This window comes from Pinus tabuliformis, chromosome 1_2, assembly GCF_031772625.1.
Source record: "Pinus tabuliformis cultivar Carrire ecotype Pingquan chromosome 1_2, CPIR1, whole genome shotgun sequence".
NCBI lineage: Eukaryota > Viridiplantae > Streptophyta > Pinopsida > Pinales > Pinaceae > Pinus > Pinus tabuliformis.
In genome coordinates, this window is record NC_142298.1 from 800,319,607 (window position 1) to 800,391,695 (window position 72,089).

At 36.8% G+C, this 72,089-nt stretch overlaps 1 protein-coding gene across 1 annotated transcript; it reads right to left on the bottom strand.

Moving 5' to 3' along the window:
- Nucleotides 1-4,927: 4,927 nt before the first annotated feature.
- LOC149208317 (uncharacterized) lies at nt 4,928-20,541 on the bottom strand. The gene is made up of 2 exons (XM_089396007.1): nt 20,228-20,541; nt 4,928-6,648 (listed from the first exon to the last, which is right to left on the bottom strand). The coding sequence occupies exon 2, from the start codon at nt 6,578-6,580 to the stop codon at nt 5,732-5,734; it is 849 nt and encodes a 282-aa protein (XP_089252133.1). The 5' UTR covers nt 6,581-6,648; nt 20,228-20,541; the 3' UTR covers nt 4,928-5,731.
- Between the last annotated feature and the right edge of the window lie 51,548 nt (nt 20,542-72,089).

Consider the following 72,089-nt stretch of genomic DNA (forward strand, 5'->3'; position numbering starts at 1 on the left):
GCTTCAATATTTTGATTTACCTATGTTGTGTCTCAAATCCATGATCTTCCATGGATGTATGTCCCCTTCATTAACATCCTCATCAATCAAATGTGGTTGAGTTACATCAATTATCAAAATTGTAACATAACCAGCGTTAACCCTTTCTCCAACATAATAAGTTCCAGACTCTGCAGATTCGACCCTTCCTAGCCCAATGACTTGATCATTAATAAAGAGATCAACATAGTCCCCTTTTGCCAAAATTATATTTTCCATTGTAGCTTGTATCAATTCTGTAACAACAATTAAATCGTAACTTGTAATTAAAAGGTTGAACCGTGTAAAGTGTGACTTTATATTTTCATAGAAACACACAACTTACGAAAAAGTAATATAGATGCAAAAATTAAAATAGCATGGTAGTAATATTGTATGTAATGAAACATTGTTTCCTCAAATGAAAGCTAACAATCAATATCATTCCTTCTACTACAAACATAAGCATATTGCTAGAAGCAACATTACATGGTCAAATAAATCTAGCACGTGCTAGATTTCCTTCTAGGACAAACAAGCACATTGTCAATAAGAATATTGCAAGGCGAAGGAAATCCACCACATGCTAAATTTCCTTCTAACGTAACTAGAAGCATATTACTCACAAAAACATTTCAAAGTAAAAGAAATCTTACACATTCTAAAGTTTATTCTAGCACAAACACAATCACATTGCCAAAAACAACATTGCAATGTGAAAGATATCTAGCATACGCTTGATTTACTTCTAGCACAAACAAAAGCACATTGCCAACAATAATATTGTAGGGGAAACCAAATCCAACAACTTCTATCAAAAACACAATCACATTTCTAATAACAACGTCGCGAGGTAAAATAAATTTAACGCGTGCTAGCTTTACATGTAGCATAAATACAAGCATACTACCAAAAACAACATTTCATGCCAGAAGAAATCTAGTGCATGTTATATTTCCTTCTAACACAAACAAAAGCACGTCACCAAGGTGAAGGAAATCTAACACGTGTTAGATTTCCTTCTATAATAAACAACCAAATTGAAAACAACAATATTGCATAGCAAACGAAATCTAGCACAACTTCTAGCCCAAACACAAGCACAACATTTCCAATAACATTGCCAAGGTGAAGGAAATCTAACACTTGCTAGATTTCCTTTTATCATAAACAACCAAATTGACAACAACAATACTGCAAAGAAAAAGAAATCTAGCATAGTTTCTAGCCCAAACACAAGCACGCTTCCAATAAAAATATTGCAAGGTGAAAGAAATTTAACGCATGTTAGCTTTACATGTGGCACACATACAAGAAAACTACCAACAACAACATTGCATGCCAAAAGAAATGTATTGCGTGTTATTTTTTTTTTAACACAAATCAACAAAGTGTAATGGTGATTCTCTATTGTGAAGACTCATATTAAAAGTGGTGTAATGCTAATAAGACCAATGCAGCTACTGCCAAGATACCAATGTAAAGTTTCATTGTTCAAAAGTTTAGGGCCTCCTTGGTAAAACCATGCATGTCATATTCAGTGACTATGGCATACTCTGAGGTAGATTCAGTAATAAATTTTGTGCATCAATAGAGTTTTGGCATTTTCTGGCTAAGTTAAGGCACCAACACCACAACTGTTATGAATCACCTAGTCAGGTCTCAAGAGAGAGCTTCTTTTGTCTCATCACTATATCAATCCATGAAATGGTGGAGAGCCTAACAACCTTCTCTTTTAATCACTCAAGCTAGACCAAATTGACAAGTTGTATTCCTACCTAACCAAACATTTTCCATGTTTTTGCTTCCTCATAAAAAGATAGCAATCTAGGGGTTATCCTGAAGCAAAATGTACCTTTCGACAGACTATGTTAACACCTTTTTTTAGGAGATTAACCCACTAGCCTTTGTTCTATAGTACAAATAAAATCGGTCACACTTTCACATTTTATTTGGATTTTATTTTCACCCATATGTAGTAGCATTGTGCTGACCAATACGTTGGCTGCCTCCTTCCTGTCTCTCGGCACCTCCTTCCTGTGTCTATCGGCACCTCCTGTGACTTAGGTTCTCTCGGCTTACAGGCACCTTGTGGGACTGATGGGCTCTCGGCTGCTTGGCAGTGACCGGTGTATGGGCTCTTCTCAGCTCTCGTCAATGATATACGGCAATGAGGTTCAATGGGTAGTTCATCAAGGCTTTAGCCTACGAGTTGAGTGATGGTTTGTTGGCCCGGCTGCCCTTTGAGACCTTATCGTTTCTCCTCGACTTACAGGATTGGCTGCCGCTCCTTCTTTCTAAACCATAAAATTGAAGTCGATCAATAAAAACAATGTGCTGGTTCGCTTGAAGCCCCTCTTAAAATGTAATGCAGTTCTAATAGTCAATATTGACATGGTTGGTCAATCTTTTTCTATGGAATAGATTTATGACGACAGGAAAATTATAGAAGTATCGATAGTCATAGAAAATGAATTTGCAGAGAGACTGAGAAGACCAAATCAAGTTCCCACATCCATTGGCCTGTTGAAAACATCCCAACATGAGGACTCAGATACATATCTTGGAAAGGAATCTTCAAATGGAACCCGATCCAAAAAAAAATAGACAAACGTAAAAGAAATCGATCAAGAACCAGGAACAGATACAAAAACTCATTATGGGTATTGATATATATTGGGATAATGTGGTAAAGATGAAGCATAAGGTATTGGTGGGCCACTGGGAACACATTAGGATGTCTAGTGGACAAATGAAAGAATGGGTGCAGAAATGTTGGTTCTGTATTGTTGGAAATAGACCGAAGGTAAGCATGCTCCTCAATAGTTGGTTTGGATTCCACTTCATGACAGTGGAAGATGCAGATAGGATTGGCTCAATCTCATGTGTGAAAGGTAGGGGATTTTTATGCTTGTAGAATTAGACAGTCGGATTTAATCCTATTAAAGAAGATCCCCAGCGAAAATACATATGGGTTAAACTCCCTAGCCTTCCTTTGGAACTATGGACCAAGAAGGAAATCATGGAAATTGCCAACAAGATAGGAAAATTTTATTATGTCGATGAAGGGAGTGCTGGCCTTCTAGAAAAATGAGTAGCATGGTTTTTCATTGAACCAGATTCCATAAAAGGTCTCTCGGCTACCCTTGATATCTATTAGAGTACACAATCTATCATAAAACGAGTGGATTACTGGGGAATCCCTTTTAGATGTTTGGGATGCCATAATACCATACATCTAATAGCGAAATTCCTACGTATACTTGGTTGGGATGACATCAAAATGTATGGTAAGGCTATAGGCATAAATCAGAATCATATTTTTCCCAAGAAAGAACATGCCCCTTGGGAGCTGCCAAATGAAGTGTAGGTGCCTATGCTAGAATAAGTTCCTATAAACAATAGTAGTAGAAAGGATAACAGTATGTCGACTCTAGGAATTAATACTCAAGAAATAGATTCCCAAGATAGGCCATATGGACGGGGAAACTTGGCGAATAATGAGAAGAGAAGCTTAATATGACTAAGATGGAGCAATTAAGATGACAAAGTGAGCAGAAAAGAAGGATCATGCACAGAAATGAAGAACAAGATGAGTGAGAATGAAAAAGGATGAAGAAATATCAATAGATAAATAGTTGCTTAGCAAGCAAAGGTGGAAGATTTCAGATTCAAGTAGTATCTTTGGTTGTTAGTTGTAATTGGTTCCCAGTAAATGCATATATTCGTTTTCCCAGAACAACAAAAAAAAAACTGTTATTTGTTTGCATCAATTTACTAAGCAATGGTATATCATCATAAATATATGATGTTTTCCTAGAAATTTGGAGCACCTCCTCACAGATTGGTTTTGCACAGATTGGTTTTGCCAATAGTTAGCAAAACCTCCTCAAATATATCCTTTTTTCACTTTCACTAGAATTATTTGTCATGTTTCATATGTTTCAGATGTGTGAAGTAATCTAGTCCTGACATGCTGAATTCTCAGTTCACATATCCTAGATTTAAGTTTTGGATGTGGATGAATGAAATGCGTTTAAGGTTATCATCTCAATCCATATAGTGACTTGGCATCTCTTTTCAGCAGAAGAGGTCCACTGCTTCTGCATAAATGCCTTACATTCTACATTCACATCGCACTGCTTTTAGTGCACTTGATGGTTTAAGACTCAAATGTTTCTTTGATATGCTTGACTTTAAAGACGTTCGGTGGAGTTCTTATTATTCTGAGAGATTAGTTTAATGCAGGGACTTAGCTTTCTTAGGTTAGGGTTGAATTTACGAATGCTTGGTAAACATCATAACATGCTCAAGGAAATACCAATGGGCTACCTAATATCCAAGAGTTTCTAGTATTAAGAGGACTTATAGACAATATACTAGTATTAACGTTTATGTTGGTCCCATACTTTCTTGTTCTCAATCTTATATGCAAAATGAACTCCTTAAGAAAATCATTTCTGTCTGAGAGAATGCAGATTCTGTAATTTTCTAGTCAACCTGATTCCTATTGCTTCGGTTTCCAACTATTAATGAAGATGGTTTCGTCCAAAACATTCCTGGCACCTCAATGTTCTTTTAACAATTGAATGAGCAGCTATTCAATTAAACAGCAAGGCTCTCAAGCAGCATTCCCCTTCGAAACAACACTTGCCCTAGCTCATGTTTGCCAACCATCAAAACTACTCTTGAATGCATTGTAGTCCAGCACTCTTCCTTAAGACTCAGATACAAAGAAATATACTCTCCAGCATTAACACAAAACAGACTCACTTTACTTCTTCCTCTACATTACCCAAGCATTGACATAAAATGTAATTATATTCAACAACAGCAACAAATTAAATGTCCCTGAGGAAAGGAACAGTGTACATATTCAAACAAAAACCAGCACTCCAATGCCATTAATAAAGAGATAAACAGCCAGTGGGTTCACTTGTAATTAATTCCCAACATCCATTAGAGCAGTCTCATAATATTTTAATAGTTTTTCCTCCACACACAAGATAGCACTACAGAAGGTTTGTGCTTTACCCAAATGACAACACTGTCAGGTGCACTGAAGACATTGTAGGCTTGCTTATGCAATGGAAACATATCATATTTAATGACTCAAGCAAGCTCAGGAGGCAATCAAGAATTAAATTCTAAATCTTAAAAAAATGAACTTCTCAGAATCATGTTTCTTTTGGCTTCCATTCTGTCAAAATTTCAGACTCCAGTCACTATCTCTCTGGGTTTAGTATGGTTACAGGAGTGCAAAACCAATCTGTGACAGTTCCAACTATTGGCCTTCTAGGTTGGAGTTCCAACTGTTATTGTCTGCTAGAATTTTATAATTAATATTACAGAGGCAGAGTCAAGGTGCTTATGCACCAAAGTGCCAAAGTGTACTCTGCTTATGTAGAATAACAGTCAATAAATAGGAACTCATCTACAGTCATACAAGAGATCGCAATGTTCAGAGAGCCAAAAGATTTCTAAGCACCTTCCAAGCAAAAGCTTAGCACACTTATACATCTAATGGGCATTACCATCCATGGATCATTGCTTCAACCAAACTACAGTAGTCAAACTTTCAACCCATTAGGTATGGCAGTCATAAAAACACCAAGTAATGGCATGGCTTACCAAAGAACAATTGCACTGCCATGACAGGAGAATCATTTGGCATGTGTTCAGACACATCCAGAGTTAATAGAAAGACAGTTTCCTATTCAGATTCTGGTTCTTCTGAACCCTCCTCAGTGTCGTCATCATCATGATTTTTATCATCTTCTTCCCCTTCAATATCTTCTTCAGTGTCAGGGGCATTATCGTTATTTCTTCTAAGTCCATGAAGCTGCCTGAAATCAGGGGCAACAATATCAAGCATCTCATTCAAAGCTTGGTGCTCATAGCTTTGCCGAGAAGCTAACTTGGGAGGTGGAGAATTTTGACTTCCTGCCACTGCATCTTCAGGCACTGTGTGTTGACACTTCAAGCTACTTAATAGTAGATCTTGCCTGGACCTAATATTCTCACCTGCTGCTGCAATCTGACTAGCATCAAAATCTTGATTAATTCCTTCATCACTGATCCTTCCTGTCCCTGGCTGTCTGTCATCACTCCGAAGAGATTCATTGTCGCCATGAACTGAACCAGCTGTACTGAATGCCCAACTACCAGCAACCTCTGATGCTAATAGATCAATTGTTACTATCGAATGCTTATCTCTCTTGTTTCTAGCATCTATCTCATCTCTATGCTGCTGACTGACAGGAGATTGACTCTGCCTCTCCCCATTTAACAAGTTTCCAATAGGATGGGATGTTCTCACCAAATGCTGGCCACTGTTATATGTATCAGGTAATCTTTTTGGTTCAGCACCAGTCCTGGTGTTTAATGTTTCCCCTTGATTTTCACCAGCTAAGTCTGTCCTCACCCATTCCATTGGAGCTTGTTCTTCATCTTCAAGTTGCATTGTTTCTCCTCCCAAACCCCCTTCACCATCTCTTACTTCATCATCCTCCTGAACCGTTTCTCTTAGATTCTTGTTTGATTTGGCAGGCTCATTCCCCATAGGATATGTACAAAACTCGATCCTTCTACATCCACTTGTGCTTTCAAGCAACTGAGCTGCATCTGCTTCTGCACCAAGGAATTTTAGTTTCCGATCATAATGCAATCTTTTTGGAATGGAATGGTGAACAAGAAGCCAAGGAATTACCATTCAAGTTCAATCAAGTATGGCTACAAGATAAATATTTAGTGGACCTGATTAAGATATCTTGGATGAGGCCTTTAGGGATAATGAAAAATAAAATGATGTATCAGGTCACTCAAAAACTGCACAGGCTAAAGTCAAAGGTTAAGACATGCATCATCAAGTGCAAGAAGACACTCTCTCGGGAGTTTTCTATTATAGATAAAGAGATTTCAGAATTGATGGACCCTACAAGGCCTAATTTCCTATCTGAACAAAGCAAAAATACAATATTGGAGCTCTCTAAATTATCAGGCAGAGGAATGGAGACAAAAAATAAAAATGACGCGGGTTTCTAGGGGAGATAATAATACTAAGTACTTTCATAAGATAGCTTCCAAAAGAAAAAATTCCGACACAATCTGGTATATTAGAAATATGGACAATATAATACTAACTACTCAGAAAGACATCCTACAGGAAGTTGTAAGCCATTTTAGTAATCATTGGATTGGCTGGGAATCACATTCTTCCTCCCCCAATCATCCAGTTTCTTCACAGGCATGAGCTGTTCACTCTTGCTGATATTGGCTGCCAACAATCTGTCATTTCCTCCTCTTCCAGTTGGCCACATGCTGAAAATTTGGCTCTTCTGATGGAGCTCAATGTCAAATGGGAAAATTACAGATCTCATCTCTATCACGCAGATATTGCTCTGTCTAAGAGGGCAGATAGGCATTCTTGGGGCGGTCTTTCTCATGGAGGAGAAATCTCTACCAAAGAAACATACAAGTACATATACAACATGCAAAGGTAGGGGAAGAAAATCAACCATATGAAAAGTATGGTGAAGATCACGCTTTCCTTGCTGATAATTTAAATCCTGAAAACACTTTTGAGGTCACAGAAATACAGTTCATTAAACTAATCCTATTTTCACAGACACTGAAAGTAAGGGAGCTGTAGACTTTCATGGTAATACACCTGGCACCTCAGCATTTCATTGTGAGTTTGAGTAGGAGTAATGTAACCCCCATGTTGCACTTTGATGTAGACCATGACTTTGTCCTTTCTTTCTTTTGCTTAAATATTTGGTTTTTCCTTTCTTTCCAAAGCATTGACATGACAAAACTACGGGAAATAATCCACTCTCTATTTTGAACTGGACTATTGAATATGCTGGATCTATGAGGGAGTACAAGTATAAAAAACTGTTGAAGTTACAGTACAAGGATCCAAAAGGCAGTCAACTATGCATCCAAATATGTTCAATGGAAGGACATACATTCAATATATGCTCCATAGAATATTCATAATTCCAACATAAAGTACAAAGTCAGGGGCCCTAAAATCCATTTTTCCTGATTTGATCCCATGTGAGGATCTTACGTCATCCAACTAGCCAAAGGAATTGAGGACCATGGGAAAACACCATTCATCTAGATTTTCTTCCAAATGGGATCCTAGTGGATGTCTTGATGACCAACTATAAGAGAGTAGGATTCCTTGAGAGTAAACATCCCTTTGGTTTGAGAACCTCACCAGAGTTTGTCTTCATCCTGAGCATTGGATATTTTTCATTTTTGAAGCTCATGAGCTAAAATAGGCCAGGGAGAGAAAGATGGATGTGATTGCCAATCTTCAACTGTTTTCCATTCCTTCCATAGCCTAGGGGATTGAATCAGTTTCTAAAATTCTTCTACAGTAAGACCCTGATGCTTTGAAGTAAATGTTATTAAATCTCTAGGATTAACAATCCCTCAATTGTGGCATCTATTGCCAAGAATCTTTTGAGAATAATGTAGTCACTAGTGTGACCATTCCAGGTCTCTCAAAAAACATGACTTTGAATTAAGGTCTAGTTGGCCTGTGGCAAATTTCATATGGAAGATCTTAGAGGATGCTTGGTTGCTTGCAACTTTTTCAATTGAGAAGAGTGGCCATATTTCATATCCCATATTTGTTTCTAGAGTTCATCTCTAACCCGAAGTCAATCCCAACATAATTTCTCTCCAATGCTTTGTTTAGGATCCCCAAGTCTCTCAATCCTAAAGCCCCACTCAATTTAGGATACAAAGCTTCTCTCAGGATTTATATCAAAATTTCTGAAATATGGGCAACAACTACCATTAATAACTTACCTTTTGCAGTGACCACTATCTTTATATCCCTCCAGACATGAATTCAAGATAGTTTTTGAACCCAAATTTTGACAAAATCAGATCAATAGATAAGTATAACTATGCACCCAATCACAGGAGAAGAAACTATTTAAAAAACTAAAGCAACTACAACTGATACTGGAGTTTAAAAATTCTTTGACATCAATTATCAGACCATCATATGACTGGAGGTGTGTCCTTTGTGATGCCTAAGGTCTATTGTTAGACATACATTACTGGTTCTTGGTCCAATCATGTTGGTATTCAAGACCATAACCTTGATTTTCCTGCGATCCAAATAGGAGCATGCTTAGAGAATGTGCAACCCCAACAAGAAATCACAGAGTTTCATTCATTGTGGACACTTGTAATATTATGGCAAGACATATAAGATCAACAAATTACAGATCTCATCTCTATCACGCAGATATTGCTCTGTCTAAGAGGGCAGATAGGCATTCTTGGGGCAGTCTTTCTCATGGAGGAGAAATCTCTACCAAAGAAACATACAAGTACATATACAACATGCAAAGGTAGGGGAAGAAAATCAACCATATGAAAAGTATGGTGAAGATCACGCTTTCCTTGCTGATAATTTAAATCCTGAAAACACTATTGAGGTCACAGAAATACAGTTCATTAAACTAATCCTATTTTCACAGACACTGAAAGTAAGGGAGCTGTAGACTTTCATGGTAATACACTTGGCACCTCAGCATTTCATTGTGAGTTTGAGTAGGAATAATGTAACCCCCATGTTGCACTTTGATGTAGACCATGACTTTGTCCTTTCTTTCTTTTGCTTAAATATTTGGTTTTTCCTTTCTTTCCAAAGCATTGACATGACAAAACTACGGGAAATAATCCACTCTCTATTTTGAACTGGACTATTGAATATGCTGGATCTATGAGGGAGTACAAGTATAAAAAACTGTTGAAGTTACAGTACAAGGATCCAAAAGGCAGTCAACTATGCATCCAAATATGTTCAATGGAAGGACATACATTCAATATATGCTCCATAGAATATTCATAATTCCAACATAAAGTACAAAGTCAGGGGCCCTAAAATCCATTTTTCCTGATTTGATCCCATGTGAGGATCTTACGTCATTCAACTAGCCAAAGGAATTGAGGACCATGGGAAAACACCATTCATCTAGATTTTCTTCCAAATGGGATCCTAGTGGATGTCTTGATGACCAACTATAAGAGAGTAGGATTCCTTGAGAGTAAACATCCCTTTGGTTTGAGAACCTCACCAGAGTTTGTCTTCATCCTGAGCATTGGATTATTTTCATTTTTGAAGCTCATGAGCTAAAATAGGCCAGGGAGAGAAAGATGGATGTGATTGCCAATCTTCAACTGTTTTCCATTCCTTCCATAGCCTAGGGGATTGAATCAGTTTCTAAAATTCTTCTACAGTAAGACCCTGATGCTTTGAAGTAAATGTTATTAAATCTCTAGGATTAACAATCCCTCAATTGTGGCATCTATTGCCAAGAATCTTTTGAGAATAATGTAGTCACTAGTGTGACCATTCCAGGTCTCTCAAAAAACATGACTTTGAATTAAGGTCTAGTTGGCCTGTGGCAAATTTCATATGGAAGATCTTAGAGGATGCTTGGTTGCTTGCAACTTTTTCAATTGAGAAGAGTGGCCATATTTCATATCCCATATTTGTTTCTAGAGTTCATCTCTAACCCGAAGTCAATCCCAACATAATTTCTCTCCCAATGCTTTGTTTAGGATCCCCAAGTCTCTCAATCCTAAAGCCCCACTCAATTTAGGATACAAAGCTTCTCTCAGGATTTATATCAAAATTTCTGAAATATGGGCAACAACTACCATTAATAACTTACCTTTTGCAGTGACCACTATCTTTATATCCCTCCAGACATGAATTCAAGATAGTTTTTGAACCCAATTTTTGACAAAATCAGATCAATAGATAAGTATAACTATGCACCCAATCACAGGAGAAGAAACTATTTAAGAAACTAAAGCAACTACAACTGATACTGGAGTTTAAAAATTCTTTGACATCAATTATCAGACCATCATATGACTGGAGGTGTGTCCTTTGTGATGCCTAAGGTCTATTGTTAGACATACATTACTGGTTCTTGGTCCAATCATGTTGGTATTCAAGACCATAACCTTGATTTTCCTGCGATCCAAATAGGAGCATGCTTAGAGAATGTGCAACCCCAACAAGAAATCACAGAGTTTCATTCATTGTGGACACTTGTAATATTATGGCAAGACATATAAGATCAACAAATCAAAAAATCCACACACAAACAATAATTTGTTTGGGAGGCAAATCAACTATGAATTTTGTTAGCAAAGAAATTCTACACCTACAGTACATGAACAGTTTCAAGCAACCAAATAACAACCCATTTACAGTGGCAAATACCAAATAAATACCCAATCTAAGGTAATACCAAGTGTTTCATCTCTCATATGTGAGACAAGACACATCGACTCTAAAAACATGACAATAAGGATTTCAATTATTTTAGAATTTAGAAACTAGAACATCTACATGATACAAATTCAATCATACAACTAGTACTTACTAGTACTACATCAATGATGATCAAATGGCAAACACAAGAAGTTAGAACCACAAACTGTGGTCTTCTCATTAAGTCATAAAAATCAGAATGTAGAAAACATACAACATAGATATTGATTCAATGCTACTACAGATTGGAATGCCAATGGAAAATACAAAATAGCATGGACACTAGAACCATAGATGGAAGATTCTCATAGCCGATGACTATCAGTAGTCCTCCTCGATGCCATAATCATTAGAATTTGTGTATTACCATTGTTGTCTCACCCATCATCCTCCTTCTCTATACTTAATCCAATATATGCATTTGCTAGTGTGGAGAATGAACGCTCAAGAGGATAACCATCATCAAAAGTGACCAATTATAGCACTAGTCTAGAGGGAGTGCCCTAGGCTCTACACTGCACTAATGAAGAAGCCCTAGATGCGGGAGGAAAGGGAGATCTAGCACGGTGAAGGAAGCCCTAATGTTGCCCTATGGAGAAGCCCTAAATGCTGCCCTATGAAGAAGTAGTAATATGCAGCCATGGAAATGAAGGCAGAAACCCTGGCCGCAAGTCTAAGGAGAAGAGATGCCCTAAACCTAGTCGCTACGCTGCCTAATGGAGATGGCACCTCAACATCGTCCTAGAAGAAGTGCTCTACACATGGAATGCCCTTGCTATCATGAAAGGAAAAGCCCTTATCCTATATGCAGTCATAAAAGGAAAATCCCTTATCCCATACGCAGTCATGAGTGAAATAGCAATCAGTGAAGGCAGTTGGGAAAGGACAAAAGGATCCATGGATTCCTCATCCCTCTTCAAATTCGCCAAGGGTAAAGTCGAAGCAGAGCATATCATCAAAATGGCGCAGCGGAAGCTTCTGATGGCCTACCTACATATCACTTCAATGGGAAGTCCGGATCTCAGGGTGAAAGGAAAGGCAGATTACAATAAGTTCGGCCATTATGCGAAGGAATGTACAAATGGCAAGGACACATCTATTGATGAAGATAACAATCATTCCAAGGACATCTTCAATGATCGAAGGAATGACAGATAATGAAGGTCATCAAGGAAACGACTGACTCTTCAAAGAAAGCAAGGAACCCCAGGTATGAAGAATCAAATGTTGTTTCTGATAAGATAAAGAAGCGTTATCTTGTATTGGCCCTCTCCTTCAGATTCTGTGGGAAGCTAGCTTATTGATTATAGTGCTTCAAGGCACTTCATCGAATAGAAGGGTGCTCTCTTGAATTTGGTAAGAAACAATCGTGGGATTATATTTGGAGTCGATGCCACCTATCCCGAAAAGGGTGTAGGAAATGTTACCCCTCAATTGAATGAGGGTAACTCAATTCATTTACAGAATCTCTTTTATGTACCTGATCGCAAGAAGAACCTGGTGTCCATTTCGGCAACGGAAGTCAAAGGTTTCAGGGTGGCATTCATCGATGGGAAGGTACGTGTTTGAAAATAGAATTTTCAAAGATGCTTTTACTCATGGGTTCAGCATTGGCAATTTGTACCAAGTTGCAGGATGGTCCATCGGGGACCATGTTAGTTGACACATCTCATCTATAGCACCAAAGGTCTACTTATTGTGGGGCCTTACTCGATGTGAGTCAGATGGTGACTGGGATGCCTGAATACAAAAGGAGCATGAAGGTACATGTCTGAGATGTACCGAAGGAAAATCTTACAAAGGGACCATTCCCCTCATGTAGCAGGCTATGTCACAAGGTTCGCTGAATTTGAAGGTTCAGGTTTGAAATTCGGCGAACCTCAAAAAAAAAAATTGAAATTCGTTCAAGTTCACCGAACCTGAAATTTGAACCCAAAAGGCGAACCTAATCAAATTTGAACCTCATCCGAACACGAACCTGAACGCGAATTTGATCGATTTTTTTTTAGGTTCGACTTAGGGTTTGCCAGTTTTTTTTTACAGTTTTATTTGCCTGTTTACGTGAAAAACCATGGGCCGCATACTGCTTTTCTACAACGATTCCCGCCAATTTTTTCTTTATAAACAATGGCGCTCTAAGGATTTGGCACAAGCTGTGCCAGTCGGTCGAGTGAATAGAGTATTGAGTTAGCAGAGTGTTTGTATTGGCATAGCAGGAGTGCATTTGTATTGGCATATTGTTGTGCATTTTATTGCGCTGTGCAGTGTGAGCCTTGAGGAGATCGATGTAGTCCTGCAGCGGCATGCAGGCACCTTGCAAGTTCAGTCACTGCTAGTCGCTGATTACGCGGCTGCTTGAGCCCGTGCCCACTACCATGTGAGCCTATAAGCTATAGCCGTAGGCTGTGCAGTGTGAATCGTGATTTGTTGCACCTTCGTTCGAGCTTCAACGTTGACTGTAGTGTGCACGACTAGAACACGTTACACGTAACACAGGTATCGTCGACCCTCTAGTCCATCATATAATAACTTATAGTTATAGAATCTGAGCTAACGACTCAAAACTTTGGACATATATTAATATTCTACATTGCAATCATCTAAAAAAGGAAAAAATTCACGGTTGGTGTTGGGAGTTCATCTCAGTCAAAGATCGGTAAATCAAGTGGGACAGCTACATTAAATTCTCTTTGAAAGCCCATGTAGAAACAAGAAGTTGATGATGCTGTAGCTGATATGTTTTTTGAATCTGCAATTCCATTTAATGTGGCAAGAAGCCCTTACTTAATCAATGCGTGTAAGATGATGGCAAGTTTTGGTAAAGGATATGTCCCTCCTAGTTCTGAGACTATAAGGACCACTCTTTTGAAGAGGTCAAAAGAAAGGGTTACAAACAATTTGCAGAAGATCAAAGACTCTTGGAAGGAAACAGGGTGCACACTTTTATCAGATGGTTGGTCAGATATGAATCATAGACCTCTTATTAATGTGTTGGTTTATTGCCCTAAAGGGGTACTTTTTTTTAAAGTAGTTGATGCATCAGGGAATAAGAAGACCTCTGAATTTATTTTCAAGATTTTAGAGGAAGCTATTCTTGAGGTTGGAGAAGAAAATGTGGTCTAGTGCTTCAAATTGTGTCGGAGCAGGAAAAATGATCATGGATAAATACAGAAAAATATATTGGACACCTTGTGTTGCTCATTGTCTTGACTTATTGTTACATGACTTGGCAAAGTTTCCATGGATTAATGAGACAGTTCGGAGGGGGAAAAAATTTCTCACTTCATATTTAACCATCAACTCACATTGAGCTTGTACAAGAATAATGCATCTAGAGAGTTGCTCGGGCCTTGTGACACCAGGTTTGCCACATATTATATTACTATCAAAAGGCTAGTTGAAGAAAAAGGGAGTATAAGAGGTGTTTTTTACAACACAAAAGGCTACTAAAAGGCTACTAAAAGAAACAGAAACAAACACACCATATGACACCGTTATTTTTGGACCAATGTACCCGGAAAAACCCAATGCGGGAAAACCAGTGCAGCTATCTGAGGGTTTTTTTTACTAAGCAATATAAGAGTACAATCTGGGTGTCAAAACTGGCCTACCCAACAGAGAATTTCCTTAGCAGTAATACCTCACAGTTTCTCACAGATCTCCTGGCTGAAACCTCAGATAATCATTCCGGCAGCTCCTCAGCACAAAATTGCACTGAAACCCCAGCGTCTGCCCAATCTGCACTGCGTCAGCCTCTCCTTGCCCAGCGTTGGCCCTGCGTCAGCCTATCTAGGCCTGTGTCAGCCCCAGGAGGCCCTGCATTAGCTCTCTAGGCCTCTGCGTCAAATACGCTGGCCTCTCTGGGCCTCTGCGTCAAATACGCTGCCCTCTATGGCTTGAAGCAAATCACTGCGGGTTTGATATGAGAGGATTGATAATTGTCAGATGAAGCTGAGATTCACTAAGAGTGAAGCCAATTCAAACCATTGTTTGAAGATTGTGGATGATAGACCTCTCATACCGACACCTTCTAAGAACGACCTATTTCTGATAGGTGCAGACCCTCTCACTTGCAAAAGTAAGAGAGAGTTGGATTCTGAATGTGGAATGGTAAACTGCAAGATCATGACTACCTCGAGGATATTAACTTTCAGAAGTTATATTGTGATGATGTCGGACCAGATTTGGGAAATGCCTCTAAGTTTCATAAACTCATTTGCATTGATGTTCTTTGTGAACTTTCGTCCGTATATATGTTTTATAGTTAGCATGGTGAGCTCATATTTGGTTGAGCCTCACTAGATTGGTGCCAAGAATCTTTTGAGATATCTTCGGAGCACAATCTCTCATGGATTGAGATTCACTGCCTGAAATATGAAGCTGCATGATTATTCGAATGTTGACTGGGCAGGCAATGGGGAGGATCACCAAAGAACTTCTCAGTGCTAGTTCTCCTTGGATTTTGCTTCGATATCATGGATGAGCAAGAAGCAGAAGTCGATTGCTTTAAGCACAGCCGAGACCGAATACATAGCTACGAGTATGATCTTGTGTGACGCTGCCTGGTTGTGGAAGCTCTTCAGTGTGTTGTTTGTACACATGATGAATACCACTGTGATCCTCTATGACAACCAGGGGGGATTCGATTGTTGAGAAATCCTGTATTCGATGATTGCTCCAGTAGATAGACATCAGATACTAACTTATATAGAATATGGTAAGTCGATGAGCGAGGAGGCTCCATCGTATTGAGACTGATGTACAGGTTGCAAACATTTTGTCAAAGCCCAGGGGAAAGGTCAAATCTGTGACTTTCCCGAACAACCTGGAGTCGTTGAGAGACCTTCGTATATATTACTATCAAAAGGCTAGTTGAAGAAAAAGGGAGTATAAGAGGTGTTTTTTACAACACAAAAGGCTACTAAAAGGCTACTAAAAGAAACAGAAACAAACACACCATATGACACCGTTATTTTTGGACCAATGTCCCCGGAAAAACCCAATGCGGGAAAACCGGTGCAGCTATCTGAGGGATTTTTTTACTAAGCAATATAAGAGTACAATCTGGGTGTCAAAACTGGCCTACCCAACAGAGAATTTCCTTAGCAGTAATACCTCACAGTTTCTCACAGATCTCCTGGCTGAAACCTCAGATAATCATTCTGGCAACTCCTCAGCACAGAATTGCACTGAAACCCCAGCGTCTGCCCAATCTGGATTGCGTCAGCCTCTCCTTGCCCAGCGTTGGCCCTGCGTCAGCCTATCTAGGCCTGTGTCAACCCCAGGAGGCCCTGCGTTAGCTCTCTAGGCCTCTGCGTCAAATACGCTGGCCTCTCTGGGCCTCTGCATCAAATACGCTGCCCTCTATGGCTTGAAGCAAATCACCCCGGGTTTGATATGAGAGGATTGATAATTGTCAGATGAAGCTGAGATTCACTAAGAGTGAAGCCAATCCAAACCATTGTTTGAAGATTGTGGATGATAGACCTCTCATACCGACACCTTCAAAGAACGACCTATTTCTGATAGGTGCAGACCCTCTCACTTGCAAAAGTAAGAGAGAGTTGGATTCCGGATGTGGAATGGTAAACTGCAAGACCGTGACTACCTCGAGGATCTTAACTTTCAGAAGTTATATTGTGATGATGCTAGACCAGATTTGGGAAATGCCTCTAAGTTTCATAAACTCATTTGCATTGATGTTCTTGGTGAACTTTTGTCCGTATATATGTTTTATAGTTAGCATGGTGAGCTCATATTTGGTTGAGCCTCACTAGATTGGTGCCAAGAACCTTTTGAGATATCTTCGGAGCACAATCTCTCATGGATTGAGATTCACTGCCTGAAATATGAAGCTGCATGATTATTCGAATGTTGACTGGGCAGGCTATGGGGAGGATCACTAGAGAACTTCTCAGTGCTAGTTCTCTTTGGATTCTGCTTCGATATCATGGATGAGCAAGAAGCAGAAGTCGATTGCTATAAGCACCGCCGAGACCGAATACATAGCTACGAGTATGATCTTGTGTGACGTTGCCTGGTTGTGGAAGCTCTTCAGTGCGTTGTTTGTACAAATGATGAATAACACTGTGATCCTCTGTGACAACCAGGGGGGATTCGATTGTTGAGAAATCCTGTATTCGATGATTGCTCCAGTAGATAGACATCAAATACTAACTTATCTAGAATATGGTAAGTCGATGAGCGAGGAGGCTCCATCGCATTGAGACTGATGTACAGGTTGCAAACATTTTGTCAAAGCCCAGGGGAAAGGTCAAATCTGTGACTTTCCCGAACAACCTGGAGTCGTTGAGAGACCTTCGTATAAGGGTCCTGCATGTTGCATGCATTGAGCTCTGGGAGATCTAAGGGGTTTGGGGTACTTACTGGAGCAACACACGACCATAGGGCAACTCACCCTCCCCTAATGGTGCACTGTGTACAAGATGAATAGCTTAGCCTTCCCTTGTAATACCCCAAGGTGACTTTGGGATAGGATGATTCATTCTCCTGTGAGCCAGGATGATTAGTTCTCCTGTAGGATAGATGATCAATTCCCCTATCGAGGCATCCTACCCATGCAATCTGAGACTCATTGGAAGTACCTCTCATCTGATTAATGAGCAGGGAAATGGGGTTAGGGACCATAGTAGTATTATCGATGACAGCAAGATGTATGGTGCAACAGTGGTGCAACAGTATGGACAACAAGATGTATGATGCAGCAATGGTGCAGCAGAATGGACAACAAAATGTATGCTGCAACAATGGTGCAGCAGTATGGATAGCAAGAAGTTTGTTGCAGCAGTGGGACAACAATGCTACATGGTGCTGCAATGATACAGCAATGGGACAGCAAAGGCAACTTGGTGCAGTATGGTGCAGCATATGTTACAAAAATGAGACAACAATGGTCAATGGCATATAGTGCACAACGGGACAGCAATGGTACAATGGTACAACATGGGACAACTAGTATTTAGTGTGGCAAATTCATGGTGTTGTTATGGTATGGCAAAGCACAATGAGACAACCATGACATAGTGCAGTAGTGGCACAACGGGACAGCCATGACATAGTGCAGCAGTGGCACAACAGGACAGTCTTGTCAAGAGGTGTAGGATTCATCTAAAGAGCCCTTTAGGACAGCCTTGGAGGAGCCCTAGTTGCTGTACAACATGCCCTAGCCGCAAGCCTTATATGCTGTCCTAAAGGGATTAAATCACAGTGAAGAGAGGCTCCTTCGATGTCCCAAAAGAAGGCTCTTCATCACAGCAAGGAGGCTTCCATGCGCTGTCAAAGGAAGCTCCAAAAGAGCCCTAGCTGCAGTCTTCTATTCACATCTAAGAGGCAGTCAAAGGGAGCCTAAATGAACCCCTAATCCACAATAAGAAATAGACTAAATACACAGTCCTAAAGGATGTGTTTTAGGTGTTGTTCAAGTAAGGAGACCTAGCGCGTCTTAGCGGTAGTCTTAAAGCCCAACCGCATTGAAGGGAGAAGTCTCTACAACTGTCTTATGAGGAGGACCTATACGCTGTCAAAAGAGGTTCTAACTTTGAGTTTTCTTCCAAGTCTAGGTACTTGTCTATGATTTATGGCACATATGCAAGCCTTGAAAGTGTGAGAATGTGCAAGAATAAACTCCTGGGATAAATACCCATTTGATTATAAGGACTTCTCTTACATTGATGTGAAAGTGTCAGCAAGGAAATTTGCAGATATCTTAACACAGAAACAAGCAATCACATTCCATTAAAATGCACTTAACTTTACATATGCCCAAAAGCAGAGGAAATAACTAAGCTGGAATCCGATCCAAGAAAATGCCCCATATTATCATCCTATGCTTAGTAACGCTTACAAGGAAATGGGTTGGGTATGTGTTTAAAGTCTGTACAATCAAAAAGAAAGAATCTAAAGGTAGCCCCAACAATCTGAACAGGCAACAGGATATCAGTTTACCAAGTTAATCTAATAATGTAGCACATATGGACTCATCTTGATATTGCTGCCTTGAGTTTACTAGCTATTTCACTTGTCAAAGCGAAGGATATTCCCTTCGATTATGTTTATACAATGGGCCAGTATCTTGAGCACTGAGGAATCAGATGAACGCAGCTGATTTTATCTCTCTAGAGGTAGCACTGGTGTATTCTAGCTGTGTAAATGTCATTTAATGAGGTTGCAACTTTTTACATATTACAAAAAAACGTGAATAAATGGCAAGATCATAAACAACCACACAAACGGCAACTGTTTTCCATTGAGAAGAATCTATATACCCCTCAATGTCCTGCAAGGCAAGGACATGGATTGAAAAGAATATATATACTCTTCTCAAAATATTCCTAGTTCTCCAAGTTGCAACCGAGCCTCAAGAACTCAACGGTTGCAAAGCATTGAAACCCATATTCTTGTACTCTGGTTTTCGTCATATGATTAAGACAATAAAAAAACTACACAAACATATGCATCCTATTGATAAAATCGGTATACCCCTATCAAGGTCTTGCAATGCAAGATCGGCTAGATTCAACCAGTTTTGGGTTTTGGTGTAGATATCCGTATACTGCTCAGCCACAACCAGTATTTTCTCCTTCATCGCTGTCTTAGCAAGTGCAGAAGTGCCAAGAACAAAATTTTTATGATTTTTTTGAAGTCCAATAGTCCCGGGTGTTTTAATATAATTTTAACCCTGAGATGACAGGTTATGACGAAATCTGCAACGACTGGGAATCCGGTAGGGTATACGACGGGATGTGATGATTCTCGCTGGAGTGGGAGGAAGCTGCTATGGTCCCTGTCTCTAATTTTGCCTGCAGTTTCTACACCCTATCTTCAAGGAGCTATTTTTTAAGAAAACAAAGAGAAAGCTAAAACACATACCTGTTTTGGGCAAAAACTATGGAAGATCGGCCTCACAGAAAAAATAGTAGTAAATGCAGAGCTGGTAAACCTGTCTTGGCTATTGCTCCTCAAAGCACACTGATCTGTCTGCTCAAAAGTTTTCCAAATCGTTGAATACCAGATATTATAGAGCCCACCTTGCCAAATATCATATAATAATATAAGACAGCTGGTTCAGAAAATAAGCTTTCCACTGGGTGTGAACCCTGACAGCCACACCTTAATCAATCGTTGGAAGAGAATGTTCAGGCGGTGGGACTTCGAGACAAGGAGAAACGAACAGCCGATTGGCGCCAAGCCCAAATTTTCCCACAAAATTTTAAATTTTCTCACAGAAATGTTTGAAAAGTCTACTTCATAATATTTTTTTAAAGGTTCATTTGCCAACAGTTCTATTAATTGAATTTTCCCATAAAATTGTTTGAAAAGTCTTCATCATAATAATTTTTTAAATGTTGATTTGCCAGCAGTTCTATTAATTTGTCCATTTATTTTATTAATACAAACCATATAATATTAACTAACCTGTGCATCCTATAAATTATATAAACATACATTTGCATTTTATAAACCATTCATTTTAGAGGCACCGGGAAGTGGTTTTGTATAATGTGCATAGTTTATATTATTGCTAAACCTTAAAAACCATTCATAGGCCTTAAGATGATAATGGTGTTTCTTCTTAGATGATGTCCAAGGCCCCAACAAAAGTCATCCTTGTTGGGCAAATCCTCACATTAACACCCATACAACATTTATATACCTATGGTTTATAATGCTGGCAAATAGTGCTCCTCATCACCTAATTGTGCAAAAAGCCCCAACTAACCTAGTCTAGGTTAGATGTCCTCGATATTAACATATTATCCTACATTATCTATTAGCTCATGGAGATAGAGGGTTCAAGGACTCTCACTTGATGGTTGGGGACTATAGTCCATCAAGAGGTCAAATGTCAGGCTAACTGTATTAAGGACACCTCAAGGTCAACCAACACGAATGCAATGTATTAGTTGTTCGTTATCGACCTATCAAAATGTCACAATATTGGGTAGTAGACATCAGTAAGTAGGACACTAGTCACCAACAAGAAACCTTGATAACGATAGAGTAATGATGTGATGAGTGGATGTGGACCCGGGGATATCGCATGTCAATTGTGTGGCAGTTGATTTGACATGCTAACGTCTCATTATGATGTGGCACCAATGTGGGTCTAGATGACATGGCATACCAATGTGGCAAGTGATATGGCATGTTGACATGGCAATGGAAGGTTGACTTGGCACCGAGGTGTTGTATAGGTGGTAACCATATAGTGACGACGTGGATGTTGGGCGTTTGGATGTTAAGATATCAACTAATTAGTATCAATGACACTCTCTAGCCTCTTCCTGAGGGCCCAGTGGCTTGATAGCTCAACCATTGGCCTTTCAACATATCGGGTATTGAGAAATTAGGGCTTCAATCTACAAGCTCGTATGTATGTTAAGTGTCGAGTATCGAGACAGTAAGTATGTATAGAGCATTAAGGAAAATCATGTGTTTCGTGTGAATTTGGGCAAGCTTAGAAGTCGGGTTGCAAACTGCTACAAGTGTCCTTATTTTTCTACAAGAAACAGTGTAATGTGAAGGTGAATATGCTAAACGTGATATTGGATGGCAATGATGCTAAGGAGAAGTTGGAAAATTGAAAAGTGCACCTATCCAAGATGTAAACTTCATTATTAAAGATTTGTAAAGGAGTAGCTGGTTAGATCTTTCATCTTACCTGAATCTATCATTAGCTTTCCACATTCCATTAATAACTCGTTCTGCTTTTTCCTGCCTCTTTTCTTTCCTGAAATTCTGGGAGCTAATCTTGGTGTGTTTTTCATGGTTTTCACACCTTCATTGCCCTGCCTTTCACTTTTTCCTTGTCTATCCAGCCCTATAGCCTGAGTTTTCCATAGGAACAGCTGTTGTACCCTATTAAAATCTTCTGGCGGTAAAAAGTCTACCCCACTCATGGTCCCCTGTTTCAAGAATCCTTCCAGATCTAGGTGTTCCCTGTCAAGAATCTCTTGTAGTTCATGATCTTCCATTTCCATCTCACTCTGGGTCATTTCTTGGTCCATCTTTGGTTCTGCATCGCTCATCATAGTCTCTTTCTATTTGATACTATCCTGTGTTTGAGCTGTGTCTTCCTCTTTCTCCTTTTCCCCTGGGCTTCTTTCCATTACCTGATTTATCTTTCTTATCTCTTCTTCTTCTTCGAGAACTTGGAACCTATTTAGATTAGTCTGTGGTCCTTCTATCTGCTGCTGCTTTAGCCCCCTCCTGCCCCCTTTTCCTTTATGAACCACTTTGTGAAAGCCTTTAGTATCTTTCTTTGTGTTCGCCTTACTTTTGTTCTCTATTTTGCTGAGAGGGCAGTTTCTAAATAGGTGCCCATGCTCATGGAATTTTCGACATCTGAAAGGAATATGTTCATATACCTTCTAGAGGAGCTTCCCTGTCATTCCTCGCCCATCACAGGGGATCGCAACAGCACATGCTACCCCAATAAAAGCAGGGACGAAGGGGCTCGGTTCGTCTTCGCCTCCATTGACTAGGGCTCGGGCCGCAGCAGCAGCCGCTCAGGTCTCAGGTACCGCTCTTAACCCTTCCTCCTTTTCATTTGGTATCTCCTCTTCTTTGGTTATATCAAATGCATCGTGCACCATGGCTCACTGCACTATATCGTCCCCCCCCATGATAGCCTCCACTGCCCCTCCAACTCTGCCAGCCTCATCCTCATCCTCCTCGCTGTCTTCCCCCAAGCAGTCCACCTCCCACCCTTATTCTCTGCGTCCCCGCACTCACAATGCGGATGCCGCTGGACCTCAGGTCGGCTTGGGTATTGTTTCCCTGGGAATGGGACCTCTGTCCTCCAGAGGTAGGAAATCTGATCTGTCAAAAGCTATCAGGCGAGCTGGGGCGGAGGTCGCATCTGGTCGACAATCCACTCTTGAAGGGGTCCTTAGAGCACCCTTAACCCCTCGAAGGGTTCCCCCATGAAAAGCTTATCTTTCAACTGTCGGGGTCTGGCTAGTGCCCCCAAAAAACTAGCCCTTCAGAGACTCTTTGAGGTTGAACAGCCTGATATTATTCTCCTCCAAGAGACTCTTGGTTCGGCCGAGGCTATCTCTCAATCCTTACATTCTCTGGCACCAAAATGGAAGTTTTTGGCAATTGATGCTATCGGGCGATCTGGGGGACTGGCGCTCGAATATAACCCTAGGAACATCAGGGTTGATGCCTCCTGGGGTGGAAATGGATTCTTGGGAATGGATATTTTCTCTATAGAACTCGGTCAAGCCCTCTGAATTGTGAATATATATGGCCCTTGCCAATAGAGAGAGTCGTTTTGGAGGCACCTCCTAAATCTTACTTTAATGGCATCTGACCACAACATCCTGGGGGGAGATCTAAATTTTTCCTTGGGCTTCAGCGAACCCTGGGGTTCTTTGGCTCAGGTGGATGCCATCACCGAGTTCATGAAAAATACCTTGGAACAGACAGACTTTATTGATGTCCCTATGCAAAAACCCATGCCTACTTGGAGGAACAGAAGGGTGGGCGCAACAACTTTGGCTCGCAGACTGGACATATTTCTACTGAAAGGCCCCCTGCTTCATCATTTACATCACTATAAACAATGGGTTGGATCGGGGGGTATATCTGATCACTCCCCAATACTGTTGGAGATTCTTGGCCCTCATCGAAAGCCTAAAGCCCCATTCAAATTCAACCATTCGTGGCTACAGGACCAAGACTTCATGAAATTGGTCACAGATTTCTGGAAGGCACACTCTATCGACAAAGAAGCATCACTGGCGAAGGGGTTTTGTAAAAACCTTACAGAGCTGATTCGAAGCATCTAGTCATTATCTGGGCCAAGGAGAAAAACATCAAGGATACTGCCGAGCTCACACATATTGAAGCAGAGTTAAGCTCTCTCTTAGATGAACGGAATTTGGGATTTAACACTAGAGTAGACAAGGCCCGATTGATTGAGCTGGAAAACCAGAAGACAAATATTTTCAGACTAAGGGAAGAATCTCTTAGATTGAGAAGTAGAGAAATTTGGCTGAAAGCAGGGGATGAAAAATCAAGGTTCTTTCATAATTATGCCAAGGGAAGGAAAGTGGCAAATACTATTTGGAATCTCCCTCTACCAGAAGGGGGCCTCGCAGACTCCTTCAACAAGCTCTCCCAGCTTGGAACATCTCATTTCAGAAGCATTTACAGAAGCACACCAGGCACAAATTTGGCAAAGATCATTAATGTGGCTAATCATTTCCCTAGATTTGTAAACGAGGAGGACTCGGCTGATCTTACGGCTCCTGTCACTATGGAGGAACTGGAGAGCACTTTAAAATGGTTCAAAAAAGACAAGAGCCTTGGGCCGGATGGTTGGACTATTGAATTCTATTTATCCTTTTTTGACTTGCTGGGACAGGACCTACTCAGGGTGGTAGAGGAAAGCAGAACATCTGGGTGTCTATATCATGCTATAAACTCTACGTTCATTGCCCTTATCCCTAAAACTGACTCCCCATCCTCGTTTGATGACTTTCGCCCCATATCCTTGTGTAATGTCCTTTACAAGATTATATCCAAGATCATTGCAAACCGGCTCAAACCCATTCTGTCTAAACACATTGCACCCCAGCAATTTGCCTTCCTTGAGAATAGACAGATCCATGAAGCCATTGGATCCGCCCAGGAAGCTCTTCATTCCATCTGGTCCAAGCACCTCAAATGTATTCTCCTAAAGATTGACCTCTCTAAAGCCTTCGATCGGGTCAGCTGGTTATATATTAAAATGCTGCTCATACATCTGGGCTTCCCTCTCCCTCTCATCAACTAGATCATGGCATGTATCACCACACCCTCTACAATATTCTTATAAATGGATCTGCCTCACATTTTTTTCATTTCGAAAGGGGACTCCGACAAGGCTTCCCCCTATCTCCCCTATTATTCCTCATGGTTATGGAAGGCCTGAGTCGCTTAATCATTTTCTCAAAAAGGGAAGGATCTCTCAGTGGGCTCAAGATCACGAATGAGTGTTACCTCACACACCTGCTATTCGTGGATGACGTACTCGTCATGTTGGATGGTAGCATCAGGGACTCACTATAGCATACTTTTTTTTGAACAATAGGGTCATATGATTTTTCTCTCGTGGTAAAATAAATGTGAGAATTAACATGAGGACCTACACATTGTTATTAGGACCATATTACCATTTCCCTGCATTACCCATAGGAGGAGGTGGAGAATCTTGTACAACCATTTGTTGTTATGGAAACACTTTTGATGGATTTTACTCATTGTTAACAAGATTTATTATTTCTTTTTGACTAAAGTTGAAAAGTGGAAATACAAAATATTTGATAAATGAGTAAATATTATTTCAAGGGTGTTACCAAGCATATTGCTTGAGGTTGTCTATGAGACAAGTATATATTACTAGAAGAATAGAGATTGAAAGATAAAAAGTGTAGCAATAGGCATCAACATATAACATGAAAAATTTCAAACACTTTTCAATAGGAATTAACCACTAAAGGGAAATAAACATTGTCCATACAACATACGTGGGGAAAATATTTGCTTTGTAGGTGTTGTATTGAAGTGGCTTGGGAGCTTATACATGGACCATGACCATTATCTTACACCTCTTTTAGGCCCTCAGGGACTAGTTTTCATCCTTGAAAAATGTTCAAGGGCCTAAGAACCATCCCTTAGATGGTCTCCATGAGTACCACTAGGCCAACTATTCACCTTAGAGGCATTGGAGGGTGGTTTTGTACCATGTGCATAGTCTGTATTATTACTAAGCCTTAAAAACCACTCGTACTAGACCCTAGCATGATAATGGTGTTTCTCCTTAGATGATGTCCAAGGACCCAAACAAAGCCATCCTTGTCGGGCAAAATTATCCTCACATTAACACCCATACACCATCTATATACCTATGGTTTATAATGATGGAAAATAGTGCTCCCCATCACTTAATTGTGCAAAAATCCCCAACTAACCTAGATTCCATGTCAAACATGTCCTCGATATTAGCATATCACCCTCCATTATCCATTAGCTCATGGAGATAGAGGGTATCAATAGAATAATGATGTGGTGAGTGGACGTGGATCTGGGGATACAATAGTCAATTGCGTGGTAGTTGATTTGACATGCTAACGTCTCATTATGATGTGGCACCAATGTGCGTCTAGATGACATGGCATACCAATGTGGTAAGTGATGTGGCACCAATGTGGGTCTAGATGACATGGCATACCAATGTGGTAAGTGATGTGGCATGTTGACATGGCAATGGAAGGTTGACTAGGCACCAAGGTGATGTATAGGTGGTAACCATATAGCGATGACATGGATGTTGGGCTTTTGGATGTTAATATATCAACTAATTAGTATCAATGACACTCTTTAGCCTCTTCTGAGGGCCTGATCGCTTGATAGCCCGACCATTGGCCTTTCAAGATATCGAGTATTGAGACATTAGGGCCTCAATCTACAAGCTCGTCTGTATGTTAGGTGTCGAGTATCGAGATAGTAAGTATGTATAGAGCATTAAGTGTCCTGGGGGGATAGCAGCTTAGTGATCTGGCAGATGGATAAGGTAGATGATGGAAAGGTAATTGTGTTAATTGATGACCCATTGTTTGGTTATGTGAAGACCGAGTAAGCAAGTTTTAAACTAATGTGATATTTCCCAAGTGGTCGATAGTGGATATAATAGCCAAATTAATTGAATAGGTAAGCTAAAATGAACATTATTGTTTATATCATTGCTAAAATGAACATGGCCTAATTATTCAATATCTCTTGTAATGGAACCAAAGTTATGTATCACATGAATAGTTATAGGTAATAATTCTTATAAATTATCTTGATTATTTTGTCACATATTGAAATCTTTCATTTCACTAATAGTTTCATCATCTGTAATAGATCAAATAACTATGACTTTAGGCAACACTTTTGATGGATTTTACTCATTGTTAACTAAATTTATTATTTCTTTGTCACTGAAGTTGAAAAGTGGAAATACAAAATATTTAATAAACTAGAGTAAATATTATTTCAAGGGTGTTACCAAACTTATTGCATGAGGTTTTATATGAGACAAGTATATATTGCTAGAAAAATAGAGACAAAAAATAATTAACAAATTCTTAAATTCCTTATTTGTATTAAAAAAAAATCTCTAATTTTAATTTTTTTAATAATTACTAAATTGTGTGTTTGAAGTAATTCCTTATTTGAAATAAGGAAAAATCTTTTTTTTTTTTTTTTTTTTTAATAATTACTAAATTTATTATTTAACCTAAATAAAAAAATTGAAAAATATGTTTTTTTTTTAATAATTACTAAATATATTATTTAACATTAAAAAAATAAAAAATAAAAAATAGATTTTTCATTACATGAGAATTGAACTTTTACTTATAATTTGATCGAATACTATTTTTTCCATATATAAAAAATATACATGTTTTTCTAAAATTTGAAAATTTTCATTCATATACTCCATATCTATCTACATGCACGTTTTTGTCAGTAAATATAAGCTATTAAATTTGGTGAAAGTCGTTAGTGAACTAGGTAAAAGTAGTTAGTAAACTAAGTATTGATTACCACTCCATCTGATATCTAATCTGATGTCATCACACAGTTCGGGCTGTAATAAATTAATAAATATGCAGTTGTCTCTTAAATTTACTTCCATTAATGCACCCAGCCATTCTTCACAAGCACGATATTTACATACAGGATTACTTCCATTAATGCACCCAGCGATTCGTTAAAAGCACGGAAATTTACAAATTCTCAAGCACGATATTTACATACAGGATTCTGTCTGATCTTCAGAAGAAAAAATCTTCAAAAGCAGCACAAATTTTTGGTTCAGAATGCAAAATACAGGTTTTTTCCTACTTCTGATTGTAATTTTGATTACCTGTGCACTTTTTTAAACAATTTTTTCCATTTGTTTTTGATATACTCTCTTTTTCTGTTAATGAAAAATACTTTTACACAGAATTTGTTCATCCTGGTTGTAAGTATTTGCAATTTGCTTAGTTGATATAGGTTTGATCGCTTTCTTTAGTCCTATTAGTTGATACGCATGAAAATAGCCTCCCAGATTGTGCAGTTTAGAAAGACTGGGCAATGAGACTGGATTTGGAATCACTACGGGCTTGATTCTGTACTGTACTGTAGGGAGGAAATGCAAAACCCTTCCGAAATTTCCAAGAACACAGTTATGCCCTGATAGAAGCGAGGTGCTTTATATCCCGGGTGAGTTGGGCGCTGTTCCATCAGTACTTAGTGTTTTGTGCAAAAGTGTCTTCATGCCAAAGTTGATTGAATACAGACTTTGTATTCGGTTTGCGTCATACTGACAGCAACCTAGGCCCATTTAAACCTGTGCTTTAATATGCATCTCTATGTTGAAAAGGTCGAGAATGCATATCTTGAGTTCAATTAGATGGATGATGTGTTGGATATTAAAATTCAAGATACGAAACTCTTATTTTAGTGACCTCGAGGTGCATGTTGGACACGGCTTAGATAGGTTTTGTTTTAGTTATAAAAATACAAGGAACAACAACACACCATACAAAATATGTGCATGTTGCACGATACAAAATATTCCTTCTACGGCAAGGTCCCCTGCTGCTGAGAACTGACAATGGCACTTGTAAATAATGTGCAAGGGCCTTCACCAATTTCTCTTTAAAACGCTCTGTACCCACGAGAAAGAATATGGAATTTTCATGCGTTCTGCCATTTTAAGCAATTTTTTTGCACAAACCTAACATATATGGAACTAGAAGTAAAGCTGATATGCTTTGTAAAATGATCCTGCTATTCGAAGAAGCAAAAGAGAACCCTGAGGCAACAATGTTGTTGTTTCAAGTGGGTGTTGGCACACATGAAACATGGTCTTTTTGATGATTTATTATTTTCTAATAGCGTACTGCAGGAAGTGGGAAATGCTTCCCAGCACATGTTGATCTTCTGACAGGGCACACATATATGCAAAAGTTCCTTCGGTATCTGGTTTGGAAAATCAACCTTTCATTTTAAAGCCACTCATTCCATTTTTTCCCTCCCAATTGAGCATGATCGTCTTCTGATCTGGGAATAGTCAACTCATGTTTTTAATTTGTGTTTTATCAACAGATTCATTGGTAAGTCCCTTGGTTTTTTCTTGCTCCCTGCTATTGTTTATAGGGACATGATTTTCCTTGTTGCTACTTTGGAAATTTCCTTCTGATTGTTAGTGTCTCCGTTGATTGTAAGAAAATTTTACTCAGCCTTCAACTTGGCTTGTGGGGGCTTGGTTGGTGCCAAACTGGCCTAAACAGGCCTGAACAATCTGAATAAAAAAATGAGTCATTTGATCTGAATTGTCCTGAATCAATCCAAGTCACTGAATTTGAGTTGATCTGAGGCAGGGTCAAAACCTGAGATGATAGGTGATTGAGTCAAAATCTGAGTAGTTTTAAAACTATGTCTGTAGGTGCATTTTTCAGTGTCTTGATATGACATAAATCTATGCTTTTGGTCTACCATAAAAGCATTTCCTAATTTACCATAGCAATGGGTGTCGAAGTGAGCAAGCCTCTTAAAATTCGACACCCAAGTTTAGAGATTAAAATTGAAACTTCTGTCAGTGTCCACGAAACACCAAAATAGGTCAAAGGGATTGATGACTAAAAGTCAGCCAATAGGACAACAAATAGTTAACTCCTCTGTTTCACCCATAGATCCAATTTAAGGCATTGTTCTTATTGATTGGGTGAGGTATTCTAAAGGAATCTTCTCATAGCCATCAAGGAGGTAGCTGGGCTTAAAGAGTGGGGATTTGGGTGATAGCAGCACTCATCCATAATACTGAAGGAAAAGATACGAGATTTAGAGATTATAAATGTTTTACTGTCAGAAGAGATTATAATTTTGCGCTTTCTTCCTTCTCTTGATTAAAATGTCTCTCCCCTGTAGGGGTCTATACTAGAGGCTCTTCTATTTATCTAGCTAGGAAGTCGAAGTCCAGTCACAACCTTTTTATAAACCTTTCATCCGGGCAAGGAACCAATTCTGTTGTAAGGGTGGTCCATTGCTTATAGAATTTTTTGCTTTGCTGTATATGGAAATATAATGAAATCTAAGTGTAGCCGTGGTGGGCTATCTTACTACTAGCCCCTTCTTTCCAACACATAAACATAAAACAAGCGATCAATTTACTTTTTATTTCCCCCTTGCTAGGCATACTACTGTCTCGGGTCTGTGTTGAAGGTTCCTCAGCTATGTGGGGCTATGTCAGAATGCCGTATGAAGCTATGGTGTCTAGAGTGAAGTTATACAAAACACATGATCACTAATTATCCATCTTGCTTTAAAATATAAGATTTTGAAGTGATGTTAGATCTATTCTTCCAAGTGAAAAATCTGTCCCTACCAATGGCACCACATAACGGATTGACACCCATTGAGATTTGAGGACTCCCAGGCCCGAAATGCAAAACCCTTCCGAAATTGCCAAGAACACAGTTATAATTTATGCCAAGTTTAGAGATTGAAATTGAAACTTCTGTCTCAAAAATGAGATGAAATGAAATGTAAGATGAGTACAAGATCAAAAAGAAATTAAATGACATAAAATAGACATAAAAAGTATATTATTCCAAGAAGGAAAACCCGGTAAATTGAAGGAGATCAATGGAGATATATAGCCTCAACAAAGATATACCTTCCACGAGGGAGTATTACCTCCAGAAGTTTCACTTGGTGGAAAAGTCCTAACCATAAGGGTGAAGACCCCATAGGCAACTTACGCAAGCTACCTATTGTCATCTTAGTAGGCTTGCCTTTCTCATTTTAAGCTAAGGAAGAAGTTCCTAAGGAAGAATCTGAGATTTTCTATTCATAGATTCCGACTTATCAAGGCAGGTTTTGCCAGCAAATCAAGGTGAAAACTATATATATGGAATGCTTTCATTTCCTTTATTGGAGATTTGGTGAATGGGGGATGCAGAATTGGCTTCAAGGAAAGGCTTGACAATCAAAAGTGATGACCCATGGTCTCAGCATGCGGTGTGTGCCACAAAACAGCAGACACTTAGCATGCTGTATTTAAAATTGCTATCCAAGATTGATGGCTTATTTTTTGCATTGCATTTGAAAAATAGTATTTTGTTTTGGTTGGGGGCACCTACTTTATTTGTGTTAATCATTTTACAACATGTCTTTGATCTCCATTAGTTTTTCGTACAACTATGTCATGTGTTTCAGCATGAATGTTGCTTTAAGGAGGCAGTCCAATTTATGAAAACAAGTTTGGATTCATGGAATGCTTGCTGTTCATTCATGTGAAGTAGTCTTTTCCCTCTTCTATCACTGTTCAGTGATCCATACATTACAGATGGTAGGTAGTTTGCAAAGTGGGTTCGATCATGCACTGACATATTTTAGGGTGCCAGGTATACTCACAATTGGTGGCATCTAGCGTTATGTTACTTGGAAGGCCATGCACATTTGAGTAAAGTGCTCCGTATATATGACTTCCATATCTTGGCTTCTTTGCAAAGAGAGAATGTTGATCCTTCAAATGTCATGATTGCTATAACCTGTCTCCATTTTTGCTAAATTGGGAGAGTGACCTGGTCTAAGATATTCTTAAGATTACTTAGCATGCGGTGTGTGCCACAAAATAGCAGACACTTAGCATACTATATTTTAATTTTTTATCCAAGATTGATGGCTTATTTTTTGCATTGCATTGAAAAATAGTATTTTGTTTTGGTTGGGGGCACCTACTTTATTTGTGTTAATCATTTTACAACATGTCTTTGATCTCCATTAGTTTTTCGTACATCTATGTCATGTGTTTCAGCATGAATGTTGCTTTAAGGAGGCAATCCTATTTATGAAAACATCTTTGGATTCATGGAACGCTTGCTATTCATTCATGTGAAGTAGTCTTTTCCCTCTTCTATCACTGTTCAGTGATCCATACATTACAGATGGTAGGTAGTTTGCAAATTGGGTTCGATCATGCACTGACATATTTTAGGGTGCTAGGTATACTCACAATTGGTGGCATCTAGCATTATGTTACTTGGAAGGCCATGCACATTTGAGTAAAGAACTCCATATATATGACTCCCATATCTTGGCTTCTTTGCAAAGAGAATGTTGATCCTTCACATGTCATGATTACTATAACCTTTCTCCATTTTTGCTAAATTGGGAGAGTGACCCAGTCTAAGATATTCTTAAGATTACTTGCTCTTGGTTTTCATTTGCAATTGGTTGTCTTTTGGGTTCTCAGGTTTACTTGAATGCTCCAGGGTTGCTGTTGAATATTCATGTGCATGGACATTCTGGTATTATTGATGATAGAATGGGAGATATTTCATATCACTTTCTGGATCAAGTGAGTACTTACAATCATGAAAATAGGTGTTAGCAGAGGACATCTAGAAAAGCATAAATATGTACATAAGAGAGACACGTTATCCAAGATAAGAAAGGCTGGCTTAGACCCAAAATGCAGCTTGCAATGAATTGTGATCAAGGCTGGTATCAAATCACAGTGCTGAAATTGAGATGACCAGGGAAGAAGCTCCAGTCACTGGACAATGTAAAACATGGAATCATTAAAAGGATTACTTCCATTAATGCACCCAGCGATTTGTTAAAAGCACGGAGATTTACAAATTCACAAGCACGATATTTACATACAGGATTCTGTCTGATTTTCAGAAGAACAAATCTTCAAAAGCAGCACAAATTTTGGGTTCAGATTTTTCCCTTTTGGAAGTGAGAGTTCATGCAAAATACAAGTTTTTTCCTACTTCTGATTGTAATTTTGATTACCTGTGCACTTTTTTTAAACAGTTTTTGCCATGTGTTTTTAATATACTCTCTTTTTCTGTTAATGAAAAATACTTTTACAGAGAATTTTTTCATCCTGGCTGTAAGTATTTGCAATTTGCTTTGTTGATATAGGTTTGATCGCTTTCTTTAGTCCTATTAGTTGATACGCATGCAAATAGCCTCCCAGATTGTGCATTTTAGAAAGACTGGGCAATGAGACAGGATTTGGAATCACTACGGGCTTGATTCTGTATTGTACTGTAGGGAGGAAATGCAAAACCCTTCCGAAATTGCCAAGAACACAGTTATGCCCTGATAGAAGCGAGGTGCTTTATATCCCGGGTGATCCGGATTTAAACAGGAATGCAATAGATTACAGAGATAACCATAAATACAGAGATGCAATAACCATAAACACAGAGATGTAACGGAAATAATGCTTCATTTCATTAATGGAAAATACGGAAATGTGCTTACAACTAGAAATGGAAATAAACCAGCTAGGGCGATGGTAGCTTATCTCTGAGAAGAGATGTGCGGCTACAGGCCTCTGAACTGTTCCGAACTGTGTTACAATGAGGCTCGAAGGCCTATTTATTGTTGAGAAACAATGGAAAACCCTTCACATCCCGAAACCTAGCCCTAGAAGATGAAACGCCAAATTGTGGGCCCCGTTTGGGTAAATTGGTACATCAATTTCCCGGGGTCGTAACTTTGGCATACGATCTCCGTTTGACGCGTACGATAGCTCGTTAGAAAGATCTATCCGAGTACTACCACTTTGGGTGGCAACATCGGTCCATGGACCCATGTTGCCCCAGAATCCCAAAAAAACGTCGTTTAGGGCCTCAAAACGGCTCCGGAAGTTCAGGACCCGAAAAACTGCTAAAAATAGTAAACTGTGCTACAATTTAGGAAACTAAAAAGACTGAAAGAGACAGTTGTGGGGGTCCAAATGGGATAGGTGGGTGGCCACCAACATCCACCTGGATCACCGGGTGAGTTGGGCGCTGTTCCATCAGTACTTAGTGTTTTGTGCAAAAGTGTCTGCATGCCAAAGTTGATTGAATACAGACTTTGTATTCGGTTTGCGTCATACTGACAGCAGCCTAGGCCCATTTAAACCTGTGCTTTAATATGCATCTCTATGTTGCAAAGGTCGAGCATGCATATCTTGAGTTCAATTAGATGGATGATGTGTTGGATATTAAAATTCAAGATACGAAACTCTTATTTTAGTGACCTCGAGGTGCATGTTGGACACGGCTTAGATAGGTTTTGTTTTAGTTATAAAGATACAAGGAACAACAACACACAATACAAAATATGTGCATGTTGCACGATACAAAATATTCCTTCTACGGCAAGGCCCCCTGCTGCTGAGAACTGACAATGGCACTTGTAAATAATGTGCAAGGGCCTTCACCAATTTCTCTTTAAATCGCTCTGTACCCACGATAAAGAATATGGAATTTCCGTGCGTTCTGCCATTTTAAGCAATTTTTTTGCACAAACCTAACATATATGGAACTAGAAGTAAAGCTGATATGCTTTGTAAAATGATCTTGCTATTCGAAGAAGCAAAAGAGAACCCTGAGGCAGCAATGTTGTTGTTTCAAGTGGGTGTTGGCACACATGAAACATGGTCTTTTTGATGATTTATTATTTTCTAATAGCGTACTGCAGGAAGTGGGAAATGCTTCCCAGCACATGTTGATCTTCTGATAGGGCACACATATATGCAAAAGTTCCTTTGGTATCTGGTTTGGAAAATCAGCCTTTCATTTTAAAGCCACTCATTCCATTTTTTCCCTCCCAATTGAGCATGATCGTCTTCTGATCTGGGAATAGTCAACTCATGTTTTTAATTTGTGTTTTATCAACAGATTCATTAGTAAGTCCCTTGGTTTTTTCTTGCTCCCTGCTATTGTTTATAGGGACATGATTTTCCTTGTTGCTACTTTGGAAATTTCCTTCTGATTGTTAGTGTCTCCGTTGATTGTAAGCAAATTTTACTCAGCCTTCAACTTGGCTTGTGGGGGCTTGGTTGGTGCCAAACTGGCCTAAACAAGCCTGAACAATCTGAATAAAAAAATGAGTCATTTGATCTGAATTGTCCTCCACAGAAAATCTTGGCCTCTGAAGGTGCATTTTGGTTTGGATACTGCACACCTGTAGCATATAATCTCACAGAATCAGCTAACTAGAGATCCCAATTAGGCTATTCCTCCTGTAATTCAGTGGAACCTTGTTGTGATTTCATTTCTTGGTATTGCTAAGGCTAATACAGATGTATAACAGCGCCCGACCTAGAATTGTTGGTTAAAAATTGATGGGTTTTAGGCTTGATTGGACAAAGTTTGAGGAAAATTAAGGAAATACAGGTTTCCTGCTAAGTCTTCGACAAATGTCCTAAGAATGTGAACGTAAAAATTCACCAGGGAATTAGAATTTCAAGTGTAATTAAAAAATACAGTATGGATAGCTTGATTCAATCTTATAGCCAATTTCAAAGGAAAATATTAATTATGCCTGAGAGAGCTATGGTTCGATATCACACCCGTGAAGAATGATGCTATGGCTAATATTTAGAATGATTAATTTTAATGACATATTTAATGTAATTATGCATGTTTAATATACCTACAAGACCCTTTTTATAAAATATTGTTGATATGGGCCTCAAGAGCTATTAAGGTCCATAGGTTGAAGTTGGGTCAAAATTGTTTTTCAAGGAGTTCAGGGCCATGAGGGCATGATGGAGTAGTAACGATGATGAAGGTTGTAGATGTGGTGTAGTGAGGCCCGGAAGGTCATGATGTCAATGAAGTTTGATCATGGTAGCATGGGGTGGTGTGGGGCCATAGAGGTGGGCTAAGCCTATGTTAATTAATGTGTTGTGGAACCATGTTGGGGTAGGGTGTTACCGTGATAGGGGACCTCCCACTATGCTGTTAACGGGAGAGGGGGGGCGGTCATATTTGATATTGGCCATTGGATGACCAATGTCAAATTGCATAAACGTCGTCAGATATGATGGGAAGAACCCTGAGTTGGAACATTGATTACGAACCCCTATGACATTAGTGAGGGAGTGGGGGTCCGAATTGTGTCTTGACCATCCATTTTCAACATGTATCCACCGTTGGATGTTAGGGGCCTTCTGTCAATGTGGAGTTGGAACCATGCTAAGGGAGTTTGGAACCTGGAATATTAGATTGTGAGGAGCTTGTTAATGGACCAACAATTCGATGTCCAAGGACGATTTTAGAAATATTTATAGGGTTGATATGAGCTATCAGATCTAAGATCAACCAACATAACGACTGTTTGATATTTTAAACTACGAATAGTCGATAAACCGAAGGGAACCTTGAGGTTACATGGGGTCAACAATAATGCATTTATTAATTTATTTAAAATATTGTAAGATGGGTTATATATATGTTGTTTTGCGTTCATGCAATATGAAAAGAGAAGTGGTGGGCTCCGTGTAATTTATTTAAAAACATAAATATGTTATATGTATGACCCTTTTGGGGTGTCACTAGAACTGTGAGCTATTGAGGGTTGGGTTTCATATTTATTTATTATTTATGAATATTTACATAGAGGGGATATACTTTGGTCCATAAGTGTTAAGTTTATATGTTATTTAAATGATTTTCATATTTATATATAGATTAATAATTGGATAATATTTATATAATCAATTAATATATAAACAAAAACATATATATTTATATATCTTAAATGAAACAATATATGAAATTGTGTGTGGGTCAGAAAGAAGTTAGCATGTTGGCTAGTTGGAGAAAGAGGCCAAAAAGCTTGTTTACTTCCAATAAGGAACCGAGGAAATCCTAAAGAGAAGAGTGAGAATCACAAGGAATAGGTCAAAATATGGAAGTACAAGAAAATACAAGTACTTTTGACAGGAAAATTAGTTATAGATTTTGAAATATAGTTACAACATTGAGGAAAGTAGGTAGAATTGGAATTTTCTCGGTATGGAGAATTTGACGAAAATTATGCGAACTTAAAAAGACCGTAAGTTACAGCTCACAAATCAGAATTGGGCATATAACAAATAATTAGAATGACAATTTCAGGATGATTATAACTTCTTACCCAAAAATTTGAATTGAAGGTTAAATTTTTGGAAAATTTTGAAGAAAATCTACAAGAGTTTTCACATGTTAAAAAGTCATAATAGGTTACAATATTTCAAAGGTCATATATTTTAGCATGGGGATTGGAATAACACAAGTAGATAGTCAATACAAAGAAATTGACGAAGAGGACAACTTGGAAAATCTAGAATTCTTAAGTCAATGATCAATTTGAACAAAATATTTAGGAAACACTATAAGTAAATTTTCAAGGAAAATTTCCTAATAACATATAGGAGTCAAAAATATGCCCAAGGACCTTAGAGTGAAGAGGAAGTAGTTAGGGTTACAAACATAAGCATGAATGATGTTAAGAAAAACTAATGATCATGTAGTGGACCAACCTAAGGGTAGGGATTTGGAAGAAAGAATCAAAAATCTCAAATTGAAATTTCTCAACTATAAAGATGACAATGAAAAGCTGATAATAGATAAACAACATATTAGCAACCAAATATTTAAGAGTTTAAACAAAATTTAGAGTGAATTGACATAGAAAACTGAGTCCAGATTATCTTATGAGCAAAGTGCATGGTTTATGATGAGAGGTATCGGAAGGTCAAGTCACTCCAAAATTGTTTCTTATCAACACTATCACTCAGCTAGGAAAACAAGTAAAAGGGATTATTTTACTATCGAATCTGATAATATCCATATTTTTTCAACACTTAGAGAAGGTGATTCCTCTGTTGTCATCTGCGTAATGGTCCATCAGCAGGATTCTCCCAACACTCTCCTTCAGCAAATTAACAGACGCAATCAAATTCTGTATCAGGCAATGGATGACATTCAATACTACCATATTCTTCGTAACCTTAACAAGAGGGTTGACGATTGCGCCAACAGTGCGTGTGGAAGGCCAGTTGGCACCCTAAACTGCAACTCTAAGGAGACTTACCAACCTTTTCCATGACTCCAAATAAACTCAACAACGTTAAGCCTAAAAGCACTGACAGAATCGATTGGAATCATCTTCCTCGGGCTTTCAACAGGATTGCTTACGGCAGTAGGATATTGCAAGGACACAAAATCCACAAAATACTCATTAAGCTTGACAATCTCATCAAATCTGCTGGCAGATGTCTCCTCAGATCTGGTTCATGGATCCTCCAGGACATCTCTCTGGTCTGCCCTCAGGATTCCCTCCTTCATCCCGTGACTGGTTGGTCCTTCTCCCGCCTCACCACTCTCTAGCTTCTTCCTATATCTCACCCCCTTCCTTCATTCATCAATGCTAAGTATTCCTCACTTCATCGCTTGCTCCCTGTTATTGCTTCCAAGCGAACTTGTCCTCAGGTGATTTCTCGTGTGCAGTGTTGTCTATCGAACTGTCGCTTATGCTTCAGAGATAGTCTCTGCCCTCTGTGTAGAGATCCGAACCTCTGGACAACTCTCTTTTGCTCTATCCGTCTGACTGTCTTCCTCGCCTCCAGGCGGTTTCAGGCCATCAAGAGCCCAGCTGTGCGCTGTGGTGCTCTCAATCTCTCTGCCCCCTGTGTTGTGAGTTATATTCCAAATTTTGTGCGCACCTGCTCCTTATTTCTTCCACTCCTGGCAGCAAGTATGGCACGCAATGAAGACTGTCTGCATTGTGCGGACCTGCAAGTCGAATTAGAAGAAGTCACGGCTCAGCAGCGTATCTTGGAGAATCAGCAGAGGATCTTCGAGACAAGAATTGAAGACCAGAACCGCATCATCAATGATAAATACCGAGCTGAAATTGACCTCTTCCTGCATAGAGTCGCTTCACTTCATGAGCAGTTCAGCCACTTGTCAAATAGGTGCAGTCATGCGTAAGAATCGATTTCGATCTTGCAATATATGATGGACAAGTGAAACAAAGAATCCCCAAGCTCCTCAAGTGCCAAGCAGGCAGAAGTGGATCAGAAGCCAGAGGAATCCACCGCAAGGCAAATTAGTCACATAGAAATAGATTAAAAAATGTTCTGCAAATGTCAATTTTGGTTGTTTCAATATGTAAGTGTTAGACTTTATTGTGGTTTTGTTTCTAAGGCACTACCATACCTTAGTGGGATAGAGTAGATCCGTGTGGACACTAATCCCTGTAACAAAAATGGCGACTCCGCTGGGGAGAACTTGCTTATAGTTTGTTTGTCTATTTGTTATTTTTTATCTTATAAACACATAGACGGAGTCTGAAGATTAGCCAGATAGCCTTCGAACTGCATTCGTTTTACGAATGCATAGTAGATCAAAGCTACTTCAGTCGATCTCTGGGATGTTTATGAGTTGAACAATCGATCTACAAACTCTCTATTTTGTTCTCTTTATGGTAGCTTAGAACCTTCATTTAAGATCTCCCTTATTTATCAAGCTTACTGATCTTTTACACGGCCTAAAATACTGAACTAAACTGAAAATAGTGACCCGGAGCCAGTCAAAAGTCTCGTCACTGAGCCAGCGCAGGTTCTGAACTGACCACCTGCTCTTAAGCGCAGTTCCCGAAGGGAGTACCTGCTCTTAAGCGCAGGTAGCCTGTGTAACAGGTGCGCTGGACTGTTTGGAGCCTTTGCCACTGATTTTTGGCCCCCAGTTTCACTTCCTTCAGTTTTATTCTCTGTTTTTGCAGCCTTAGATGAGTGTCCCTCTGTTCAGAAACATTTTTTCCTTGCATAAATTCCAACCCCAAATGTGCAAAGGACTGTTAGTGTTTTTAATTGTATTTTTGTCATTTTCAGTCTCTCTTTCGCAAAAAGTAGTTTAATCAAGCTGTCGATTTGTGTTTGAAAAGTGTCGTAATAGTCATTTTCAGCCATAGGCAGCCAAACACCCTTTAAAAGTGTTGATTATATGATCTACTTTTGCTTTTGATTCGAATTGATGCATTTTTAAAAGTGTCGCAAAGCTTTTTCTCCTTTCAAAAAGAAAATTGTTGAGTGTTTTCTACCCTCTCTCATCTTTGAAAAAGGAAACTGTTAAATCGCTTTCGCTTTTGAAATAATTCGAATTTGCACATTTAGCTTTCTTTTGCATACACTAAAGAAAGTTGGAAAAGAAAGACATGCATTGTACATTTGCATTTTAGACAGTTTGTGTGGTTTGATTTAGGAAGAAGTGCATTTTAAAGTGTGCTCTATGCTCTTTGAGAAAAGAATTTGATTCTCTTTCACTTAGTAGCTAGGATTTTCATAATATGAAAAGAAGATAAAATTTTCTTATCATCTTTAGATTGCATTTAGGAATTACATCCATCATCACGCGGTGAACCTCAAAAGGCAAACTTCATAAGAAAGATCAACCTTAAAATAAACTGAATGAATCTAACAACGCTTTGGAACTTAACGCAACATCTAGAGGTCTAGGATAGAGACGTGTTCCGACGTCTTTAAGCTTGGTAACTGTCGATGAGTGGTTGGGTGATTCCTCCACTGTGAGTCGATAGGTGCCAATACGGACTTGAGCTCCCACGTACCGTCGCGTATATATTGGGAGACCACTATAGGATTAAAGCTTTTATCCATAGGAAGCTGTGTCTGCCACCTTATCGATCGCAATGCACCGAACACAACATTCGGGAAGATTGACTGTCGTACCGTAAAACGTATTCTGCAGTTTTGTGATTGATCTGGTACACCCTCTACCTAGATCTCCAGAGCAGTTCCTTTTGGCCTTTTTCAGACTCTATAACGGAAAAAGTCCATCCGAGCATTTGTCACTTCGGGCTCGTTAAAACATCGAAGGCGACTAGAGTCATCTTTTGTTTTTTCTCGACTCTTTAAAACTGAAAAAACAAAGTTGTGTCCAAGCGTCTAAAATTTATTCAAATCGGAAATATACTTCCCCTTTTATTTTTAGTTGATCGAGTAATCCGCAATCGTGGAAGAAAGTCAATTGAACCCCCGTCGTTCGCGGAGACTAGCGAGTCAACCGTCTTTGTCCCCAGAATCGAAACCACTGCGGGCAAAACGAACTCGTTTAACCGGATCTAAATCTCTTGGTAAAGTTAGAACTATTGTTCCAACCACCTCTGAGATTCTGGTTACTCCAAACATTTCTGGTATCCCTGCCTCTACAGAAGAAGTTCTACAGTTACCGAGGGACAGTATCACTGATCCTAGTTTGAGGGTAAACACGTGTGTTACTGAACCAGTTTCATCTGTAACCGGTTCAGATAGTGTTGTTCCCCGAACATCTGTCGCTGTAGATATCATACCTTCTTCGGCACCAGAAATCTTTTACGGACCTGACGGTCTACCTCTTCCACCTGGTTTGATTGCTATCGAAGAGATAGTAGAGGATCTTCCATCTAGTACTCCATCGCAATTTGGAGTCGGGATCACTCTGTATCCATCTTCTTCGGAAGTTAGCCTACCACAATCGGAAGCTCCTATAGAATTGCTAGGTAATCTTTTGGATAGAATTGAAATGTCTGAACAACCGTCGACATATAGAACTGTGTCATCCGATACAGCGACAGCAGAACCTCCTGCTGTTACCCCAACGATGTTCACCGGCATACCATCTGTTCCTACTAGCTCTCAGTCACTAGAGGAAGCTCTGCAAGGTGCTCTTTCGATAGTATGGTCTGTTCCTGTTTGTTTACCCGGTATAGCACTAGGAAACTCTTATGTTGGGACTCAACAAATTGATCTTTCAAGAAGTCAATTTGGGCAATCCACTCCTCAAGGGCAAGTTATTCCTTTGAGTACCGAACTACCACCGTATGGGGGGCAATATGCTTTTTCATTAACTCCTACAGGAGGACCACCATACGGGAGCTCGCAACAAAATTTAGGTTACGCTTGAATTACATCTAGCGGTTGGGTACCGACACTACCTCAACAACCAAGTGTTGTATATTCTATGCAACAGTGTTTACCTATGTCAAATATTCCAACCACACCAGCTATTGTAACAGTGTTGCAAGTGCAAACGCCACCTGTTGTATGTCAACCTTATGTATCTCAGGTTGTAATGCAACAACTGTTTAACCTTGCGACTCAACCACAATCGCCAACTGGTGGAATGACACAGGCCCAAACGGGTACTATTACCCCTCACCTTGGTCAAACGGTTAGTATCGGGCAACAGCAAGTGGCGTCACAACCATGGCTGGTGCAATACCAACAACCGCAATTCCAACAAGTATACCAAGGATCTGAGCAACAAATCTTTGCAAACAGTGGGCAACAGTGGGCAAGGAATTGCTGATCAAATAAGTCAAATAAGTCAAGAGAGTTACAACCAGCTGTTCCGACCCAGCATCATCCTCTTGACATGAAAGAGTTCTCTTAGAACCTCATACAAAAGCAATCACCCAACAAGCTCAAAAATCTCCTCAAGAAACTATCAACAATTCCTTGCAATAAGCCCAAATTCCAACCTCTGGATCTCATGGAATGGGATCCATTTATAGCCATTTGACAAGGTCATGAGTCAGCTTCTTTGTTTGTGATTAGTGTCCTCTCAACTGATAGTCCATGCTTCCACTTGGTGAATGAGCATCTATGACTCATCCAAGGTCGAATTCTGAGTAGCAAGTGTCACAGGAGAGAGTTATGGAAGATTCCATGACTTTCCACCTCGCAAATCAACACTGCCATTTGTCACTTTCCCGCCCAGTGCACCTTGTAGAAGGGCTACCTGCTCTTAAACGCAGGTGCACAGTGTATCTACCTGCTCTTAAACGCAGGCAGGCCATGGAGCAAATGCTCTTATCCTGAATTGACCTGTTTTGAGTGGTTTTTCAGAAGGACTTCCTGGGAGGAGCTGTAATCCTTTGACCTTTCTCCTTTAGGGGTTGATGCAACATCTTTAGGGACTAAGAATCCCTTGAATTATGGATATTTGTTGCTTGGAGTCGCAGGACCCAAAAATATCTATAACAGTAAGAAGCTACAGTAGCTCAGGTTATTTTAGAAGCAGAACAAACAGGACAAGGATCAAGGAGAGGTCTCTATTTTGTAAATCCTTTGATCCAAGCCACCATCGGTATCTAATGTATCTCAAGAGTCCTGACTCTCTTTTTTTCAGCCATTAATATAGCAACCGACTTTGTTAAAAAAAAGAAAAGTCTTGAACATGAATTCAATTTCTTATACTACAATTTTTGTCTAACCATGATTCAAATTTCCGGGAAAAAAATTTGTTAACTAAAAAGTAAGACTCTTTATCTAAATTATTGATAAGAATCATATAAGCCCTCAAATTAAAATCTTCTGAACTATTTTTAGCCTACAAAGGGATCAAATTTCTAAGGTACATGCTTTTCGTTTACATCCATCTTAACTCTAGATTTAGTGAGCATAGAGGGGGATTTAATTTCTTGATGATAGTGTTAGAGTTTGTTCTATTTGCAGAGTTTGTGAAATCTTACAAAGACCCGGGATTTCACACGAGTGAGAGAGACAATTTACTTGATGTGGTTTATAAATATGTATATGCATCTCCTTGATAGGGATGAGTAAGTGGAGGGATATGGAGATGAGTATGAGATTGTTTGTGTGAGAAATCTGTCACAACTTGCTAGATTTCTCACTCTACAATGTTTCTATGTGCTTGAGTTTGCGCTAAAAGGAAATCTAACACATGTTAGGTTTTCTTTTACATTGAAATGTTGTTAATCTAGCACACATTAGACTTATTTAGTCTTAAAATTTTGTTACGTTCTTGTGTTTGTGCTAGAATGAAATATAGCATGTGTTATGTTGGACACCTATACCAATAGGTTTCATATTTCATGATTGGCCAAGGAAAGTCCAAATATGCTCTACTTTGGTATCACAAAGATCCCATATTTCCTAGAGAACAAGAGGTGTGTAAAGTGTTTCAAATGTTGATGACCTTATTCCAATTTGGATGGATGATTCAACAGTTTAACCTGGATCATGCCATGTTTCAATTTTGAGTTATAGAATAGAGAAAGAAGTCTGTCCAAACTGCTTAATATTGGCAGACAAGTAGTTTAGGTAGAGAAGTAAAGGTTCCCAACAGTTTAATCTGGGACCTTGGAAGAGATAAGGCTAGAAGTAGATAGAAAAGAGTAAAGAAAAAGCCAAAGAAAAGAAAAGGCAAGTAAGGGTTTGCAAGTCCAAATGCACCCTCTAAGGAGAAACAAAAAATGCTAGGAAAATAGCTGGGTAAGCAGTTGTGGTTGCAGAAAGGGTATTTTCACCATTATACACATGTCAAGAGGTGTTTTGCCAAGGCAAAAATCTATGAATGCACAAAGTGGTTAATTCCATCAAATTACTGCAAGGAGCATGACTAACCTCCCTCTCCCCCTTCATTCCATTACTAACACTCCCTTTCTTTTAGCTGAGATTTATGGAGAGAGATCATGGTTTTATGGTGGTTCTAGTTCATTCAGAAGCCACATTTCTTGTCTAAGATCTTTTCATTTTGATCTACTCTCAAAACTAAATCAATTTCAGATAAACTCAGTAAAATCCCCTTCATTTGCTCCCCTCATTCATATTAACCTCTAATTCTACTATATAGCTCCCTTATCTTACCCTTTCCCTAATAATACTAACACTATGGTGTATAAAGCCCCAAAATCTTATAAATACTCCTCCCCTTGGCATTATAGCCATATGTTCTTCAAAAGGAACCAAAGTGACCTCTGGTCACCTTGGTGAACCTATCACATCCCATTCCCCCTTGCTACAAGCCAACTTGCTCTTCAAACCACCATTTGCATTGAAAAAACCCTTGTAAACCCTCTTTTACCCTTAAAAACCTTTGCAAAAATTACCCAAAGTCTAAAAGGCCCGCCTCTGGCACATTTCCAAAGGTTAGCGCGCAGTTTGTTTCAATGGAAAACATTGAAAAACCATTAAAAAACCCACAACCCAAAGTTTCCGCCCGCGCATATAACCCGAGCATGTTGTTGCTCCGCCCACCGTCGGATCAAGTACCCAGGATCCGACGATCCACGATGATATCAGAGGGGCTCCCATGGTGGTCCTTTACCGCCCGAGAAAGTGACGTTGCGTCACGTCACGGGCAGGCCACGCGTCAAACGATAAGGGCTCTCGGAGCCAGGCCTGACACCTTCAGCGCCGTACCCAAACCGCCCCGAGAGACCGTAGCGGTTAGCCTTAACCATAACCGCTACGGTCCGGACCGCCAGCTGCCCTCCTATGTCATGTCGCCACGTCATTTCTGCTCATCCTTTTGCCGTTGATTGGCCCACCTCCCTGATGACATGGCTGCCACCTCATCGCCCCCATGGACCAACAGTGTACTGACACGTCACCCGATGACGTCAGCTGACGTCACTTGACCTTGACCCACCAATGACGTCATGCTGACGTCATCACTAAAAAGCGCCAAAATCATAAAAAAGCCCATATTAAGCCAAAAAACGTCTATTTTTCCATTGTTTGCGCATTTCTCTACTGTTTTCTCTGCATGAGCGTTTACGTCCTAAAACTCTGCCAACCTGCTCAATTGACCAAGGCGACCTCCACAGCATCAACCGTGCATGCCTATGCGACCTATGTTCGTCAATTAACAGGTATTTACCGTTTGCTGCCCTCCATACGTCTGTTATTGAAATTAAAGTTACTCAGAGGGCTAAGGAAACCTTAAAAATTATATTTTCACCGGCCATTTCCCTCTGCACGTCCACATTTGCAACTGTGAAGTCCAGAAACACCAGCCGAGCCTTAATACCTGTAATTTCGCTCAAAAAACAACATTCACTGCGTATTCCCGACGAATTTCTTATTAAACTCAATTCACCCGCTGAAAGAGGACATAGTGAGACCATAGAGAAGCCCTGCTCCTGAAACAAACAGTATTTCAACTGCTGTTGTGTAAATTCCTCCTCTAGTATATGAGATACAAACTGTTTTTACAGAAAATCACTTCTATTATGTGTTGCTTCCATTAGACCATCTTCCTACAATTGTTGAACTTTGAAGAAGGCCATGGAGACTCCTATTGCTCTGAATATCAAGCCCCTCAATGCTCCTCTCCAGGAATTAGCATGGAAAGCCCTGGGAGACATGGATTATCAAATGCTGGACTGGTTCCTTATGGGCTCCAAATACAATATCTAGATGATGAATGAGTTGAAAGCCCAGCACCTGAGTGGGGCAGACATCCTGGGAATTTGGGACTCAAACTTGCCCATCTACAACCTCCCCAAAGTAAATCCTATGCCAGAGTTGGTCTACAGCTGCCAGGAATGCTATGACCCAAACCAAAGAGCTGTCATCAGCCCCACAGGCTCAGTCCTGTTCCAGATTACCCCAGAGAGTATAAATGGAATGCTGCACTTCCATACTGCCAAGCAATTGACCCCCCTCTATATGCAGAATTTGATAAACAAAGGGAGCAAGCTGTCAGGTGACCAAATCATTAAGATTAATCAGCTTTTTGTAAGACCAGGCTCTGACACCATCAGAACTCCTCCTATTGGATATCAATATTTGAATGAATTGGGCAGGATGTTAGTGGATTTAATCAGTTATGTCCTAGGATTCAGGGGGATGGAGGATGTGGATGATAGCAATGCTGTCTATATTCTCTCCTGGTAAACCCCCAGCTGTACATTATGACTATGCTACATACATTGCAGATAAAATCCATGAGCAGTTTATGAACTTGAAGAGGGAAAGACTATTTAGGTATACCTCATATATATACCACCTATTCTTGTTCTATCAGCCAGCCACCTTCTCTTTTCCTTTGAAGCCACTCAATGCCCAGGGAAGTCCAAGGTCAGTTGTGTTTTGGACCTCTGTTTTTCACTGTTCATCTGTGTCACCTTACACATACAATGAGTTCATTGATTTATTCATTTATCCAGCCATGACAGTATTGCATGGTACTCCACCTCCTAGACTAACTGATGACATGAGGAGAATTCTCCATTTGAATAAGTCCTACAGCATTGGTAATTGGTACTTCTACCAAAACCACACAGTCATCAGGATATATGGCTGTGAGTTGAACCCTTTTAGGTTGCCAAGGTATGTCCCCATGAGGCTTTTTGCCTTGGAATATTTCAGACAGTTTGGGAACTCAGACTACCTCCATTTTCAGAGCAAGAACAAGAAGTCACAGTTAAAGGTAAGAAGCCAGCTGGGTCCTTTCCTATATAACAGAAAAGAGGAGGGGTGGAAAGAGGCAGACAGTATCCTGGAGGGCCTCAAACTGCAAACCAGCTTTGAATGGATACCCTATGACCCCAATCATTTTGTCTCCCTCAGGAGGATAAAATATAAATTGGGTAGCTATGCACACAAGAGACAACCTGAGATTGAAAAGTATGCCAATGCATCAAGTTGGGAAGAGGGTACCCTAGAGGAGGAAATTACTAATGAAGAGCTAGTTGAGAGAGAGGCTAGAAATATGCAAAAGGAAGCTGACTTGGAAACTTGTGGACAGGTGCCCCTCTCCTACAAAAAGCAGCTTGGAGCAGCTACTACATCATCAACAGCACAACAGCAAACTGCCGAGAAAACACCACAGACAGCCAGCAAAGATAAAGGGAAGCAGGTGGAGCAGCCACCTCCATTGACAGAAGAACAAGTGGATACATTGCTACAGCAGCAAGAAGAGATGGAGCAGCAGGAACAAGGGCAGCAACAAGAAGAGGTACAATATAGTGAACAACAGCCCTTGCAGCAAGAAAAAGTGATTGATGCTCCAAGCTCCACTGAGCAACAGGCTCAGACAATAGTGCCTCCTAGGGCAGAGACTACTGTTGATACCTCGGTCCTCCAAACCCCACAAAAGGAGGACTTAACCAGGAAAAGAGATAGAGAGACTCCCCTGACTTCATCCATCAATCGGGGAGAGAAAAGACAAAGACTAAATGACTTTCCAGAGGATGACATAGCAGTGAGGCAAGCAATGGGCATGGGCCCACCCAGTGGAGAAGTTTCAGCCAGTTCATTCCAGCATGAACATGATAGAGCTATAGGAGGAGAGGTCAGCTCCTCCAGCCAGCACAGAGAAGGACAGTCAAGCATCAAACAACAATTTATTGACATTAAGAGGAGGAGTGATCCTATTAAAGTACAGCTGTACAATCATTTGCTGAACCTGGCTCCTTCCAATCAGCAAAGACTCATGTCTGCCTTTGATGTAAGTGAAGGCAAGATGATCATGAGTCACTTCATGCCCACAATGCTGCATCCTCAATCTACCTCGGATTATCTAAGAACCAACATGGAGGTTCTGGCTAAAGACATACACCCTATGGATAAGATCGAACTGCATAAACAAACCGGTGAAATGGTGTATGCCTCCTTGGCAGATGAAACATTGGAGAACTACAAATTGAAGAGCAGCCTTGATAACACAGCCTCTCAGCTGGAATTGGAGAGAGCATCATCACAAGCCAAGGACAACAGGATCAAGTCCTTGGAAGATGTAATTATAGAAATAGGACATGATCCTAAAGATGTTAAAGGTATCCAAGAACTCTTGAAGCTAAGGGATGCAGACATGGCGGCCTTAAGAAAGAAAATCAAGCTCCCAGCTACCATCCATCCACAAACAGACGAGGTTGCCCAGCAAAGGCAGGAAAAGGATGCTACAGACCTAATGATATCCCTGTACAAGGAGCTAGTTCGGACTCAAGACAAGCTAGGAGAATCAGAAGCTGCAAAGGCAGCACTACAAGCAGCATTAAAGCAAAGAGAAGAGGGCCAAACCTCCCAGCCTCCTCCTGTGATAATCAATCTTGAGGAAGCCCCTCCAACAACTACTCCTCCTCCTCAACAGACAGGGCCTACAGCACCATCTACAGCAACAACTACACCAACAACAGAGCAGACTCCTACTCTGGATATGCAGAAGCTGCAGGCTGAGATCCAAGTTCTTGAATCCCAAATGAAAGAGCTTGATGAAGTCAAAAAATCTTTGGCTAAGGTGAATGAAAAATTTGACAAAAGCAAGCAGAATGAGGCAGCAAAGGAAAGAGAGATAAAAGCTCTAAAAAAGAGAATAGCTGAACTAGAAAAAGAGCTTGCACTAGAAAAAGTAACAGCAGAACTAAAAGCAGTCCTCTGGGGTAACATTGGGCGGTCCATCACCAATCAGTGGCAGTATATTGAGACTATGGATGAGCAAATAGTACTCATTACCAAGGCAAACAGGGAAGTACAGAGAGCTAGAGCAAGCTTGGGCCACATGCCAGATGCTGCCAGCAGAATGATCACTATTTTGAATAACAAAACTAGCTCTCAACTAGCTACCATGGGAATTACTAACAGGACTGAAACAATTTCAGTAGCTAAAAGAGTCCTGACACTGAGAAACCTAGTTGGAACGCTGGAGAGGAGAACACAGGATATGCAGACCGAGATCAACAAATTTCTGGACAGATTTGTGGCATTACAAAACAGAGGCCTCTCCAACATATTAAGCAGTGTAGGAAGGCTGCTTACCCTGGAAAATTACATCAAAAGGGTTGATGCGCATGCTGCAGCACAAATTGCAAAACAGCCCAGTACCTCAGCAGAAACCGGGCCAGCATCAGGGCAGAATTTGTATGATAGGGTGGATAACCTGTTTTTTATTATGAATGAAATTGATCACCTGTTTGATACACCACCAAATTTCTTTAAGTATACAGAAGCAGATGAAACTTTGGGGGCAATCATAAGACACCAATTGCCCACACAGGAAGAATGGAGGAATTTGACACAGGTAATCTTATCAGGCCCGAACCTGTAGGGATAGTTTTTCCCCAGTTTATGAACAGTCATGCACAGGCAGAATTTTGGTGGATAAAATCTACAAGGAAGAGACAGATGCTGAGCCAACTCAGCAGGGCTATTTACTCACCACAACAGCAATCACCATCACAAGGTAGCAGACCCAAAATACAGCGCACAAGCCATAAAGTCGGGCTCTCCAGCATTTAATCAAAGTATCTCAACCGACTCAGCAGCTCTCAAAGGCTAAAATATCTTCTGACAGAACATCAAGACGCCTTTATTTTGTATTCAATGCTGTAATAAATTTCTGATAATAATATCTCAAAAGTTGGTGAGAATATTAAGTTTGAGATAACTTAGAACTCAGATATTTTGTAAACAATCGCAAGTATATATTCACCCCTTGCAGAAGCTTAAGGGGTTGTTGTTATTTTCATTTTGGGGACTTCACTTGCTGTAAAATTCTGAGAGAAATAATACAAAGGGTGAATGGAATTTCTGAAGCTTGAGGTACCTTGATGCGTTGTGATGAATGGTGAAGGTTGCAGGATTCCAGAGTGTTTCATAAAACAATAAGTCTTTCTGAAATCTCTGTATTACATGTTTTCGAGTCTTTTGTTCTCTTTTGTTGTTTAAATGTTTTACACTTAATAGCAAAGTAGAAGAATAGTTCCAGGATTTAATCACTGATTACCCTGAACTCAATCTAAGCTATTATCCATGTTTTCTTCAGATACAGTAAAAGAAGTCTAATTCTTAGTTGCTGCACTTTAAAAACTATATCTTTTACACTGATAGATATTCCCAGGGATTCAAGTTTGCCCCTGAGACATCTATCCGTTTCTCATAGCTGGTTTGGTGGAAATACTTAAACACTTTAGTGAAAATTCTTAAATGCTTTCACTGTTTGTTTCACCAGTTCATGTTATAAATCAAAAATTTGTTCTATGAAGTATCCAAATGGCCCTGTAAGTTTCACCAATTCACCTCAAGGTTTCTAGACACCTAGTGCTATAGACTCCATTGCCCAATGATCTTTGGCTCTTTGAAAACTACATCACAAGACCTAAAAGAAACTCTTCAACCAAAACACAAACAAAACCTGTGCATAATACCTAGCCTAAAACCCTATCATAAACAGATACAAATCATAAAGAGAGAGCCCTCTCTGATCACAGTTTGGCTAGAAACAGTGATCAAAAGATTGGTTAGTGGTTACCCCGGCCGTATTCCCTTGGGAGTCATAGGGAACAACCTGGGTGTTAACATGTTAGATTTCTTTCAAATTTAGATATGTTTGTGTTTGTGTTGGAAGAAAATTTAACACAAGCTAGATTTATTATACCCTACAATGTTGTTGTTGGCAACGTGCTTGTACTTGTGGTAGAGATAAATCTAGCACTTGCTAGATTTCTCAATTTACAATGTTTCTATGTGCTCAAGTTTGCGCTAAAAAGAAATCTAACACATGTTAGATTTTATTTTACATTGCAATGTTGTTAATTTAGCACACATTAGACTTATTTAGTCCTACAATGTTGTTATGTTGTGTTTTTGCTTGAGGGTAATATAACATGTGTTAGATTTCTTTCAAACTAGAATGTGCTTATTTGTGTTGGAAGAAAATTTAATACAGTTTATAATTCTTATACTCTACAATGTTGTTGTTGGCAACTTGCTTGTATTTGCGGTATACATAAATCTAACATTTGCTAGATTTCTCATTCTACAATGTTTCTATGTGCTTGAGTTTGCACTAAAATGAAATCTAACACATGTTAGATTTTCTTTTACATTGCAATGTTGTTAATCTAGCAAACATTACACTTATTTAGTCCGACAATGTTGTTATGTACTTGTGGTTGTGATAGAAGGAAATATAGCACGTGTTAGATTTCTTTCAAATTTAAATGTGCTTGTGTTTGTGTTGGACACAAATTTAACACAAGCTAGATTTCTTATACTCTACAATGTTGTTGTTGGCAACGTGCTTGTATTTGTGGTAGACATAAATCTAGCACTTGCTAAATTTCTCACTCTACAATGTTTCTATGTGCTTGAGTTTGCTTTAAAAGGAAATCTAACACATGTTAGATTTTCTTTTACATCGCAATATTGTTAATCTAGCACACGCTAGACTTATTTAGTCCTACAATGTTGTTATGTATTTTTGTTTGCGCTAGAAGGAAATATAGCATGTGTTAGATTTATTTCAAATTTAAATGTGCTTTTGTTTGTGTTGGAAGAAAAATTAAACAAGCTAGATTTCTTATACTCTACAATGTTGTTGTTGGCAATGTGCTTGTATTTGTGGTAGACATAAATCTAGAACTTGCTAGATTTCTCAATCTACAATGTTTCTATGTGCTTGAGTTTGTGCCAAAAGGAAATGTAACACATGTTAGATTTTCTTTTACATTGCAATGTTGTTAATCTAGCACAAATTAGACCTATTTAGTCCTAAAATGTTGTTATGTTCTTGTGTTTCTGCTAGAAGGAAATATGACATGTGTTAGATTTCTTTCAAATTTAAATGTGCTTGTGTTTGTGTTGGAAGAAAATTTTACACAAGGCAGATTTCTTATACTCTACAATGTTGTTGTTGGAAACGTGCTTGTATTTGTGGTTGACATAAATCTAGCACTTGCTATATTTCTCAATCTACAATGTTTCTATGTCCTTGAGTTTGCACTAAAAGGAAATCTAACACATGTTAGATTTTCTTTTACATTGCAATGTTGTTAATCTAGCACACATTAAACTTATTCAGTACTACAATGTTGTTATGTTCTTGGGTTTGTGCTCGAAATATAACATGTGTTAGATTTGTTTCAAATTTAAATTTTCTTGTGTTTGTGTTGAATAAAATTTAACACAAGCCGCATTTCTTATACTATACAATGTTGTTGTTGGCAATGTGCTTGTATTTGTGGTAGAGATAAATTTAGCACTTGCTAGATTTGTCACTCTACAATGGATCTATGTGCTTGAATTTGTGCTAAAAGTAAATCTAACACATGTTAGATTTTCTTTTACATTGCAATGTTGTTAATCTAGCACACATTAGACTTATTTAGTCCTACAATGTTGTTATGTTCTTGTGTTTGTGCTAGAAGGACATATAGCATGTGTTAGATTTCTTTTCAATTTAAATGTGCTTGTGTTGGTGTTGGCAATGTGTTTGTATTTGTGGTAGACATAAATCTAGCACTTATTAGATATCTCAATCTACAATGTTTCTATGTGCTTGAGTTTGCACTAAAAGGAAATCTAACACATGTTAGATTTTCTTTACCATTGCAATGTTGTTAATCTAGCACACATTAGACTTATTTAGTCCTAAAATGTTGTTATGTTCTTGTGTTTGTGCTAGAAGGAAATATAACATGTGTTAGATTTCTTTCAAATTTAAATGTGCTTGTGTTTGTGTTGGAAATTTTTTTAACACAAGCTAGATTTCTTATACTCTACAGTGTTATTGTTGGCAACATGCTTGTATTTGTGGTAGACATAAATCTATCACTTGCTAGATTTCTCACTCTTCAATGTTTCTATGTGCTCATGTTTGCGCTAAAAGGAAATCTAACACATGTTAGATTTTATTTTACATTGCAATGTTGTTAATCTAGCACACATTAGACTTATTTAGTCTTACAATGTTGTTATGTTCTTGTGTTTGTGCTCGAAGGAAATATAACATGTGCTAGATTTCTTTCAAATTCAAATCTGCTTGTCTTTGTGTTGGAAGAGAATTTAACACAACTTAGAATTCTTATACTCTACAATGTTGTTGTTGGCAATGTGGTTATATCTGTGGTAGACATAAATCTAGCACTTGATAGATTTCTCACTCTACAATGTTTCTATGTGATTGATTTTGTGCTAAAAGGAAATCTAACACATGTTAGATTTTCTTTTTACATTGCAATGTTGTTAATCTAGCACACATTAGACTTATTTAGTCCTACAATGTTGTTAAGTTCTTGTGTTTGTGCTAGAAGGAAATATAACATGTGTTAGATTTTTTTCAAATTTAAATGTGCTTGTGTTTGTCTTGGAAGAAAATTTAACACAAGCTAGATTTCTTATACTCTACAATGTTGTTGTTGGCAATGTACTTGTATTTGTGGTAGACATAAATCTAGTACTTACTAGATTTCTCACTCTACAATGTTTCTATGTGCTTGAGTTTGTGCTAAAAGGAAATCTAACACATGTTACATTTTATTTTACATTGCAATGTTGTTAATCTATCACACATTAGAATTATTTAGTCCTACAATGTTGTTATGTTCTTGTGTTCATGCTTGAAGGAAATATAACATGTGTTAGATTTATTTGAAATTAAAATGTGCTTGTGTTTGTGTTGGAATAAAATTTAACACAATCTAGAATTCTTATACTCTACAATGTTGTTGTTAGAAACATACTTGTATTTATGGTAGACATAAATCTAGCACTTGCTAGATTTCTCATTCTACAATGTTTCTAGGAGCTTGAGTTTGCACTAAGAGGAAATCTAACACATGTTCTACATTATAATAGCTATTATTGTGAGTTCTACACTTGTTATTGTTCTTGTTCATTTTGTTACACATATAATGATGTGAGTAGTTATAGTATTTATAAATTCGTATTTTCTTCAATAAATCAAGAATGTGATAATAATATTTTACTTTATTTTCAGAAACCATGGACTATGAAGCTAGTGAGAATTCAAAGGAAGCATCCAAGGAAAAAGGAAGTTCAAGAAACACAACACCAAATTCTTTAAATGGTATGCAAATTTTAAATTAGTTTATACTTTGTTACAATTGTTAGACATTATGTTAATAAGTGGTTGTTGATTAATAAAAACCATGGAAATAGCCTTATGAGTGGTTTTTTAATGAGGACAAGCCATACCAACATGGGTAATTTTTTTTTCCCGAGCAATTTTAGCTTGGTGATAACTATTGGCATCATATAGTAAACTTGCATAGCATATGTACTTATTTATTATTGTGCATGTAAATGGAAATCGTGTATTATAAGGTTGTTTAATAATATTTGGTATTTCATGTCTTCCATATTCTTTTTTTTTTCTAGAAACTGTGGAAACTGGTGTGCGTGAAATTCGAAGTAAAGTGGTGAAGAGAAAAAGAAAAACAAGTGATAGACAAACGATGCCTCCTTCAACTGGTATGGTGGTTTTATATTTTTTGTACTTTTTTAGAAATGGTTGGATTATGTGGTTTCTTTTCCTAACAATTTTACCTAGGTGATAACTTTTGGTGTCATATAGTAAACTTGCATTAAAATATGTACTCATTTATTATTGTGCATGTAAATGGAAATCATGTATTATAAGGTTGTTTAATAATATTTGGTATTTCATGTATTCCATAATTTTTTTTTCTTAGAAACTGTGGAATCTGGTGTGCCTGAAATTCGAAGTAAAGTAGTGAAGAAGAAACAAAAAATAAGTGATATACAAACGATGACTCCTTCAACTGGTATGTGGTTTTATATCTTATGTACACCCTCTTAGAAATGGTTAGATTATGTGATTTTTCAATATTTAAAAGAACATTATGTGACAATATTTGAAATTATATTTTCATTTTGATTCATGCAAATATTTTTTTTGTTGTTATTTGCAGAATTGGTCGGCCCTAAAGCAAATGAAATGTTACAACTATCACTTAAGAAAAAGAAAAGTTATTCAACTCAAATGGCAGTATCAATAACACCTTCTACTTCTACTTTTGAAATGATTAAAAAATACAATACAACTAATAAATATGAGTTTGTGCAAGACTGGTACATCCAAATAGAAGCTCCCCTGAATATGTTTCCTGATATGTATCTATTTGGATCAATAGATGGAAAAGAACCAGAGATATTAGGAATAATAATTAATTGCTATGCTTGCAATGAAAATGACATTGACTTTCAAGTGGAAATGATTAAAGAAAATGAGGTAAAATTAATTTCATGTCAAGTGGAGTATACAAATTTTAGACCAGATTTGATTGAAGCTTCAAGTACCGATTCAACAAATACGATAAAGAATTAAATGTTCAAGTTGGATAACTATGAGAGCTTATCTAAATCTGGACTAAATAGTTGCGCAGATCTTTTAAAACGCATTGCCACCATTCTGAGATATCGCTATGTAAGAAGTAAAAAAACATCATCTGTACTTCTTCATTTACAACAAAAAGGTAAATTTCTTGATAAAATACCAGATGATAAACTTGATTCTTAATTACTTGCTTTGAGAAGAGTATATTTATCTGATTTGGAGGAGAACATAACAGAAAGTGATTTCAAGCCTACTACAGCATTTCAAAAAACTAGGAAAGTTGAATATGAGACAACAAACCTTGCAAATCAATGTGATGAGATTCATGAAGCCTTCAAGCATTGCTATCTGTTTTCAAACTCCTTTAGTAGAAAAGTGGCTGTTGAAAGATGCATAGAAGCTCCTAAGGTGCTCAAATTAAGATCACGAGATGATTTAAATGTTCAAGTATTAGTGAAATCATTCCTAGAAAAATTTCAAACCTCATTACCTGATGCTCTTCTGATTCCATTTGACATCAATGAGTCTGATCCATTGGTAAACTCTATCAAAATTATAAATGAGACAGATCTAAATTCCAAGAATATCAATTTTTGGATAGTTGATGGTCAACACACCATTCAAGCAGCGAAAGAAATTTTAAAAAATCCTAAATATAATGTATCTATAGAAGCGAAAAAAAAAATATAAAAAACGTAATGCTCGATTTTTGTATCCATCAGTTGAACCCACTGAGGTGATCTGCATTTGTTGTCAATTAAATTCTGCAAATAAGGTGTTCTTCAAAACTCCATTTATTGATTGTGTGCGCTCAGCAAGGCATTTCTTAATTGCCAATGACAAATTAAAGAAAAGAAGGATTGGATGTTCTAAGACGGCTGAAGACAAGGTATGTAATTTTAATTATTTTTACATTTAACATTTTATTATTGTATCTATTTTTATTGTAGATAAATGACTAAATTTGATAATTTAAGTCATTTTTTTCATATTTATAATGAATTCTCATTAGTTTGTAACACCTTATTTAGTTTCATTTTTACATTGAATTCTTATTAGTTTATATTTCTTATTTTATCAGGTTGATGATGAAATGTTGTGCTCATTCTTCGACTGTCCAATTACAAATTTTTCTGATAAAAAAATTCTCTTATATCTTGAGGAACCTATTTGGGATAAATGGGACACTGTTTTTAACTGTTACCAACTAGGCACATTAAAGTGTTCTCCAAGCCAACCCGATTTTGAGAACTACAAGAGAAATAGTCTACACAGTTTGACAACAGCTACTCTTCGGCCCCTTCAGGGATTAACCATGGAAGAAATTGCTTCAGTAGCAGATAAGCTATTGGATGGAACCATTTGGTTTTCTATTCCACATAATCATCCATCAAATGCCACAAAATTAAAAGATTATTGTTCTAAATTGAAAACCAACAGAACAATATTGGATGCAATGGTTACATATTGTCAAAGTCATGATCAGAACTTGAATGAGATGACTCTTACCACATTCAACATTCTTGAGCATTATGAAATTAATGATATCATATTTACCAATTTTTGCAACACGGTGGAGGGGTCTACTTATGTCAAAGGAACACGTAATACAAAGATAGAGTCCCTTTCTCAGCAAGCATGTGGAGTCCTTGACAGAATAATAAATGGATCGACAAGTGTTCAACAGGTTGACAACAATTTTGAATTTGGTTGTCATTTTGGGGGCCCTGATCTTTTGTCAACACTTTTGCACTCTTTTCCATGTCAGTTGCAACCAGTTTTACATACTAACCTTGTTGTTTTGGATACATTAGCTTTGAAAAAAGAACAATTACACAAGGGATATTATATTGAATTTTTTCGATTTCTTATCGAAAAAAATGAGTTGAATGAATTTACTACAGTTCTCTTAGTAGAAATTTGGTTTTGTATTGATGTACGCCAGTCTTTGGAAATTTCCATAAAGAACTCCAAGTTCAACTATAAAATGACTAGTGGCATTTATGAATATAAGTCCCAAAACAATTATAGTTATGATATAGTTCGTACTATACATTTCTATACTTCAGAATTAAAAATTTTGGAGGCTATCAAATACTCTCACACATTTGAAGACACATTTGATGAAAATTAGAGAGATTATGATTTCTGGATGGATTTATTGGAAAAACACCAACAATGTAGTGATGCAAAAGTGGTCATTTCTCTTTATGCGGGGACAAATTTAATCAAGGCCTGTTGTACATATGGAAGAAGAATTTCATGTGTTGTGCAAACAGAGACACAAAGGAAAATCATGTTCAATACTTACAAATCTTTTCAACTATCAAATCCAGGATCCATTAACTTCTTTGAAAATTCAGGTACTACAATTCATTCTTTTTTCTTATAATACTTTGGATAATATTTTGTTCATATTTCTTAATTGTCAAAGTGTTTACTAAAATGATTAATGATGGATATTCTAAAACAGAGAATGATGAAAGTGGGAAGCAAAAAAATAATCAACATAGTGCTCATGATGTTGAAAAAAGTATAGAGATGGAAATAGGAGGAGGAGGAGAGGAAGAAGTTATCATATCAGGTACATTTTTTCTCTTGATAATTTTTCAATTTATTTAATTTCCTTATTCATAACATTTTTGGATGACTATTACAGGGAATTATGAGATGAATGAAATTAATCAAGACAATGACCATGGCATGATGGAGATAGAAATGGGTATTAATCAACATAACTCTATCATTTTTATTTATTTTATTATTATGCTAAATTATTATTTTTATTATGGTGTTTCATATCATCTCATATGTTGATTGTAGTTGGAAATAAAGAGAATGAATATAATGACTAGCGACTGTCCCACAAAACTACAATCAAGACCAAAATATTATTATGGACGATTATAGATGATTCTTTTTTTGTATAGTTGTTTAATGAATTTTGTTCATCGCCACAATTTATAACATTTTTTATGTTTATTATAGTGACAAGCAAGGAGAACCAAGACATTGATCAAATGAAAGTTAAACAAAACTTTAATCAAGAGCAAAATATAATATCAGGTACTTATAATTTGTCCACTTGTTTTCCTTATTATTTAATGATTCTATTCATTTTCACAATTCAAAATATTTTATATGTTTAATTTGGAGACAGCTAAAGGTAACAAAGATGATGATGACGTGCAATGTTACACATATGAAGATAATGTCATATCAGATACTTATAACTTGTCTTATTGTTTATCTTATTATTCTTCAAACTCTAATTCTTGTAACTACCTTAACGTTGTATATTTTTATTATAGGAACAAATAAAAAATATATAATTAACAATCAAAATAATGTTAAAGGTGTGTGTGTGTGTGTGTTTTTTTCTTTTTAAAGGTTGCATTACTAACGTTTTTCTTGGTATTGGTATTTGATTGAAGGTTTAATAGGAAGTACAATTGGTATTTGATTGAAGGTTTAATATGTTTACTCCAGGTTCTATCAAGATGATAAAAGAAATTATTGTTTCATCTATAAATAGCGCGAAAACCTCTCAAGGTAAGTGTATCGTTTCAACAATTTTTTAGTAATTTTTGTAACAAGAATAAAATGGTTTGATTGGTACATCCAAAGTGTTTACTAAAATAATTAATGATGGAGATTCAAAAACAGAAAATGATGAAAGTGGGAAGCAAAAAAATAGTCAACATAGTGCTCATGATGTTGAAAAAAGTATAGAGATGGAAATAGGAGAAGGAGGAGAGGAAGAAGTTATCATACCAGGTACATAATTTTTTTGCTTTTTGCTCTTGATAATTTTTCAATTTATTTAATTTCCTTATTCATAACATTTTTGGATGACTATTACAGGGAATTATGAGATGAATGGAATTAATCAAGACAATGACCATGGAACAATGGAGATAGAAATGGGTATTAATCAACATAACTCTATCATTTTTATTTATTTTATTATTATGCTAAATTATTATTTTTATTATGGTGATTCATATCATTTCATATGTTGATTGTAGTTGGAAATAAAGAGAATGAATATAATGACCAGGGGACTGTCCCACAAAGCTACAATCAAGACCAATATATTATTATGGACTATTATAGATGATTCCTTTTTTGTATAGTTGTTTAATGACTTTTGTTCATCGTCACAATTTATAACATTTTTATGTTTATTATAGCGACAAGCAAGGAGAACCAAGACATTGATCAAATGAAAGTTAAACAAAACTTTAATCAAGAACAAAATATAACATCAGGTACTTATAATTTTTCCACTTGTTTTCCTTATTATTTAATGATTCTATTCATTTTCACAATTCAAAATATTTTATATGTTTAATTTGGAGACAGCTAAAGGTAACAAAGATGATGATGAGGTGCAATGTTACAAATATGAAGATAATGTCATATCAGATACTTATAACTTGTCTTATTGTTTATCTTATTATTCTTCAAACTCTAATTCTTGTAACTACCATAACGTTGTATATTATTATTATAGGAACAAATAAAAAAGATAAAATTAATAATCAAAATAATGTTAAAGGTGTGTGTGTGTGTGTTTTTCTTTTTAAATGTTGCATTACTAATGTTTTTCTTGGTATTAGTATTTGATTGAAGGTTTAATAGGAAGTACATTTGGTATTTGATTGAAGGTTTAATATGTTTACTCCAGGTTCTATCAAGATGATAAAAGAAATTGTTGTTTCATCTACAAAAAGCGCAAAAACCTCTCAAGGTAAGTGTATCATTTCAACAATTTTTTTAGTAATTTTTATAACTTGAATAAAATGGTTTGACTAGATTATTTTCCATTGTGTTGCAGCCAAAATAACTGAAAAGAAACTAGTTATTTTTGAACTAAAGGACATTTTTTATCATAGCATCGATGATGAAGCAACAAAAAAAGGGCATATTGAGAAAATGGGAGCTGATGCTGATTACACAATAGAAAAAAATTTATTTTGGATTCATCCACATGCAAAATCATTTTTTGAAATGTGTTTCAAAAATGAATCTCTTGAAATTGCAATTTGGACGACAACTTTGAAACAAAGCACAACAAGATTTCTAAAAAAGTTGGTTTCAGAAACATTACAAGATAAACTTTTGTTTAAGTGGACTGCTTTAGATTGTAAACCACAAAAGGGACATAAAGTCATTGACAATCCAACGAAAGTTATACACACTAAATCATTGAAAAAAGTGTGGGAAATGCATACCCAATATGACACAACCAATACTATTATAGTTGATTGTTTAATTGAGAGAGTGAAAGAGAATCCAAAAGAAAATGTGATTCTTGCCCCTCCATTCATTGGAGCAAATCAAGGGGATAATTGGTTGATCAATGGGATATGGAGAATATTGAATAAACTCAACAAGGCTACGGATGTGCGAGCTATTTTGAAGGATGTTCAATTACATTAAGAAGTACCTTAAGATTATTGATGTCTATTTCATGATATTATATGTATGACATAATGAATTATTATTTTTATTTCACAACACTAATAAAAGAATTGTTGATTTGGTTTATCATTACCGAAAATAAAATATTTTTATTTTCTTTATTTTTGGTGAGATGAATGGTCATTTAATGTTTTCATATCAAAATTTCCCATGCTATCTATATATATATATTTTTTTTACAAAGGATTACGTTGTATGTAAAATTAATAGATCACTGGCCTATTTGTTTTAATTAGATCATTACAATTATTTGCTATAAATATGGTTTAAGTTATTGTTATACCTCTTATAAATTAGTAATGTGAAGGATGACCTATTGCATTCTTATAGCCTTTTTTATTCCATATAAGTTGAAAAACTATATAAAGTTGTATGTAGCACCAACAATAAACATACAATTTGTACTAAAAGAAGCACCAAAAGAAACCAAGGTAGAGACTCTATAAATTAACATATAATAATTAGGTTTGAAATTTAAAAATTGTATTATATTGTATGTGAAAAATAATATATAATTAGTTTGTTTACTTGCACTAGACCATTTTAATTATATTTTTCAATTGCAATTAAATAAATCATTATAAGTCTTAAAATCATTGATTTAAATGGTGGTTCAATGCATTCTTATAAGACTTTTATTCCATACAAATTAAATAAAGGTATTAGGTTGTATGTATAAAGTAAACATATTATTTGTTTGTTCATTTTAATGGGGCAATTGTTTTTGTATTTTGTGATACTATGAACTCATTGTAAAATTACCTTAGCATACAAATGGAAATAATTCATAATAAATATTAACATCATTTTTAAAATGATAGGTTTTTATGTCCTTAACCAATGAAGTGTTGAAGTGAAGATATGTTAATATCATACACGTGGTTACAATGCAGATGCAGATGAGCATTACTACAAGTCAGAAGATGTTGTTGATATTTGAAATGGAAGGAGTATTCTTCCAATCATACACCAAAGATGAACAAAATTTTCATATCCAAAGAGAACCAGATTGGCAGTTTGGTGATAGGTCCTTTTTTTTAAGGCCTTTTCAGTCAGAAGTATTAAAATATTGCTTAAGAAATTATGATGTCGCAATATGGACATTAAATGTCACTAACAAGTACATCCAAAAAGTACTTGAAAAATCAAATATTGATATAGAGGAATTTAAATTTGCATGGGACAGGTCTCATTGTCATTTGCAAACAAAATTGGAAGCAGGGAGAACAAGACAATTCTATGAGAAAAAGTTGATTGATGTGTGGTCCCAATATGGAGATAGTTATGAAGAATCAAATGTATTGCTAATAGATACAAAAAAGAATACTTCTCAATTCATCGGATATCGATCAAACCACATCTTGATAAAATCATATACAGGAAAAGAGCATGATATGTGGCTTCTGCAAGTTTTATTCCCCTTTCTTAAGACACTTCATCGTATCAAACAAAAACATGAGTACATTCCAATTATATTAATATGTATATTTCTTATTATTTATAATGGTTTTTGCAATGACTTTGTTGTATCAATTGTTTTTCTAAGATGTGTGTGCCCGCGTGCGTGTGTTCTTAAATGAATTGTTTGCCATTCAAATTATCTTACATGAACCATCAAGGCATGTTATTGTTAATGACTTATGTTTACTTATATGTATCAATAATCATATATAAATGTGAAATATAAGTTTTGAAATAGAACTCCTTGCAAACAAAGGTGTTATTCTTACTAAAGAAATTATAATAATTTACTTGATAAATGTTATGTGCATTATTCACTATTCACAATGCATTATTCACTATTAAGGCTAATGATAAATGTGTCATAGGTAAATGATTTGATCTTTTTGAAGCATAAGATATGTGATTTCTCAATCGATAGTTTTCATAAATGTATATGCTTAAATCAACTAATGGTTGTAACTACAATCATATCATATTGAAAATCAACTAGGCACAAAGTCAGTTATTCATTGTTTACATATAAAATGCACTAATATAAGTGCATAAATGTAGCATGTAATTTTTGAGATAAAAAATATATTTTAAATAATTTTGCATTTCTTAAAAAAACATATACATGATGATAATGATTGATAAGTGGATTATCAAGGTTTGATTAGACACTATCACAGATGAATTATGTCATTGAACTTTTTGAATTGTAAGGCATCTAATTTCATTATTTAAAGTCATTTTTTTGTAAATTAGTATTTTAAATAAATTGAAATCATATCACTTGAGTTAGAATTATATTATTGACTTGTACTTAGTTATGTCCATCAATATGAGTATACTATGATGCAATTTTTCGAAAAATACGTCTTTTAATTTCTTGATAATAAGTATTAAGTGGACTATTTAAGCTTAATGGGTGATGGTTCATAAGTGAATACTACTCGTTAAATTGTAGGGCATTCAATTTTTAACCCATATATTTTTTTCATATATTCTTAAATCACCTATTTGAATATGCAATCGTGTCATCTCATTTAATTTAATAAGGAATCCATATATTGACTTTTATTTGTCTATCATGGAATTTATTAAGATTGTATTAATCTCATATTATATTGTTTTGAAACAAAACTCCATGAAAAACAAAATTCTCTTTTTAATAAAACATGGAATAATTAATTAACAATGTGTTAAGTGGACCATCTAGACCCATTAAAGAGATGGGTAAAATATGGTTGTATTTAAACTTTTTTGCACCATAAGACATTGTTTTTCTAATCCATATTAGCATTTTTTCATTTTCATTTCTTAAATATTTTATTTGTGGTTTGAATAATTTCATAGAATCGAATATGAGTTGAAGAATTCTATTTGGCTATATGCATTGATAGAAGTTCATAAATGTGATGCATTTTCTAAATGTAACTCTTAATGTATATATATATATATATATATATATATATATATATATTACAAAACAAATTATAATTAATTGATAATGAGTTTTAAGTGGTCTAAGTATGTAAATGTCACACTTTAAAAAAAAAAAAAATTCCATATAATATGAAATGTTTTTCCCAACAACACATGGAATAATTAATTGGTAATGAATGTTAAGTAGATTGTTAAAGTTATTTAAAGGCACAAGTCATAAATAAATGTATTTAAATTTTATGCAGCATATGGTATTTGATTTTCCCACCTTTATTAACATTTCGTAAATTTCAATTCTTAAATAAATTATTTGTAATTGAAATAATCTCATAGAAACCAACAAGATGAGTATGTATTAAATTATATTTAGTATGTATGTATGTGTAAATGAAATTTATTTTTGAAATAAAGATCTCAATGTAAGTAAAAATATATATATTTTTAGAAAATTAATAATTTAAAATCAATTATTTATGAGTTCTAACTAGTTTATTCTATTTTGAATTGACAATTTTTTCTAAATATGCATTATTAAATCAATTATTCCTATATGCAATCATGTCATATAAGTCAATAAGTCAAGAAACCATTAATTGATTTTTATTTAACTATCATGTGGTTTAATATGAATGTATAAATGTGAAATTGCTATTTCTAGAATAAAAAAACCACATAAAGAAAATGAATTTTCTAATAAAACATGGATTAATGACTTCACCATGAGCATTAAGTAGACTATTTAATCTCATTCAAGAGATAGGCCATAAATGGATGCCTTTAAACTTTTTTCACCATATGACATGCTTTTCCCATCAATATTAACATTTTGTAGATTTCAATTCTTAAATAAACTATTTGTACTTAAAATAATCTCATAGAATCCAACAAGACTCAAAAGTTATTTATTGAATTTTATTTAGTTATATGTATTCATATAAGTTTATAATTGTAATTTATTTTTTGAAATAAAGCTATTAATGTAAGTAAAGATATATCTTATACAAAACTAATTAGAATTAATTGATAATAAACTTTAAGTGGTTTATTCATACTACATGAAAAATTAAGTGTCATAGATGAATGCCTTTTAATACATATTTAATATTCAAAATAAATATCTTAATGATAATTTACTTATATTTACATTACGTATTTAATAATTAAAGAACACGGGGACTTATATAAATTTCAACTAAAATACATGAGTTATGTTTCACACTTATTTCTTCCCCATTAAAAATGCTTATCATTTTCTCTTCTTAGTGAAAGTAATGATCAATCATGGCTTTCCACACAATTGGTTGACACTAAAATTACATTGAGACTATTACTGGTTTTGACATTGTTGAGAAGGAGAGATCAATATCCACACTGCCATCAACAGTGCTAATATTTGAAAACCCTTGCGTCCACTACTTACAAGAAGTCACCACTAAAGTTCCTTGTTTACTTCAATTTGTGAAATTGTCGATCATAATGGAATGACTTAAATACCCATTTAAGAACTCTCATTTGATGTACTTGGATTTGAGTGGAGATAGATCAATGGTGCCTAACTTTCTTGAAATACCTAGATCAACAATGTATAACTTTTATAGTGGATGCCTGCATGCTATGAAGATGAATGATGGCCCCCTCATTAGTGGTTCATAAAGGCACATAGGGACCGTAGGAAATTGAGCACAAGAACATTTTACTAAGGTTTTAGTAGACTAGTTTCAAAGAAATGCAAGGGACACTTATCATTGTCATTTATAATAAGATCTTCACATCACCATCATTCAATCAACAAATCCCCTGTAGGTTGGGGGAAAGGGGGTTAGAGTTGCCATATTAATATGATCTAGCTTAAATCAATTTCTTCTAACAATTTTATTTTACACTCCTTTTGTGTATTGATACTATTGTACATAAAAACCACATGTATGACCTATTCATGATCTCTAATTGGTTTGAAATTACTAAAATTATTTTAATATTGAATCAAGTTAATATGATGATTTACAAAAGAATGAATGTTGTTGAAGGCCTTGTAATAAAATACTTGCAAACAAAGGTGCAATTATTACTAAAGAAATTATAATAATTTACTTGATAAATGTTATGTGCAATATTCACTATTCACAATGCATAATTCACTAGTAAGGCTAATGAGAAATGTGTCATAGGTAAATGATTTGATATTTTTGAAGCATACGATATGTGATTTCTCAATCGATAGTTTTCATAAATTTATATGCTTGAATCAATTAAGGGTTGTAACTGCAATCATATCATATTGAAAATCAACAATGTACAAAGTGAGTTATTCATTGTTTACATATAAAATTCACTGATATGAGTGCTTAAATGTGATATGTAATTTTTGAGATAAAAATGTATTCTAAATAATTTTGCATTTCTTAAAAAAACATATATATGATGATAATAATTGATAAGTGGATTATCAAGGTTTGATTAGACACAATCATGGATGAATTATGTCATTGAACTTTTTGAATTGTAAGGCATCTAATTTCATTATTTAAAGTCATTTTTTTGTAAATTTGTATTTTAAATAAACTGAAATCATCACTTGAGCTAGAATTATATTATTGAGTTGTACTTAGTTATGTCCATTAATATGAGTATATAAATGTGATTTATAATACCCATATATTATGATGCATTTTTTTCGAAAAATAAGTCTTTTAATTTCTTGATAATAAGTATTAAGTTGACTATTTAGGCTAATGGGTGATGGCTCATAAGTGAATACTACTCGTTAAGTTGTAGGGTATTCAATTTTTAACGCATAATTTTTTTTTCATATATTCTTAAATCAACTATTTGTATATGCAATCATCTCATCTCATTTAATTTAATAAGGAATCCATTTATTGACTTTTATTTGTCTATCATGTAATTTATTAATACTGTATTAATCTCATATTATATTGTTTTGAAACAAAACTCTATGCAAAACAAAATTCTCTTCTTAATAAAACATGGAATAATTAATTAACAAATTATGTGTTAAGTGGACCATCTAGACTCATTAAAGAGATGGGTAAAAAATGGTTGTATTTAAACTTTTTGCAACATATGACATTGATTTTCCAATCCATATTAGAGTTTTGTCATTTTCAATTCTTAAATAGTTTATTTGTGGTTTAAATAATTTCATTATTAGAATCCAATATGACTTGAAGACAAAATCACTGCTGATATTGGACATGAATGGGAAGTTATTTATTGAATTTCATTTAGTTATTTGTATTCATATAAGTTTATAAATGTAATTTATTTTTGATTTCACACTCCTATTGTGTATTGATACTATTGCACATAACAACCACATGTTTGACCCATTCACGATTTCTAATTGGTTGGAGATTACTAAAATTATTTTAATGTTGAATCAAGTTAATATGGAAATTTACAAAAGAATGAATGTTGTTGAAGGCCTTGTAATAAAAAACTTCCAAATTTAATGAAATATGTGTTATTTCTTTGCTGTTTTCCATTTCAAGTGTCTGTGTATTTGCAATCTGATTGATCTGTTGCCTAAATAACATAGACACACACTAGCACATGAGTCTGTAATACCTTCATTTAATAAATCTTTAACTGAGATCACTCATGGGGTTATTTTCAGATCAAGTGGTATCAAAGCTCTAGGCTGTTAAGGTTAGACAAGCTTGTGTTGGTTTAGTTGTTGGATGCTCACTAGATCAAAACTCAAGTTAGGAGAAGGAGAGTTGGTAGAAACTAATCCTGAAATTGGGAGAGTCTATACTTGGAAGGCAATGCTAGAGGAAGGTTCTATAGGGCCAGACCCTCAATTCATAGAAAGTTTCCTAGCCATAAAGTCCATGGTAGAAGAAATGTATAGGGACTTTAGAAAGCATAAGGATGAAGATTCATCGGGTTCTAAACAAGACAAAGAAGAAGATGAGTCTCACTTCCATGACCATTCCAAAGGAAAAGGGAAAGAGGAAACCTTTCTCACACCTCCTAATAGCCATGTGCATAACAAGAAAACATCTTAATCAAGCTAGATGTTAAATTTTATTTGCCTATATATGATGGAGAGCTTAATGTAGAAACGTTGGACAATTGGATTAGACAAATTGATGTTTATTGCAGAGTACAGAACATCGAATCAAACAAGAGAAAGATTTAGCTGGCAAGCCTATGCCTAGGAGGCACTGCCTTGCTTTGGTGGGAAGGCAGAACCCAAGCTGATGTGAAAAGACATGGCAAGACTATCTCTGTTTGGAGTGAGTTTGTTTTTGCAATCAAAAAGCAGTTCTATCCATTGGCCTACATGCAACAAGCCATGATGAGTTGGCAAACTCTTTGGTAGTTGAAAGTGAAAAGTGTGCAAGGGTACACTCAAGAATTTAGAAAGAGAGCATTGATTCTAGGAATCTCATTAGACTCACCAGAAACTCTCTTAAAGTACAATGGTGGTCTACACAGCTACATGAGGCATACCATCCTCATGTTTAATCCTACTAGTATAGATGAGGTATCTGTACAAGCTACTCACCTAGAAGCTAGAGGAAAGAATGGAAATCCAGAAGTTGGGGGACCATCCCAACCCACTGCAAGTAAGAGCAAGGATTAAAGAAAGCAGAAGTGGAAACAAAGGAAGGCTAACACTGCATAGAAAAGAAAAGCTTCATGTACTCACTGTAGAAAGGATGGGCATGATGATGAGCATTGTTGGATTGTGCATCCAGAGCTAAGACCTAAGAAGTTCGAGGGCAAGAAGAAGAAGATTGTTGCAGCTATTCATAAAGATTTGGGGTCAGACTCAGGAGATGAAACAACTATTGTAGCCACAGGTATAAAAGGTAAGAATTATGAAGCATCTACTAGTAATTCTGCTCAATCTGTTATTGATGAAGAAAATGAGAGAAAAAGAAATGAGCTTTTCCATATTTGAGTTGTTTCCAAATATCAAAATATTGATACCTTGTTTGATAGTGGCTCAAAAGTAAATTTAATTTCTGAAGCAATTGTAAAGAAATTAGGGTCAGAAACTACACCTCATAAGAAACCATACCCATTAGGATGGTTGAATGATAAAGCACAACTACAAGTGACTAGACAGTGTAAACTCAAGTTTTCTTTTGGGTCAACATTTGTAGATGAGGTGGAGTTAGACATAATTCCTTTGGATATATGTGGAATTGTTTTAGGTAGTCCTTACTTGTGTGATAGAAAGGCTATTTTCTATAGAGCTGAGAACAAGTATCTACTTGTTAAAGATGGAATCGAATACTTTGTAAGAGCTCATAAGCTCAAGAATAATTATACTCTCATAAACTCAGGGCAGATGAAAAGAATGATAAATTCATGCAAAAAATTCTTACTGATGGTTGTAAAGGAAAAGAAACCTGATAAAACCAATGTACTTGAGGGCTGTAATACTAAACAACAAGCTGATATAGAAAAGGTTGTTTCAGAGTATGATATCTTATTTCAAGAACCTAAAGGTCTGCCACCCAAAAAGGAAATAGTACATGATATTATTTTGCAGCAAGATTCTCCATTGCCTAACATTGGGATGTATAGGTTGTCTGCTTTAGAGAATGCTGAAATCAAGAAGCAGGTGTAGGAGTTGCTCGAGAAAGGGTTCATCAGGCCTAGCACATCACCATGTGGGTCACCAATCGCATTGGTGGGAAAGAAAGATGGCTCATGGAGAATGTGCATTGACTATTGAGCACTGAATAAGATAACAATAAAAAATCATTATCCCCTTCCTCACATAGATGATCTTTTGGATCAATTGAAGGAAGTTGTTTATTTCATGAAGTTGGACTTGCACAGTGGATACCATCAGGTCAGAGTTGCAGAACAAGATGCATGGAAGACTGCTTTTAAAACAAAGCAGGGATTGTATGAGTGGCTGGTTATGCCTTTAGGCTTAACTAATGCTCCTGCTACTTTCATGAGATTAATGAATGATGTACTTAGACCTTTTCTTGATGATTTTGTTATTGTGTATCTAGATGACATTCTGATTTTTTGTAAAATGTGGGAAGAACACTTAAAGCATGTTAAGTAGACACTAGATGTTTTGAAAAGAGAAAAACTTTATGTTAAACTCTTAAAATGTGAATTTGGCAAAACATCTCTAAATTATTTGGGTCATATAGTAGGGGGTGGTGAATTGAAAATAGATCCCTCTAAAGTGGCAGTCAATGTAAACTGGACTAAACCCAAATCTGCTACAGAAGTTAGAAGCTTCCTAGGGGTATCACAGTATTGGAGGAAGTTCTTTCTAACTTTTCCTCAATTGCAGCTCCCTTACATGCTTTAATAGGATTGAACAAGGTGTTTTAGTGGGGAGGCAAACATCAGAAAGCCTTCGACACCTTGAAAGAAAAGATTAGTACAACACCTGTACTAACACTGACTGATCTACAAATACCATTTGAGATCCAAATAGATGCCCTTGACTATGCCATGGGAACAGTGTTGACACAACACGGTAAACCCATATGTTATCATTCTAAGACTTTTAATCCTACAGTAGTTAACTATCCTACATATGATAAAGAATTGTATGCATTAGTTCAGAGTGTGAAAAAGTGGAAACATTACTTAATGGGCAAAGAGACAGTAATACATACTGATCATCAACCACTTCAATATCTACACTCCCAAACTAAGTTGCAGCAATCAAGACACTACAGATGGATTGGTTTTCTACAACAGTTTCATTTAGTCATCAGATATAAAAAGGGCATACATAATAAAGTTGCAAACATGTTATCTAGACCCATTATAAATGCATCTACTATACTTAAGCATAATTCTGTGCTACATGAAAGCTACATTGAACAATATGCTCAAGATATAGACTTTAAAGATGTATATGCAACTTTGAGTCAAGGCAAACATGTAGAAGAATTGGATTACCATGTGAAGGACCGACTCTTATACCATTGTGGGAAGCTCTGCATTCCACAAACTGAGAGAGTAAGGATAATTAGAGAAGCACACACTTCTTTGATATCAGGTCACTTTGGGGTAAGTAAAGCAATTTCACAGCTGCAAAGATTTTGTTATTGGCCAAAAATGAATGAGACAGTTTCTAGATATGTAAGAGGGTGTGCTATGTGTGCTAAAAGCAAGCCCAATGTTATGAAACTAGCTCACAAAAAGATAGAAAAGATAGATTAACGCCTTATAATTCAGCCTCTTCGAGGGGGAAACCTCCTTTACATTACACAAATGAACAATTCTTGGATGATACAAATGAAAAGACATCCTTTCTATATATAGGAGTCTAAGGGGTCATAATATATTCAGAGCCGACATAACAATAATAATGTAAGGGCACAATAATAACAATAGTGGGCTTCTATGGGGCACAATAGTAACAATATGGGGAATACATGGGTACAACAATATAATAAGGGGGTTGTACTAATAATAATAAGGGGTTACACTAGTAGTATAGGGACCTAACATGCCCCTCTCCTTCAAAAAGTGTTGTCCTCAACGCTTGAGTAGTTCTTGATGCTTCTGTATAAAATTCTTGTCCTCCCATGTGGAATCTTCAACAGGTAAGTTATTCCACTTGATGTGATACTCTGAAATTGGTCATTTTCGTAGCTGCTAGGTTCTTGTTTCTG

Excerpts from the sequence above, each read along its gene's own strand:
- LOC149208317 (XM_089396007.1), bottom strand. The coding sequence starts at position 6,580 with ATGGGGAATGAGCCTGCCAAATCAAACAAGAATCTAAGAGAAACGGTT.